Genomic DNA, 72089 nt, shown 5'->3' with positions numbered 1-72089 from the left:
GTGCATCCCTTATTTTCATCAGTTTGTATATTTCATGCCAATTCTTTCTGGCCTAAAATGTTTCTGTTGAGTCAGATGACAGTCTAATGGGAGCTCTCTTGTTAGTAACTAACTGCATTTCTATGCTGGCTTTTAAGATTCTCCCCTTTGTCTTTAAGCCTTATCATTTTAATTATGATGTGTCTCGGTGTGGGCCTCTTTGGGTCCATCTCGTTTGGGACTCTCTGCACTTCCTGACTTGCGTGTCTTTTTCCTCTACCAGGTTAGAGAAGATTTTGGTATGTATGGTGTATGTATGTATGCATGTATGTATTTTATTTATTGATTTTTAGAGAGAGATTTGTTTGTCACTTACTTATGCATTCATTGGTTGATTCTTTTTTGTGTCCTGACTAAGCATCAAACCTACAACCTTGACATTCTAACCAACCGAGCTACTTGGTCAGGACGCAGGTCACTATTTCTTCAAATAGATTCTTGAGCCCTTGCTCACTCTCTTCTCCTTCTGGTATCCCAGTGGTGATGATGTCATTAATGCTTCATGTTGTCTCAAAGGTTTCTTAAACTCTCCTCATTTTTTATAATTCTTTTCTCTTTTGGTTGCTCTATTTGGGTGTTTTTTTCTACCTTGTCTTCAAATCACTGATTTGATCCTCTGCTTTATCTAACCTACTGTTTAATTCTTGCAGTGTATTATTTATTTCAAATTACATTCTTTATTTCTGATTGGTCTTTTCTATGGTTTCTGTCTTTTTTCATGCTGTTGAGCATCCTTATAATCATTACTTTAAATTCTCTATCTGATAAATTGCTTGCCTTCATTTCAATTAGTTTTCCTTCTGGAAAATTCTCTTGTTCTTTCATTTGCGGCCCATTTTTTATCTTCTCATTTTGGTTGCCTCTTTGTGTTTGTTTCTATGTGTTAGGTAGATCTGCAAAGACTCTGGTGCAGGCCTATGTAAGATGCTGCCTGTGACTGGGCCTGGGCAATCTGCTTGGAGCTGTCAGTGATTCAAAGCTTGTGGCTTCCTCTCCTGGGCCTAGATGAGTGCAGAAAGAACCAAGCTGCACACCAAGGCTGGCTTTTACCTGCACAGGGCCAGGGGATGGTCAGCTAGTATCGCAAAGCTCCCAGAGATCTGCCTTGGCCTGCAGGCTTTCTGTTAGACTTGATTAGTAAAAATGTCTCCAAAGTACTACTAAGCAGTCTGGCCTAAACTCCACAGGGTGGGGCAAGAGGGATTCCTGCGGGTAGGGCTATTGCTTCCTTCCAGGCTGTTGCCACATGGAGGGGAGTTCCCTGCTCAAGAAAGATGGCTTCTGGAGTATGGGGAATAACTGAGCACAGGGATCCTGGCAGCTGACCCTTCAGCTCTCTCTCCAGAGCCACTGACCCCAGACTCTTCTCACGTGGCTCTAGTATGCTCTGCTGTCCCTCTTCTGGAGCCCAGGGTAGGTGGCCACAAATAAAATTTTGTGCGTTGACCCTTTAAGAGGCTCTCTGTATCTCTAGCCATCTCTCTTTGGTGGATAGAAACCCTGCTGCTTTTTATAACCAGATGTTATTTGGGTTCCTTTCCTGGTTCTGGTGTTCTAGGCTGGGGAGCTCATCTTGGGTTTAGGCCACATGCTTCTCAGCTGAACTTCTTCCCCCCAGCCGCTAAAATATCCCTCCAGAACTTCAGTTGCCACCTGTGGGAGCCCAGGTAGCTCTGTCATGCATCTGTACTTCCTACCCGTCTTGGTGTGGTGGTTTCCTACCAGAGGTGGTGATGTGGTTTTTCTGTACATCCTTGGTTATAATGCTTCTCTCCAGTTAGTATTCAGCGGGTTATTCAGGATGATTCTTCTATAGTTTAGTTGTAATTTCAGTTTGGGAGGAGGTCAGTGTAGCTTCCACCTACTTTGCCACCATTTTGGATATCCAGCACTCTTAGCTTTGAGGTGGTGGAGAAGTTCTATACCCCCTGTGTGCTCAAAGAACAGGAACACTGGTGAATAGCTTTGCTAGTTACCACAGCATGTGCAGGCTCTAAGTCCTGGCTTGAGACTTCCACTAGTTAGACAGCAGGACCTATTAAGCAGAGAAAAATAATTATGATAAGTATAAGGAAGCTAGGAAAATACAATTTCATGGTTTCAAGCAAGTAAAGAAATCAAGAGAGGAAGAGATCATTAAGATTTGCCAAGAATAAGATTTTGGTGCACAAACAGTGTGCAGTTCCCCAAGGAGGTTATACAGAAGCCAGTTTGCTGGGGAAGTGGGGTTTAAGAAAAAGAATTGATGAGCAAAAAATAATGTCATTATTCCTGGACATGCTTTTGAAAAGAACAGTAGCAGTAATGAGAGAAAAGGTTCTACAGACTTTTCCAAACTTTATTTATTTTTAATTATATTTTATTGATTATGATATTACAGTTGTCCTGATTTTTCCCTATTCTCCTCTCTACCAGCACTTCTCACTTCCTTAGGCAATCCCCCTACCCTTGTTCATGTCTGTGAGTCATACATGTCATTTCTTTGGCTACTCCATTTCCTATACTGTACTTTACATCCTCATGGCTATTCTGTAACTACCTATTTGTATTTCTTAATCCTCTGATCCATTTTCCCACACCCCCTTCATCTTTGTATCTTTAACCTTTGGCATTTTAATTATGATATGTCTTGGAGTGGGCTTCTTTGCATCCATCTTTAGGATTCTCTGTGCTTCCTTGCGTGTCTATTTCTTTCAACAAATTAGGGATGTTTTCTTTCATTATCTTTCAAATAGATTTCCAATTTCTTGCTCTTTCTCTTCTCCTTTTGGCACCCCTATGAAGTGAATGTTGGATTGCTTATAGTTGTCCCACAGGCTGCTTACACTATCCTCATTTTTTTTTATTCTCTTTTTTGTTGTTGTTGTTTTGATTGATTGACTTTTGCTCCTTATGTTCCAAATCATTCATTTGATTTTCAGCTTCACTCTACTGTTGTTTCTGTAAATTGTTCTTTATTTCAATTAGTGTATCCTTCATTTCCAACTGGATCATTTTTATGCTGTTGAGATCCTCACTAAGTTCCTTGAGCACCCTTATAACCAGTGTTTTGAACTCTGCATATGATGGATTGCTTATCTCCATTTCGTTTAGCTCTTTTTCTGGAGTTTTGATGTGTCCTTTCATTTGGGTCATGTTTCCTTGTTTCCTCATTTTGGCAGCCTTCCTGCCTTTGTTTCTATGTATTAGGTAGAGCTGCTTTTGCTCTGTGTCTTGGTAGCATGGCCTAATGTAGTTGGTGTCCTGTATGGTCCAGTGGCACAGCTTTCCCTGTTACTCAAGCTAAGTACTCGAGGTGTGCCTTCCCTGTGGGCTGAGTATACCCTCCCCTTGTAGTTGAGCCTTGGTTTCTGTTGGCAGATCAGTAGGAGATATTTACCCAGGCCAGTCAGCTGCGAGGATTTGTTGTGACCACTTACCACCAACTCCCACCCTCCATGGAGGGTCAACTGTGCAGAGGCAGGGTGATGGTGTTCCAATGTGGTCTATAGTTGTCCACTGTGTGTGCTGGTCCTGGGTTTCTTTGGTGCAGGCCAGGGTCAGCCCCCACCTGTGTTTTGCCCAGGGCCATCTTGCCTGAGTTATAAAGCAATTTGAGATGGCTGCTACTTGTGCTGGACTTGGAGATTTCCAGTCAAAGCCAAGCTGTGAGTCTAATCTGGCTGCTAGTTCTGGGCCTTGGGCTCACTGACACTGGCTGCTGCTTGTTTGAGAGGATTCAGGAAGTTGTGAAGCATGAGTCAAGACCAGCCATTCACATGCAAAAGCAGCTTGGGTAGGCCCATAAATTGGGTGGGGAGGAGTCTCTGGGAATATCCAAGGCAAGTCAGTGTTAGCCAGGTTGATGGAATCTTAGATATGGCACAAGCCTGCTGGCTTTGTGGGTGGAGGGCCCAGGAAAGGGACAGTGGCCTCTGTTTGCCTTGATGCCAGATACCTCAGCTTTCCGCTGCACACCACTTGTGCTCCTTAAGCTGCCTCCCTGGCACCGGAGCCCAGAGGAAGTTGTGTGGAGCCCAGAGGAAGTTGCGTGGAGCCCAGAGGAAGTTTTGCCAGAAGTTGTGTGGATTTGTCTGCCTTGCACTGGAAGCCTGGGCTGGGGGGCCTGGTGTGGATCTGGGACTCCTTCCTCTTGAGATATCCCTCCTGAATTTTTATCTACCAGAAGTGGATGTAGGACCAGCTCATCCTGTATCTGGGCCCCTCCTACCTGTCTAAATGGATGTAGTTTCTTTAATTCTGTAGTTGTCAGACTTCCATTCAACTCAATTTCTGTCAATTCTGAGTGATGGTTGTCCTATATTTTAGTTCTAATTTTGTTGTGGTTGTGCAAAGAGGCAAGCCATGTCTGCCTGTGCTGATATCTTGACCGGAAGTCCCAGTTGGTTCTGCCAAACTTTAAACTCTCTGTTTGAAATCCAAATACAAGTTTTACATGTTTTGGTGAAGATTAGTGGTATATGAGTCTGTGCATCCACGGTGAACCATCTCAATCTTCTTTCTAAAATAAGAGGTATCATCAGGACAGGGGTTTTGTAAGGAAAAAGAACCACTGAGGTGCCCTTGTGGAGAAGGTAGAAGGGATAAAACACTGCTGACCTGAGATCAGGAAGTGGATGTTAACATTAGTTCACTTATTTTGTGAATGTTTATTAAGCACCTGCTGTGTCTTGAGCACTAGGATGGGAACTGGGAGTAAAACAACCGGAGGAGAATGGTCCAAGTCCTTGAGTAGCTGTTCTGTCATTAAACAGTAATGTTTGGGCAAGCCACATAGTGAGTGACGATGCTACCAGGGATGGAGACCAACAGAGTGGTGGTGGTTCCAACCAGAGAGCAGTGGAAAGGATATGTGAACAATGATGGGAAAAAGGAGTCTGTTCTGTCTAAACAGCCCAACAGTGAAATGCTGTGTATTCCTAATTGGGTCATGTGTTTTAAATATTTGTAGTTCAGGGTCTCGATGGCCTGATCCCTCTTCTATATCAGTCAACAAATATTTTCTAAATCCAGAATATTCACCCAGCTGGCTTCAGAAAAATGGCAGTGAGTGAGGCTGGAAGCAATTTGTACATGTAATTGGCTAGCAGGTCACGCTGGAACTCACTAGGAAGCCTCAAGGGCATCCTTTCTCTCTTTTGCATTTTTTATACTTCTGCAGAGAGAAAGCTGAAGCCCAACTAGGCATCTGGCCAATTTCTTCAGAAGTCTCCAGATAAGAGAGGCTAACATCCTTGCTCTCAAGCGATTGTTCCTGGGCTCAGACACAGGGGAGATGTTTGCACAAACTTCCCTCAATTAAGCTTCCTAGAAAGAGACCCGAACTGCTGGAGCCTGAAGAGACGACAAAGTTGTGTGCAGTAACAAGATCCCAAGATACTTGGTGGAATCTCACTCCCCAGTCATCTCTTCTCAAAGACCTAGTAATGCTCAAAGGGATCCCAGTTGCTTCTGCCAGGACCATATTTCAGTGTCATTGTGGATGTAGAAAATGCCAAGCAAAAAGAAGAGCCCAAACTAGAGAGGGCAGTGGACTGGAGAGGCTCACAGCCTTCTGGGCATTGAGGCCATCCCACTAGAAAGAAGGTCAGATGAGCCAAGTGCTGTCAAAATAAAATCACTGACTGAGGCTCTGGAGGAGCAACTTCCTCTACTCACTGGTTCTCAAAGTGAAGTCCTCAGGCCAGATGTATCTGGCTGTTTGGAGAATTGTCGCCAAGTCAAGTTTTTAGGCTCTCAATCCCTGGAACTACTGAATCAGAAACTTTTGGGTGGGGTCCTGCAACACTGTAGTCTTTCATCACACATTCAGCTGCACACTAAAGTTTGGTAACCACACCGGTAGTTGTTTCTTTTATAAAATTACCAAATTAGTGGGAGGAGGTGAGCTGTCTGTCAGCTATAATGCTCAAAAAAAGAATGTGTTTTTTTTCTTTTTTGCATTCATTTGGCACTGACCTTGTTGCTCATTACTGAGTTCCAGGATGAGACCCTGGTGATTACCTATCACCCTAACCCACCCTCAGGTTGGTCAGATTCCATCTAATTCCATAACCTATGGAATGTCTGGTATGTGCGGAAGGTTTTTTTAGAAACCACATGAAATGGAAAACTAAACATTCAGATGTCCTTAAATGTGTGATTTAAGGTCTATAAACAGAGTATAAAAGAACTTTAACAATAAGATGAAATCTAAATATTAAGCATGTCATTACAGATTCTTTTTAGACTGGCCTTCATAAGGATGATAACATACTTTCTTTTCATTCTAAGATATATCTTTTTCATGTGTTAGTGTATCTGAAATTTAGATTCATCTTACAGCTGACACGTGTGTTTAATATGGTTTATTCTGCTTGACAAAAAAAAAAAAGAAAAAATGTAGCAATTACTAGGTGGTTTACTCTTTTCAGCAAATTGCAACTTGGAGGGACACATATTAATAATAAGCGCTGATGGGCCAGACAATGTGCCGAACGTTATGTGTACATTTCACTTGATCCTCACCACCAAGCTATGATGGGGTACAGTGATCAAATCCGTTTTTAGTCAAGGAAACACAAGAAAGGAGTAGCCTGCCCAAGGTCACAACACAGGTGAGGAGCAGAACTGAGATTCCAGTTCAACTGTTTTTAGCATCAGAGTCCATGGTCTTAATCTCATACATTACACATTCACCTCTCTCTCTTTACTAAACTGTTTCTTCTGCCTGGGAGATATTTTCTCTTCTCTTCCTAAAACTTGCTTATCTAAACAAGGTAGAATCAAATAGCATCTTTTCTATAAAGGTTTCCCTGGCCATCTGAGATCTGTAGCAGCTCTCTCTCCACCAAGCTATGGCTTCGGTGACGTTGCCTGTCAAAACTCTGATTTGAAAAAAATAAATGATCAATAATCAGAACTTGTCATTCTGAAGTTGTGCCACAAGGAGGCAGTGGTGTCCTAGCCATTAGATCTGAACTAGCTGGAGTATTTACTCTCACACCTCCATGGATTTGCGTACTTCATTTAAAGAAAAAAAAAAGTAAATCTCGGTTGCAATGGTTACTCAAGCACTATTTTTAAAATAGAATGTTTGGAATCAGTGTTTAAAAAGAATTTAAATTTAACAAAGGAATTCAAGTTTTAATTTTGTATTTTTCTTAATTTTTCCCAATTACCTTTAATTTTAGGTTATATTAAAAGAGGAAGCAAAGAGGAAAAGAACTCTGAGTAGGAAGATGAGAAGTAGTCCGCAGGCTTCGTTTGCAGCCATCGACGTGTTCCCGTGAACCGCACACCTCCAGGCCTTCCCGAGCTGTCTGCAGTGTGCGATCATCTGTCTTCTTTCTTCCTCAGGCAAAAACGGCTGTGCCGCCTGCCAGATATGCTTCATCTTATTAAGGAAACTACCTTAATTTTGTTTCCCGTAGCTCAGAGCCCTGTTTTATTTCTTAACAATAACAGGAGCTGCCTGATCTTGTGGTGCCATGATGCTCCAGGGTTACAGGAGCCTCTAATTCCAATTTACCTAAATCAAAAGGAGGCGTTTCTCTTTTCAGTTCAGCTAAGGAATAAAACACTACCTTCCCTGTTTCCCCAAAGTCAGAATAAATGATGGAGAGTGTATTTGTACAGATGGGTAGATGTAGATATACAACATGTCACTTATGTGTTTTATATGCAGAAAGGGGTGTGTGTGTGTGTGTGTGTGTGTGAGATAGGCAACATGCAAAGTGCTTTAGATTTAAACTTGAAGCTAAATTCTGGCCCTTTACTACCTTTCAATTTCTAACTGCAAGGTTTGGGTAAATAATTTATTTGAACCTTAGAATATGAAAAATTAACTATATTGTTAGAAAGGATGGTTTCTTCTCCACCTTTTTAGTTTTAAAGTGGTTGGATTGCACTATAAATGCAAGAGTGCTTCGGGTAATTCAAGCTTCTGGTAATATTTTATTTAAGTCCACTAATTGAAATTTTAAGTGAAAAAATATGTTCTCTCAACAGATGCAAAAAGGCATTCAATAAAATTCAGGCCAGTGCTTATTTATTATAAAAATCTTAGCAAACTGGGAATAGTAGGAAACTCTCTTAACATGACGGAGTAAATATAAAGCCTACAGTAAGCTTTTGCTTAAAGAACACATTTTAGAAATTTATTTTCAATTAAAATAAGAAAAGATGGCCACTTTCCCTTTTACAATTTAATACTGTATTGAAATTCTCAATTGATGCAATAAGATAAGGAAATAAATTAAAATTTAAGAATTAGAAAGAAAGAGGAGAAAATGTTATTATTTGAAGATGATGTGCTTATCTACACAGAAAATCCTGTAGATTCTACTGATAAATCAAAACATATTCAAATTCATCACATGTACTTTAATCTTCAGAAAAATACATAAAATGTGATATATTCATAAAGTAGAATGCTATATAGCAATGAAATGAATGCACTACTCTTACACATCAACATGGGTAAATTTCTAAAACATGTTGAATGGAAATAAAGCTAATTTCAGAATGTTTCATATAATGAGAACTATTTGTCAAATTTAAAAAAATAAATAGAAGGGTGGAAATGGGAGGGAGGGGGGAGGATGGGGGGTGGGATGGGATGGGAGTAATAGACAGAAAACTGTACTTGAAAAATAATTAAATTAAAAAATTGAAAATAAATAAATAAATAAATATAAGATGAGGTTTGTCCAGGAGGTATTCACCTATGTAATAGGAAAAACAGAGACATTTATTGAAGAAGATACAAGATACAAGAAACAGTGTACATAGGACAATGATGCCTCAGTCCCCTTCAGAGTAGGCACCTTGGGACCTCACACAGTTCTTCCAATCACCACCAGCTGCCTCCTCATATTTTCCTGAATTTCATCGATGGTCTGAAATCTCTTCCCTTTCAAAGGTGATTTTAGTTTGGGGAAAAGCCAGAAGTTGCAGGGCACCAAATCTGGGCTGTAGTGGGGCTGAATCACCTAGGTGATTTGATATTTCACCAAAAAATTCTGCACGAGAGTGATGCATGAGCAGGTGCGTTGTCGTGCTAAAGCTGCCAATCACCAGTTGCCCATAGCTGCGGCCTTCTGAATCATCTGGATAGTTTCTGCAGAGGAATGTTCAAGCTTAATGCAAAATCTGATGCAGATCTGTTGCTCTACTCCCTCAGTCATTTTGAATACAACAGCCACACAATACACATGCTCACTCAGTGGTGTCTACCACCCCCCACTGACTAGCACAGTGAAGTCACCATTGTTTACACATGAACATCCCAGTCACTCTCCTTGGCCACCAGGTTATACCGATGCCGTGCAAATTGTTATATTAACAATGGTTGGACTTTTTCCAGACGGACCTCGTATATATAGTAAAGGTACAAAAGCATGCATGAGGAAGGGTACTAATTTCTATTACAACTAGTGTAACTAGTTCAGTTGTAACAAATTACCACAAATTTAGCAAATTAAAACAATAATACCTATTTGTTATCTCAAGGTTCTGTAGTCAAAGTCCCAATACAGTGTCCTCTGCTTAGAGTCTAAGCAGGCAGAAACTGAGGTGTCAGCAGGGCTGCATTCCTTTCTAGAGGTTCTGGGGATGAATTCACTTCCAAGCTCAGACTGATAGCAGAATTCATTTTTTTGATGTCATAGGACTGAGGTTTCTGTTTCTCTGTTAGCTATCAGCCGAGGGCTGGGCATTGCTACTAGAAGCAGGCTGCATGATTTCCCATATGTCCTGGGTCAAGTCTCCTCATGTTTTGAATTCCTTTGACTTCATTTCTACCACATCTCTCTCACACTAATGGGGGGTGGGTCTCTGCCTTAAGGGCTCCTGTGATTAAATTTGGCCCACCTGGATCATCCAGGGTAATCTCCTTTTTAGAAAGTCAATAACCTGGACTTCCGCCAAGATGGAGGCATAGGTGGAAACACTGTGCCTTCTCCCACAACCAAGTTTGAATACAACAAAGGTTTGGAGAAACAAAGACACAACCAAAGGACAGAAAATTGAATTATACGGAAGTCCAACTACATCTAACCGTTCAATGGGGACGGTAAGAGGGGTGGAGCCAGCAGCAAGCAGGGTCGGGCAGGACACGGCCCCCGACCCAGGCGCGCAGGCAGACGGGAACCAGTTGGGGTGCGGGGCAGACCGCGGGCGCATATTCGTGCACAGTGAGACAGACCACGCAGGCCCCAGGGGGCGAGGGCTGACGGCGGTGGCACACTCGCGTGCACTGGGACGAAACGCGTGGGCCAGGTGACGGCAGCAACTGCAGCACCGGTGAGGGCCCTAGCGACAGGCGGCGGACAGGACGCCATAGTCCCTCTTTGACCCCGCCCCCACATACAGCGTCACAACCCAGCGACTTAGTTGCCCTGCAATACCAGTGAGAGCCATTGTCCCTCTTTGACCCCGCCCCCACATACAACGTCACAACCCAGCGACTTAGTTGCCCTGCTCTAGTGAACACTTTAGGGCTCTGATCCTGCTATGGAACAGGCACGAACAACCCGAAAGATGGCACAAGAAGAACTCAAAGTCCCAGAGCCAATAACTCTAAGCGACCGAGAAATTGCCAGCCTCTCAGAAGCACAATTCAGGACACTATTTATCAGGATGCTCACAGAACTGGTAGATTATAGTCACAAATTAGAGGAACAAAGTCACAAATTAGAGGAACATATGAAGGCTAAACTAATTGAAATGAAGGGAGATGCACAGGAAACCAATAGTGATGGAAAGGAAACGGGGACTCAAATCAATGGAATGGACCAGAAGGAAGAACAAAACATCCCACCAGAAAGGAATGAAGAAATGAGAATTCAAAAAAATGAGGAGAGGCTTAGGAACCTCCAGGACATCTTTAAACGTTCCAACATCCGAATTATAGGGGTACCAGAAGGGGGAAAGAAACAGCCACGAGTGGAAAACGTATTTGAACAAATAATAAAGGAGAACTTCCCCAGTCTGGCAAAGGAAATAGACTTCCAGGAAATCCAGGAAGCTCAGAGAGTGCCAAAGAAGTTGGACCCAAGAAGGAACACACCAAGGCACATCATAATTACATTAGCCAAGACCAAAATGAAGGAGAGAATCCTAGAAGCAGCAAGGGATAAGGGGACAGTCACCTACAAAGGAGTACCCATCAGACTGTCAGCGGATTTCTCAAAAGAGACCTTACAGGCAAGAAGGGGCTGGAAAGAAGTATTCCAAGTCATGAAATCCAAAGACCTACAGCCAAGATTGCTTTATCCAGCAAAACTTTCATTTAGAATGGAAGGACAGATAAAGTGCTTCTCAGATAAGGTCAAGTTCAAGGAGTTCATCATCACCAAGCCCTTATTATATGAAATGCTAAAGGGACTTATATAAGAAAAAGAAGATGAAAAATATTAACAGTGAAAGGACAGCAAACACACAGTTATTAACAACCACACCTAAAACAAAAGCAAACCAAGAAGACAGCTAGATCAGGAGTGGAACTATAGAAATGAAGAACACATGGAGGGTTAGAAACAGGGGGGTGGGAGGGGGAGAAGAGGGGAGAAGGCACAGAAAATAGCATAGATGGTAGGCAGAAAATAGATAAGGGGGAGGGCGAGAATAGTGGGGGAAATATAGAATCCAAAGAACTTGAGACACGTGGTTATAAACTAAGGGGGGGAGAATGGTGGGGGAGGGAGGGTGTGGGTGGAGGGGATTGAAGGGGGGGAATAGAACAACTGTAATGGTATAATCAATAAAATATATTTAAAAAAAAAAAAGAAAGTCAATAACCTTAAATGACATCTACAGAGTCCCTTTTGCCCTGTAAAGTAACATTCACAGGTTCCAAAGATTAGGGAATGGACATCTTAGGGGGCCATTCTGCCTACCGTAGGAGGCTACGTTCTGACTTTAAGGCAGTGGTTATCTACCGGTAGAGAAAGGGATGGGGGAATGGCATAAAGAAGACTTCAGATCTATGCTCTCCCATTTTTGAAAACTAATCTGAAGCAAATAGGGTAAAAGTTAAGATTGTTAAGTATGCATGGTATAGTGGAGAGTTTCGTATTTTCAAGTCTTTGTGTAGGTTTTGAAAAATTACATAATAAAACCACTTTTTAAAATAAATTACAATAAACATTGGAAAATGGTGTTTTATGCATCTCAGTGTTGTAGAGCAAATTCACACTGATTTCGGAGATCATTGGTAAACCATAGAGATGCTTCAGAAGCGTGGGTGATGCGGAAATGATTGCCAGATAATACAATTATTACTTTACTGCACTTGGGTGTGAAGAAATGAGAAGATTAAGACAGAAGCTATGAGGGTATATGGGACTGGGAAGTGTTTTTAGAAAAAAAAATGACAAACACAGAAGTAGAGAAAATAGTTTGAATGTGCTAAGTGTTAAATGCAAAAGACAAACGGTGAAGGAAAATTGAATACCAACTAGAGAAATAAGAAGTTTGAAGGAGCTTAGGCCCCAGAGGAAGTGGAATGGAATAATATCTAAAGCAGAGGTGGAGCTACCAGTCTTGGATGGAGAAGGGACCTCCCAGTACTGTACCTGCCCAGGTTGCCATACCAGAATACCAGAGACTGGTGGGAGGTGGGCGGAGAGCAACTTCTCTGGTCTCTTCTTATAAGGGCACTAATCCCATCATGAGGGCCCCACCCTCATGACCTCAGGTAAACTCTGTTATCTCCTAAAGGTCACATTTCCAAATACCATCTTATGTAAATTTGTCCCATCATATAAATGTGTGTGTTTGGTGGGGGTACAGGGAGAAGACAATTTAGTCCATAGTATGTACCAAACTGAAAGAGGGAGCAAAAATAGTTGTTTGTGTACAGAGATATCTGGTCACAGGCAGGAAGATAGGTAAAAATGTTATTATATATTGGCTACAAAAATGCATACAGTGAACTATCCAAGCTCTGAATCTATATCAAAAGAAAGGACAGATATCGAGGTAAGGGAAGCCATGAGAACTCCGGTCACTATGGGAAAGCCCAAATCAGGAAGGAAAGAAACACGCCACATAGATGGACACAGTTGCTCACCTATTTCATTGTCACTGTACCCTCTCGCTTACCCTCTCGCTTCTGATTTAATTTAGATACCCAGCACAAGGGGATAATTCTCTATTGTCTAAAGCATTCATGAAATTCTACCGTTCTTCACCAGACCCTCAGTGGCCCAGTCTTACTTGCAGCTAATGGTATCTGCGAGATACAGTTAGACAGTGAGTCTACAGGGCGCCCTCTGCTGGAATGGTCTTTGCTCCCCTCTCTAATCTGGACAGATGTATGTGAATGTGATGTGCGCTACAGGAGCCTTGATGAGACTGTGAGAGGAAGGGCAAAAAATTATAATCACATCCAACCAATACTTGATTTATCATGAAAATGCTAAAATAAATTCAAAATCTCATACCTCCCCATACCTACTTGTAAGTACAAGTAAACATTCTTATGGGTTAAACTATGGCTATTTAGGTTTTCTGTTATATTCATTCAAATGCACCCTCATTCATGTGAAATGCAAACAAAAGGAAGAAACCAATTTAGGAGAAAAAAACTAAATAATTTCAAATTATTTGCTTATATTTCCTTTGGTAGAAATATATAATATGAACATTCTTTTAAAAAGCGGTGGGAGGAAAGGCAAATGATAAAAATTGAGACTAGAGAGAAATGCAGACAAAATAGTAAAGTACGCCAAACAAGGACTGGGAAAAAGCAGCATTATCATATATATAAATTAGCAATACCTAGCAATAATAGAATAAGCATGAGCTAAAATAATATTATCAGGGACTTTCATATCAGGTAACTACTAACTAGGTAATTTGGACCAACACACATTTCAAAAACAAAAAGCTTAACAGCATATTTCTTTTCTCTTTATTTTTATTATTGACACTTTTATAGATGTCCCCATTCCCCTCCCTTTGTCCACTTTCACCCAGCCCCCTCCACCATCACCACAGTATTATCTGTGTCTGTGGGTCATGTATATATGATCTCTGGCTAATCCCTTCACCTTCTTCCATCCAGTCCTCCCCCTCCACCCTCCCCCTAATAGCTCTCAGTCTGTTCCATGTATCCGTGCCCCCATTTTTATTGTGTTTGTCAGTTTGTTTTGTTCATTAGATTCCATATATAAGTGAGATCATATGGCATTTATCTTTCTCTGACTGACTTATTTCACTTAGCATAATAATCTCTGGTCCATCCATTGAACAGTGTATTTTTAAGATCTGCTCTGAGTATATCTGAAAGCTAAGAAAGCAGTGAAGAATTATGGAGCCATCATCACAAAGAAAATCCAGAGAAGCAAGCTCAGTATTTGGGGGTCTCTTTTCCCCACTGGGGCATCTTTAAGAGGTGATTGAGGATATGAAAAGCTATTTTGACAGTTTCCTCAAGTTAACAGGAAAAATAGTTTTCAAGGGCCATCAAAGGGTGGGTTGGCCCCTCAAAGGGCAGCAGCCTGAAGGAGAGCTGGATTGGGGGCGGGCTGGCTTTGTAGGGGCTGGAACTCGCTTCATCTCAGCCCTGCAGTTACTGAGCGGTACCCCCAGGATGCCCACGGGCCCACCGATGCCCAGGGCTGTCTGACAAAAGAAAGTGGGAATTTTCTCTGGAGAGGAGACTACAATCCAGAATCTTGAGTAATTGCCATAATTTTACCATAATAGCCTATTCTTAATAAGAAAAACTAAACAAGAATATGGGGAAACAAAAACTAGAGAGAGGAGAAACAGATCCAGAAACACTACTTTAAAGTTTAAACTATTTATGGAGATTCAGGGTAAGACTGAGAATTCTGGCATAATATTTCTGGAAACTATTTAAAAATTTAAGTGAAAATTCTAGACATAAAAATCAATGGCTGAAATTAAGATCTCAATGTATAAATTTAAAGGAGATTAGACAGTGTTGAGAGTGTACTAGTGACATGTAAGATAGATAAGAAGATATGTACAGCAAGGTGCAGAAAGAATAAAGCAAAGAAGGGCAATATGATATAAATAGTGTATAGAGTGCAGACAACATATATGTATGTAGGGTTCAAAGGAGAGAGAAAGAATGAACAGTAGATGAGAAAAATGGGCCAATATGTAAGATAATGGATGAAAAATTTCCAAACTAAAAAATGCATCAACTACACATGCTAGAAGTCCTATAAATAAATCCTAAGTATGATAAATAAAAAGAAAGTCACATTTTCACATTATAATAAAATTACTAAACCAAAGGGGAAAATATTAAAAGTGGCAAGAAAAAAAAAGACAAATTAACTTTAGAGACATACAATTACACCAGTGATTTTCAACGTTTTCCTTCTCATGGCACACAAACTAATTACTAAAATTCTGCAGCACACCAAAAAAATGTTATTGTTTGCCAGTCTGGGAAAAAAGGTATAATTTTGATTTATTCACACCAGATAGCTATTGTTGTATTGGCTGTTGTCATTTTTTTTATTTGACAGTCTAAGGGAAAAGGGGTCAGTGCTCCTGACTAAATAGTCAGGTACTGCATGTTTGAAAATTCTTGCAGTGCACTGGCTGAAAATCGCTGACTTAGACCGACAGCTCACTTCAAGAGAAACATTAGACAAACAAGGAAACAGAGGACAAGGAGATATTATCTTCAAAGTACTGAATAAAAAATATCTCCCCATTATGATTCTATGTCCAGTAAAACATCCTTTAAGAATGAAGGTGAGATAAATCCATCACTATAACACTTGTACTACAGGAAAAATTGATTTCTCCAAGGAGAAAGAAAATGCGCACAGATGGAATTTCTTATTTCCTTTTGACCTTTTCTGTTATTTTATGGAGCCCTTAGGAGAAGCCCTATCCTGCTTCTCTTATACTTCTTACTATTGTCTAATTTGTGTTAAAGTCACCCACTGAAATCTAGCCTCAGCTATTGAATTTGCAATTCTAGATGTAGAAAAAAAATTAACAAAAAAGTCAAACATGGAGGTAAATTTAAATTACCATTGACCTGATAATATTATCTACAATCATAATTGCCTTTATTATATATAACAAATACATGACAACATTAGCAAAATGATGTAACGGTAAGCTGTGAGTCAGTTTCAGTAGGAATTCCCAGAGGGATCTTCCAGTACCCATTGTTAGCTGAATCCAAAGTATGCTTCAGGCTGAGCTTTCCAGCAATGAGGATGCACCCAGACATCCCCTGGGCTTTCAGGTCACATCTTGTCATCCCATTGGACACCTTAACCCACAAGCCCTTCTGAATGGCTAGACCTGAACCTCCTTTGTTAGGAAGTTGCTCTTAACAATATATTAATAGTCATGGAGAGAAATTTGTGAACAAATCATTGTATAATTATGCTAGAGGAAGTACGAAAGAAGTTGCTTTATTACTTACTAGGAATTTGACATTTTCAAGCTTTTCTTCTCTGTTCTTTTATGGAGCCCTTAGGAGAAAACAAAAATGCTGTCAAAGTTTAGGAGAGATTTCTGAAGTCCTTATTTGCAGAGGCTTTTGAGTACTGAGCTTACATATTTCTCTTTAAGCACAAAAAGTCTTAAATGCAAAAAGTGATATCACTTCATGTGATTGAACTGTTGTGGTACCTTTTCTGTCTTGCGAATTTCTCCTGGGCTCAGAGGCACACCCACTGGCTGAGAAAAGTCCGATGCACCCTGTAACCAGGAAAAGACGGAAACATGGTAATGTTTTCCTGCTGTTCTCTGATGGTTTTCTCTGCTCCTCTGTTTCAGGTAGGATATTTTTACCCTCAATTCCCGCCACTTTTTGTCTTTCCTCATCAGGCACTTCTGTTCCCCTTGAGTCCTCTTGTCTTATCGTTGTTTTCCTGACTGAAGGTAGGAGAACATTTCTCTCTGACATAGTATTTGCTTCCATTACCTAAAATGTTTTGTTTTGTTTTGTTTTTTCCTTAAAACGACTTCTCTTCCTCCTTTTGGGAAAATTACACACTTAGGTTTGGGGTGAAGAAAAGAGAATCCAATGATTCTTCAGCACCTCATTGTCTTCGGCACTATGTGTTAGTCAGTCGGTTAAGTACTCACACCTGCCCAAAGTAATCATTTTTAGTCTTCATTTTACATGTGGAACAATTCAGACAAGTCTCTTTCCTCTACCTTGCTATATTCCCTGTTTCAGGTGCTGAAAGCCCACATTATAGCAGAAACCTGGAGGTTTGGGGGTGCTGATATCTGCGAGCTGGCTGTAAGAGGTGGGAGTAGATCAAGAAATCAGTGATAGACTTTGGGCACCTTGTGACTCAAAAATAAGCCTCTCTGAGCACTCTGAACATACAGGGTCCAGAAACAAATTATATCTTTAGTTATAGGTATCCCCCATGATGGTGAGCCCTGAGGTATGTGTAAGTTCAGAACTGGGCACGAGACACAGCATTGAGGCAAACCCATCCACTTGGTGAAAATTTTCTCCAGGGCCCTTTCTGCGTCCCGTTTCAGGTGAGTCCAGGTTGTCCAGATCCCTTGCTGGTTCCCAATCGGATCTGTTCTCTCTGAGTAGTAAAGCCCTAGACTATTCTCTTGAGTCTCATTCATTCACTTACTCATTCATACATTCCTTTTTGTTTTTAAATGACACTGTTTGAGCACCTCCTTCAAGCCAGTTACGATACGTAGGTTCTTTTTTTGTAAGTCTCATTCTAAAATGAGCTCCTCTCAGGCAGCTTTTCTTTGGAAATGATCTAGTCTGCTCTCCCCACCTAATTGTAACAATAACTGAAAACATGTAGTGGCAGCATTCTCAGAGCTATTTCCATTCCAAATTTGGACTCACTAGTCTGAATAAAGAAAGCGTTGAGAATAGTAAAATTGTAGCACCAGGTGGAAGTGATGATTTTATTTATTTCTATGACCCCTCAAATATCTAATACAGCACAACTTCACCTGTGAGGGAGGCCGGCCCCTGACAGGATACAATTTCCAGATCTGTCTTATGCAAGATTTTCATGCTTTGGAGTTTATCTCCAGGAGAGAAAGTTTCCCCAAAGTTTAAGGAATTTCTAGTGCTACAGTGGAGCTCTGTTTGGAGGTGAGTGAAACAGAAGGGAACTTTCTTTTTGCTGTCCCCTAAAATTACAATGAGTAGTTCTCTGTCTGTGTTTCATGGTTTGATTCCTTGCTTTTTCAGCATCTTCTGCCACTGATGCACAATTCTCCGGATGTACTTACTCTCCGGCTGAATTCAGGTCACTGTAGCTACAGCTCGAGTGCTGGATAAAAGAAAAAAATAAGGTAATAATAAGACGAAATGCAATCCCCACATGACTGGAAGTATTTACATTTTTATAAATAATTTGTACAATTTATCCATTTATTTTCCTCTTTTAGAAATCAAAGAAGAGCCCTACATCAGCAGGAATTTTCAAACTCTGACTTAAAACCAAATTCTCACACTGACATTCAAACTTATTCATCTCCTGGGCCATGGGATTTCAAAAGGTCTTTCTTTTATTCTGTTATTTGTTGCTCAACTAGGTGAGAATTACAAGTACTGTGGACTTGATTCCCGAGTATAGCTTTAATTCTGTGTATTATTTGGATAAACCATGGGAGAGAAATTATGTTTTTTGAGAAACTGAATGTGCTGGTCTTGTAGTATGGACACAAGATAGAGAGCAGGACATGAAGGTTAAGACGGTGTCGTTAATAGTGTCCACGGGTTATCCGGCACCCATGGTTGGAATCTGGGTTGTCGGGGGGTGGGGGGAGATCAAGCTTTAGAAAGCTGGTAGGCAGTCTATATTTACAAATGGCATAAGGGCACAGACAAGAGCTGAATGTGAAGCGATCACACAGACTGGGCATGGAGATGATGACCAGAGTATGTTTCCATACCGGTCCGCTGTTGCTGGTGATAAACTACATTGTGTCTGGGATATCTCTATGCTGCCCATTCTTTAATTCACTCCTTTCTGCTCGCTTGGTGAGGCAGTCCAGCCATGACCTCTAGTCACTGTCCACTCATGATCTCATTTAAACATGCAGTGAAAAACAAAAGCTGTTGGATGAGAAGTGCTTCCTTTCTCCACCAAATCTACTGGCTTCATGCATGTTGGACGGATGGAGTAAACACACTCTCCCCGAAGGCCACCCGTGCTTTGCTTCTGCTCTGAAAACCCACTGCTCTCAGAGACACCATTTCTGCAATTTTATCTTATGCCTCCTGGAATTTCTGTCTTTCTACCGGATTATTATGAATAGTTTATAAAATCATTCAGCAGATTTAAAATAATGAAACAAAAACAAATTAACTCTAAGAAATTAAAGCAAGAACAATAAAGATGGACAGGGAATTGATATAAGGTGGCAATTCTGTAGAAAGCATAATTACAGGTTTTAGGAAATCTAGAGACTTACCACTTCAGAACATACATTTTTGAGTGGGCAAGAAACTTTGTGAGTGGAGAAGAAGGTTAGAACACTGGAATATTAGACATAAGAAGAGGCTTCAGCCCTGATCTGTGTGGCTCAGTTGGTTGGGCATTGTCCTGTAAAGTGAAAGGTCATAGGTCAGGGCACAGACCTGGGTTGTGGGTTCTGTCCCCGGAAGGAACATCTATGAGAGGCAGCTGATCAATGATTCTCTGTCACACCAATGTTTCTCTCCCTCTCTCTAAAAATAAATAAATAAAATCTTAAAAAAAAAAAGAAGAGGCTTCTCCCAATTTACTTCTGACATTCCAAGGACCATATTAAAGGCAATGAGGAACCACAGTGTTTTCTCTGAGTTCATTCTCTTGGGACTATCTTCTGACCCCCAGATCCAAGCTCTGCTCTTTGTGCTCTTTCTTGGTATTTACCTCCTGACCCTGATGGGGAACTTGCTGCTGCTGCTGCTGATCAGGGTTGATTCACATCTTCACCTGCCCATGTACTTTTTCCTGGGACATCTGTCCTTCCTGGATCTCTGCCACTCCTCTGTCACCGTGCCCAAGCTGTTGGAGAACCTCCTGTCCGAGGAGAAAACTATCTCAGTGGAGGGCTGCCTGGCTCAGGTGTTCTTTGTGTTTGCCACGGGGGGCACTGAATCCTGCCTGCTCGCTGTCATGGCCTATGACCGCTACGTTGCCATTAGATCTCCGCTGCTCTATGGCCAGGTGATGAACAGACAGCGGTGTGTGGGGCTGGCTTGGGGCTCGTGGGGCTTGGCTTTTCTGGATGCTCTCACCAATATTATTGTAGCTCTCAGTTTAGACTTCTGTGAGGCTCACAATATCCACCACTTCTGCTGCGAGTTGTCCTCTCTCTACCCTTTGGCCTGCTCTGATGTGACAGCAAGCTTTATTGCCCTGCTCTGCTCTAGCATCCTGCATTTCTTCGGAAATTTTCTCCTGATAGTTTTCTCCTATGTTCGGATTTTGTCCACCATCCTGAGCATCAGCTCTACCACAGGTAGAGGCAAGGCCTTCTCCACCTGCTCCTCCCACCTCATGGCAGTGGTCTTCTTTTATGGCTCAGGATTTCTCCGCTATCTCATGCCAAGTTCAGACTCCACTCAAGAGTTAATCTTCTCCTTGCAGTACAGTGTGATTATCCCCATGCTGAATCCTCTCATCTACAGCCTGAAGAACAAGGAGGTGAAGGCAGCTCTGAAAAGGATGTTGAGAAAATGTTCCTAGTGTTTCAAATAATAGACTCTGGCATCAGAATGATGAGGAACCTGGGTAGAATGGCAATGAACAGTGTGCCTGCATATTGAGAATTCTCTAATGTGAGGATCTGCAAGACACCTTACAGATTTTTTTTCTTTTCTTTCTTTCTCTCTCTTCCTCTTTCTTTCTTTCTTTCCTTTCTCTCTCCCTTCCTTCCTTTCTCCCTTCCTTCCCCTCCCTCCTTCCCTCTCTCCTTCCTTCCTTCTCTCTCTCTTCCTTTCTCTTTTCTCTCTTCGTTCTCTCTCTCTTCTCTCCTTCTCTCTTTCTCCCTTCCTTCCTTCCTTCCTTTCTCTCTTCTCTCTTTCTCTCTTTCTTTCTCTCTCTCTCTCTCTCTTTCTTTCCCTCACTTGAGGCATCAATAGGTTACTTCCTGTACTCTCCCGAACCAGAGATTGGACTTGAAACCTTGTGGTGTACAGGATGATGGCTCCAACTTACTGAGCCTCGTGTCCAGGGCCTTAGCACTTTCCTAAAAATACTTAAGTAGAGGTGGAGTTAATTTTCTTGGAATGATACCAGTTCAGTCCTAGTCTGAGGAAGGTGGGTGGATGAACCTCTTTCTTGTATAGCATTTTTTCTTATAAAAATATTTAATTTATTACACACAGTATGGTAGAAATTATTATTACCCTCAGTCTATCTTTACCATCCTTCTAACAACTAAACTCTACTTGCTCTATATGGTTCCGTAGAGACTGTTAATCATGGTGTCTCCAAGCCCTCCCCCTCTCCTGCTCTCTATTCATCCATTCTTCCTGGCACAGTGGCTGGAACAGGAATGGGTCCATGGTCAATGTCAGGCCACTCTGTAAGGAGTTTCAGTCGTGAGGAGTGATTCAGAGACACAGAGGTCTTTGCAGTACTGACAGCCTATCCCCGTGGCCCTGCTTATAACATCGCCAGCATTATCCCAGATTCTGTCTTTTCAAGGCAGATTTATAAACATGAATTCTGATAAGAATGCATGAGTAGATATTTGCATCACATCAGGGACTGAGCCCAGCACTTTACATACATTATCCTATTTAAATATCACAAGTGTTTTAGGTAAATTCTTTAGTTATTCTTATTTTAAGAAGAACTGACTCAGAGAAGTAACTGGTGGGGATGGAAATTAGATCCAAATGGAACAGACTTACCCCTACCTAAGTCTATTTTCTTTACCACCTTGACAAACTGACTCTCCCCTTGATGTTGTGGGCTATGCTTGACCCAGTTCATAAATTTCCTTTTTTATTACTTTTGTTGTCTTAATTTACTTTGCTTAAGTAAGTCAAAATTAGATTCTGTCATTTACAAGGAAAAGACCTAAAAGACATATGTTGGTGCCACCATGGAATTGCAGGTAGAGACATCCAAGGACAATGGGGATATTTGGAATCATTTGTTGGACCGATGCATGTCAGAGACCACAAATAATGCATTTGTTTATCCTGCTTCAAACCACTTACCTAATGGCCAAGAATCCCCAGCTGTGAGGGGCCCCATGACAAGAGAACACTCCCTAGCTCATGCACACCGCTAGACAAGCAGCCCAGTGGTACTGCAGAAACGGCAGAACGTGAGAGCATCAATAGCAGAGCAAATGCTGCACAGGTCCTGTGGCAACTCCAGAAAGAAACCAACAGACTTTCAGCAAAGGTCCCTTAGACCATTAAACATGATTGGAGAATTAGTGGAAAGAGATTTTGGAGAGAGATGTATGGATTAAAGTTATCATGGTCAAAAATCAGTAAATGACTGATTTACTATGGTACATTTACAGAATGGAACGCTATGCAGCAGAGAGAAAGAAGGAGCTCCTACCCTCTGCAACAGCATGGATGGAACTGGAAAGCATTATGCTAAGTGAAAAAAGCCCAGCGGTGAAAGACAAATACCATATGATCTCACATATAAGTGGAACCTAATCAACAAAACAAACAAGCAAGCAAAATATAACCAGAGACATGTAAATAAAGAACAAAGTAACAATAACCAGAGTGGGGAGGGGGATAACAGGAGAAAGAAGGGGAAGGGTCATCAAGGGACATGTATAGAGGACCCACGGACAAAGTCAAAGCGGGCAAGGATTGAGGGTGGTAGGTGGGGTAGGGTGAGGGAAAGGGTGGTGAGAAAATGGAGACAACTGTACTTGAACAATGATAAAATTTTTTTAAGTTAATTATTTCTTTTTGCAATTACCTTTTGGTTTCTGCTTATTTACAAACTGTCAGCTGTCATCATCCAGCAGCAGAGAATATAAACTCAAAGAGATCAAAGACATTTTTTCATGACTTTGCTACATTTTTAAGAAAATTAAAATAGTTTCAAACATGCTTGTTGTACAATAAGTAAATTATCAATGTGTAAATTATGGGCAAAGAAATGAGAGTATATCTAGGTTGGAGTCCCACCAAGGGGATCTCGCTGCCAAAGCAGTCTGAAGTCACTGTGTGAGTAGAATAGTCTCCCATGCGAATGCACTTATCTTTCTTCTTCGAGGGGCTGGTTCTGGTCCATGGCCGCAGAGCGTGGCCATGGCTGGGCAAGGCGGTGCTTACGCAAGGGTTTAACAAGATCTTCATGCCTGGAGGCTGTTCTCCTGTTGTCACTGGTGAAATTTATTTTGATGAAGGTCATACACAGCTTCTGTGAGATGTACACCAGATTTGTTCCAGTTTTTGTTTCTATATCAAGTTAAAAATTTGATTGCATTTATTATGTGGGAACGCTGTGGCCCTGCGTGTGCTGATCCTGTATCTGCCAGCTTTGCTGAACTACCTTCCGGGTTCTAGCGGCTTGTTTATAGACAGTAGGGAATTTTTACATTGTTTTGGTTATTTCATCTTAAATAAAAGGCAATAACTTATTTTTTATGAAGTTTTAAAATATATTTCATAAATTAAAGTGGATTTAGTGGCCAGGACCCCCAGTACAAACATCTTTTATATTCTAATGAGAAAAGCTTCTCATGTTTGAGCATTAAGGATGGTATTTGTTCTGGTTTTGATCAATACCTTTGAGTTAGTAAATGAATTCCCTTCTAACCATATTTTTCTAAGAATTGGGGTCAAATTTTGTCAAATATATTTTCTATTTCAGTTGAGTACCAGAGCATGTCTGTCACATAATAAGTATGCAACAAATACCTGTTGAATAAAAAATAATTTATTGAAATAGTCATGCAACTTTTATTATTTGATTTTTTAAATCATCGATTGTATCAGTAGGTGTTCTGCTGTTGAACAGTTGTTACATTCCTGAAATCACCCCACCTAGATGGAGCAGTGAAAACAAAATTAACTTTCATCAGTTTTTAACTTAAGAGTTTCCTATTTATGTTTATAAGTGAGATAGTATAATTTTTCTTGCATTCATCTGATCTTTTCTTTTTAACAGCCTTAATGAAATTATGTTTCACACACCACAAAGTTCACCTATTCAATCTGTCCAGTGCTGTGGTCTCCAGCATATTCACAGAGTTGTGTGACCATCACCACAACTTGGTCTCAAAACACTTCATCTCATAGCTGTGCGTCATCGCACTCCAAACCCTCCCCCACACAACCACTAGCTTGTTTTTTGCTCATATAGATAGATTTGCCTGTTTTGGACATCTGATCCTGGCATCAACAGTACACTTTTTTTCATCCTTGTATATCCTCAAAATATTTTCATTAAAAAGGGGTTATCATTTCCTTGAAGATTTTATAAAACTCATTTCTAAAATTTTGAGGACTTCTTGTGTTTTTGTTGATGTGGAGGAAAAATTTTGATTGCCAATTTTATTCCTTTAATGATTAGTGGTATATTGGGTTTGACATTTGTTCATGAATCAGTTTTAGTAATTTGTAACTTTTTCCTATTATTCATTTAATGTATTAAACTTCACTGATATTTTGTTACTTATAATATTCTAATATTTGTTCAATGTTTTTCAGCATTGATTTAATTTCAAGCATATAGCAAAGTTGAAAGAATTCTGCAGTGAATATCCATATAGTCACATCTATTTTACTATTAACATTTAGTATGTGTGCCTTATCAACTACCTGTCCATCCATTCACCAGTTACCTTTTTAAATGCATTTCAAAAAAGTTACAGACATCAGTACACTTCACCCTAAACACTTCATCATGCATATCATTAACTAGAGTTCAAAATTTAACAATAGCATCTTCACCTTCATTTTTGTGGTAAAATTTACATGCTTAAATCCTAACAGTATCATTTTTATACTGTTGATGAACGTAAATTGCTATGTAACTCAAATGCCTATTCAGATACAGAACATTACCACTACCCAAGCAAACTATTTGGGTTGACCAAAAAGTTCATTTGCTTTTTTCCTGTTGATAGCTCTAGTAGTGCTTAGTTGTCTTTAACTTTACTCAAAACAATTTTGTTAGATTGTGTTGTGACAGCTGTCATAACAGCATGCATTAAAAAAACATCAAAATTGGTGAATTCTTGTGTAGCCATTTTAATTTGGAAGATGGAAGAAAATACATAACATTTTTAGCATATTATGCTTTGTTATTTTGAGAAAGGTAAAAACACAACTGAAACAGAAAAAGATTTGTGCAGTGTGTGGAGAGGGTGCTGTGGCTGACTGAATGTTTCAAAAGTGGTTTGTCAGGTTTCATGCCAGACATTTCTGTCTGGATGATGCTCCACAGTTGGGTAGACCAGTTGAACTTGACAGTGGTCAAATTGAGATATTAACTGAGAATTCATCATGTTTTTGAGATTCATTTGTGTTGTGCCATGTATCAGTAATTTGTCTCATTTATTATTAATATATCATTGCATGAATGTGTCTCCATTTTTTTATCTATTCTATCAGGCTACTTCCAGTTTGGCACTATTATGAATGAAGCTACAATGAACATCCTTATAAAAGCCTTTTTATGCATACTTATTTTCATTTCTTTTGGGGAATATCTGGTATTGAAATTTTGGGGTTGGTCATAAGTGTGTATAAGTTTTATAAGAAACTGCCAGATATTTCTCCAAAGGGGTCATATCATTCTATAGTTCCACCAACCTCAGTGTTTGCAAATTCTGGCCACTCTATATCCCACTAACATTTGATCTGGTCGGCCTTTTAAAGTTTTTTCCATTTTTGTGAATGTCTAGTGTGAAATATCCATGTCATTTTAGTTGGCATTTCCCTGATAACTAATGATCTTGAATACTATTTCAAACATTTAGTAGTCACTCATACTTTTCTTTTATAAAGTATTTGTTCAAGACTTTTGCTGATTTTTAAATTGAATATTTTAAAATGAGTAGTATGAGACTCAACGGGCAAAAACTACAAGTGTTGCCCTTATGATGGGGAACAAGACAGGAATGTCTGCTTTCACCTGTCTTATTCAACATAGTACTGGAAGTCCTGGCCACAGCAATCAGACAAGAAGAAGAAATAAGGAGCATCCAAATTAGAAAGGAAGAAGAGAAACTGTCTTTATTTGCAGATGACTTGATACTGTACATAGAGAACCACAAAGATTCCACCAAGAAAATACTAGAACTGATCAATGAATTCAACAAAGTAGCAGGATACAAAATTAATGTCCAGAAGTCAGTTGCATTTTTATATGCCAATAACAAACAAAAAGGGAAATTAAGAAAACAGTCCCATTCACAATTGCTTCAATGTCCATACTACCCCAAGCAGTCTATAGATTCAATGCTATTCCTATCAAAATTCCAATGACTTATTTCACAGAAGTAGAACAAATATTTCAAAAATCAATATGGAACCACAAAAGGCCCCATGAAGCAACACTGATCCTGAGAGAGAAGAACAAGGCTGAAGGACTCAAACTATCTAATAGCAAATTATACTATAAGGACATGGTAATCAAAACAGCATGGTACTGGCATAAAAATAGACACATAGATCCATGGAACCTAATAGAGAGCCCAGAAATAAACCCACACCTTGCTTCCTCTATATTATTAATATTATAATATTAATAATATTATTTATTATATTAATATAATATTACAATATTAATACCTTATTATGATATTAATTATTATTAATATTGACAGATTCTGTCCATATTAATTTGACAGAGGATACAAGCACATACAATGGGCTAAAAACAGTTATTCAATAAATGGTGTTGGGAAAATTGGACAGATATGTATAGAAAAATGAAACATAGACCTTCTTATATCATACATAAGAATAAATTCAAAGTTGATTAAAGACTTAAATGTTAGACCCAAAACCATAAAATTCTTAGAAGAAAACATAGGCAGTGAAATCTCAGACATTGCTTCTAGCAATATTTTATTGTATACATCTCCCCAGGCAAGGAAAACAAGAAAGAAAAATAAACAAATAGTACTACATCGAGCTAAAAAGTTTTTGTACAGCAAAGGAAATAATCAACAAAATAAAAAGACAACCCACAAAATAAGAGAACATATTCACCAATATATCTGATACATCCAAAATTTATAAAGTACTTAACAAAACTCAACACCAAAAAAAAACCCCCAACTTAATTAGAACACGAGAAAAGGACCTGAACAAACACTTCTCCAAAGAGGACATATATATGAAAAGATGCTCAATATCACTAATCATTAGAGAAATAAAAATTAAAACCACAATGAGATACCATCTCACACCTGTCAGAATGGCTATCATCAATAAATCAACAAACAAGTGCTGGCGAGGATGTGGAGAAATGGGAGCCCCAGTGCACTGCTGGTGGAAATGCAGACTGGTGCAGCCACTGTGGGAAGCGGTATGGAGATACTTAAAAAAAATGAATATGAATCTGCCTTTTGTTCTGGTGATCCCACTTCTGGGAATATATCTGAAGGAACCCAAAACACTAATTCAAAAGAATATAAGTACCCCTGTGTTCATTACAGCATTATTTATGACCACCATGATATGGAAGCAGCCCAAGCGCCCATCAATAGATGAGTGGATAAAACAACTATGGGGCACTTACAGAATGGAATACTACTCAATTGTAAAAAAAGAAGAAGCAAGTTTTATCCTTTGTGACAGCATAGACCTGAAGAACATTATGCTAAGTGAAATGAGCCACTCAGAGAAAGACAAATACCATATGATTTCACTCATATGTGGAATCTAATGAACAAACTGAAATAATAAGCAAAACAGAGGGAGACTCATAGAGGGAGAGCAGGCTGACAGCTAAGAGGGGAGGGTAGGGAGTAGAGGGATGGAGCTAAAAGGAAAAAGAACTCATAGATGGACAACAGTGTGGGGATTGCTGGGGGGAGAGGGGTATAAAGGGACTTAGATACTAATGGGAAAAATTACAGTAAAGATTAAATTAAAAAAATTAAAAATAAAACCAAAAGATAAGTAGTATGAGTTTTTATATATCTTGGTATCAGTCATTGTCAAGTCTGTTTTATAAATACTTTCTCTCACTTTGTGGTTTTTCTTCATATATTCTTTTTAAAATTTTTTTTAAATCTGGGTATTTTTTAATTTGTTTTTTTTTAAATATTTTGTTTATTTATCTTAGAGGAGAAGGGAGGGAGAGAGAGAGAGAGAAATATCAATGTATGGTTGCCTCTCATGCGTCCCCTGCCAGGAACCGGGAACTGGCCTGCAACCCAGGCATGTGCCCTGACTGGGAATTGAACCACGATTGTGTGGTTCGCAGGCCCACGCTCAATCCACTGAGCTACACCAGCCAGGGCTCTTTTAAAAATTTTTATTTCTATATTTCCTTCACCAGATTGGAAGTTTTCTTCATTATTTTTTCAAATAAGTTTTCAATTTCTTGCTCTTCCTTAATCTTAAAAGCAGCATGAGAAAAGCAGATAGTCACTTACAAAGGAGTTCCCATAAAATCATCAGCTGATTCCTCAAAAGAAACTCTGCAGGCCAGAAGGGACTGGCAAGAAATATTCAAAGTCATGAAAAGCAGGGACCTACAGCTGAAATTGCTCTACCCAACAAAGCTATCATTTAGAATTGAAGGGCAGATAAAGAGCTTCCCAGATAAGAAAAAAAACTAAAGGAGTTCATCACCATCAAACCATTATTATATGAAATGTTAAAGGAACCTATTTAAGAAAAAGAAGATCAAAACTATAAACAATAAAATGGCAAAAAATACATACCTATCAACAAAATGAACTAAAATCTAAACTAACTTGAATCTAAAAAACAAACTAAGCAAACAAGAACAGAGACAGAATCATGGATACAGAGAGTGTTTTGATGGCTGCCAGATGGGATGGGTGTGTGGGGAAATAGGTGAAGTGGTGAGGGGATTAGAAAGTACAAATAGGTAGTTACAGAATAGACATGGGCATATAAAGTACAGTATATGAAATGGGGTAGCCTAAGAATTTATATTCTTGATCCATGGACATCAACAACAGTGGGAGGTTTGACTAAAGAAGTGGGGGGCTGGGTGGAAGGGAGCAAAAGGGGGAAAATAAGGACTACTGTAATAGCATAATCAATAGAATATATTTTTATACAGAATTTATATGCATGACCCATGGACATAAACTAAGGGGTGGATTGCTAGAGGGAATGAGGGGTACTGGATAGAGGGGGGCAAAGGGGGGAAATCAGGACAACTGTAATAGCATGATCAATAAACTATATTTAAAAAACAGTAAAAAAATAAAATTCTTCCATTTGTCCATGAAATTTTTTCTAAATGTTATACTGCTTATAAGAAAAATGACAGTTTGAGATTACACCACTTCCAGGCTGTCCTAATGTAACATGATATTTCACAAGTGCTGTTTTGACCCAGTCTTGATGTCATGACTAAAACTCTCAATTCCCCTTCACTGGCAATATGTCAACCCCACAGCCTGGCTACTTTCTTTATCAGGTTCTAACACTCCTGGGTTACAATGTACACATACCCCATTGCAAGAGGCCCCAGATACCTACACCCAGGGACAGCCTCTTCTTCCTTAGACCTGCAGAATTACTTAAAATACCCAACTTTCAGGAAGCCTGTGAAACCTAGCTGACTTCATTCTAGCTAACTCCATTCTGCTGGCCATACCTAAGTGCCTCCTGCAGTCCCAGCTGTACTGCTACCCTGTCCTTGGGTGCAACTCTCTGCTTGTCCCTGCTTGACAGCTTTCTCTGGCTTAGAGCTGTAAGTAAAAAGAGAGGTCTGCCTTTCATCGGTCTGTCTTTGAGTTGTGTTCCACCATCAAAAAAATCTTTAAATCTTATAAAACATCTGGTCTTTCCCTGATTACAACACCAGCTGTCATAGGCAGCTGCGTGTGCTTGGTCCACTATTTGCACTGATCCAAATTATTTCTGCCAAGCAATGCCCACTGCCAACAGTTTGCCTTTGAATAGTGCCTCACAAGTTTTACACCATATGTCCACATTTTTACTTAATTTAGCCCTCACAGCTGCTTTTCAGGAAAAGAAGAATAACATTAATACCAATTTGATGGGTGAGGTTAAATAAAGCTCTGATCCATCACCCAGAGGCACAGACAGAACTAAAAAACCAACTCCTTTAGTTCTTACTTTAGTGCTATTTCTAGCATACCTTTGTGCCCACTATTTAATTCAGCGGTCTTTTAATTAAAATGTTCCTGCTTAAAGAGTGCACAAGAAACTATTATGAGAAACATCTTGAAAGGTTTCTCCTTCCCTCACTCTCAATATCAAGGACAGTAGGAGTTAAGCGGAAGCCACAGGACTTCTTAAGCCTTGACACCACCACCACACATTGCCAACTGTGATTTCAGGGACCCTCAGAGCTCTGGCACTTTTGGAAAGATAGCCCCTGTAGCCTTAACTCAGTCCACAACAGGACTGAAAGAAGATCCACAGAGCTCAGCACACTTCTAGTGAGATCATTCTACCACACACACCTCATCTACTCAAGCCCAACTGACCTTTACACATGACCTCACTACTGACAAGCTGACAGAGAGACCAGTCCCAAGAAGGAGGCTATGATTAGAACTGATGATCCACCTCCCCCTGAGAGTACTAATTCCAGCATGACCTATATCTCCGTTTACAACACTCACTACAAGAATCCCTGGCCTCCAGATCATCCTTCATCATAAAGATTTTCACTCTATTATAGTCCTCTACATTGCCTAATTAGAATCAAACTCTAACCCTCAAAACAACTTCTAACTCCTTCCACTGAGACCTATGGAACTCAGGGTGTGTCATTAACACAATCCCCTCACTAAAGACTGAATGTTTGTGTTCCCTCACCCCTCTCTCATGTGTTGAAACTTAATCCTCCAAGTGATGGTATTTGGAAGTGGGACCTTCAGGAGGTAATTGAATCTTGAAGGCAAAACCCTCGGGAATGGGATTAGTGCCCTCAGTAAAAGAGATTCGAGAGCTCCCTCACCCCTTCCACCATGTGAGGACACAGTGAGAAGAAAGCAGGTTCTCATCAGACACTGAATCTGTCAGCACCTTGATCTTAGACTTCTTAGAACTGTGAGAATTAACTGTTCATTGTTTATATGACACCCAGTCTATGGTACTGCATTACAGCAGCCCGAACAAACTAAGACAATCCTATATCCTTCAACCTCCTCTGATAGGTGTTTCTTTCACCCCTTTATCTAACTGAAACCTGGCCGCCCCTTGAGGACCAAGCACACTTCCCTTGCAGTTCTCTCTAGCGACTTCCTTTGCAGTCCTTCAGCTCACTCCATTCCAACCAATCTGACCTCCCTGAGACTAAGGAACACCGTTTTGCCTACAGCTGATATACCAATGCTTTCCAAACATTAAATTGCAACCCATTAGTGTGTAATAAATAGAATACTTTAAAAATAAAGCAATAAAATAAAAAAAGTCAGCATATACTGCATATACTTAAGGTGTGTATTGTTTCAGGGAAGTTTTTTTCTATTATATAAATGATTGATTTCATATATACTTATATATAATATAGATGTATGATTAATATGTAATAAATATATATTTATGTGGAGGGGCTCCTCCTGCAGGCCCCCCACCCCTTGGCTGCCACAGATGAGAATAAGTCCACCAAGACATGATCTGCTTGGGGAGGAAAGGTGGCCAATCCCTCAAAGAAGGGCCAGGAGCCTTTCCCTCAATGGGCTTTTACTGGGTTTATTTGCATAGGAATACAGGGCATATATAGAAAGCGCATCAATCATTGTCAGGCAGTAAGGATCAAACAACAGATAACATTCAAAGAACTCTGAAGGCTTATTTTGAGTCAGGGTCTGATAGCTAAAGGGCCATAAAACTTTGGGGAACAAACTCACTTCATGCACGGTCCCTTATCATTTAAATTGAGGGTATTAGCAAAGTAGGTTTCATAGGATTTTATGCATTCTTTCTTAGGCCTGATCAACCCAGGGAACCCACCCCCATCATTTTTTCAGGGTTAAGTCAGGCAGGGGAAGTAAGGCAGCCAAGAGATTAGGAGACTTCTGGCAGACAGAATGAGGACTTAGGCTATGTCAAAGGTGAGGGGGCGAGGGTCCATCACCCCCTTTTTCTATAGCCCTCCAAGTCCTTTGCTGGGGGCCCCTTTGTGATCATGCCTGTCTTAGGTTGTTCCTCCCTTGAGGTATCTTACCCATGATTGAGGTATCTTACCCATAACCGGTTATGCACTGGGGGCAGGCAGGGTGAAGCAAAGTGGGCAGAGGCAATGCTCCTGCCAGAGTTTTGTCTCCTTAGTGGCTTATTGTCCCAAGGTCTTTTTACTCAGTCTTAGCCTTACAGCTTACAGCTTCTGAAACCAGGCAGGGTGGTTCCCAACATATTTACATATATATTTATAAATATATATGTATATATAATTTATATAAAATATATAAGAAATAAATGTTATATAAATATATAAAAGCTGACAGGCAAGAGACTGAATCTCTTAAGGGTTGCTTTTTTCCTTCCTTCTTCTCTCCCTCCCTCTCCTCTCTTTCTTTTTTTCCTTTCCTTCTCTTTCTCTCTCTCTTCTTGAAGTCCTATAGAGAATTTGGAATATTAAATGTCTGAAAGCTCTTCCTGAGCCCCAGGCAGAACATTGCTGTATCACAAGAAACTCTGTATTCCACACATGCTAGAAACCGGCCCAGTTCACCCCATTCTGATGTTCTGAACTCTATTAACAGGGCAGCCCTGGACCAAGGATGATATGATTAGACCCACTAGGTATATCACCTACATCACTAAATATAGTGACTCCCTATGGCTTAACATGGCAAATAAAAATCCTTGGCCCACTATTCTAATCTAACAATGTCACCATTTCTTGTTTCCTCTAGACACCCTCACAACTCTGTTCTTCATCCGACGGCATGCCACACAGTGCGTCCATTTCTACCTTCTGATTCTATCCAAGATGCTCTTCCTATGTTTTGTCTTCAAAGCTGATCTTGACACGATTCCACAAGAAAGTCTTTTTAAAAAATGGAATCATCTGCCTACTACTCACAATATATTGAATTGCTTTGCCTTATAATGTTACATAGGAGTTTGGACTTGTCCATATGCTACTGTGAAGGATAAGGTACAACTCTGGTGACTGGTACACCAGATTATATATCTAAAGCCAGGGCTTAATTTCCAATTTTGCCTTTTGGCTCACTTAATGCCCCTGAACCCATGCTGAGATAATATCTACACCTCACAGTTTGTTGACAGACAGCTAAAGAGATGACACATTAAAAGCATAATATAAAAGTAGTTTACATTTTTTCCCCAGTGATTTTTAAGACAGGGTCTTAGCATACAATAGATGTTTATTAAATATTAATGATATACTATGGTGCCATTAGACCAAAGTTTATTTTGTCTCAGTTTTGCTTGCTTTGGATCAAATCTCACACTGGCTTATTTCCCAAAAGAGGAGAGGATGGTCTATGCTGCTTGTCATATCTACCAGCTCTCCCCAGGTATCCCTCTCAAGTAGTCAGGTTTAGACATTTCATTATGTTCGATTTAATATTGTGTGGCAGAGGCAATGCTCAGACCCCATTTCCTTTTCTAACAGGCACCCATACTTTACTTTCCAGCCATCCCTGAAGTTAGGTAGGGGCCATGTGACCGTACACCTGAATTCTGGCTAAGGGAATAGGGTGAAACGGATGCATACCATTTCTGAGGCTGGCTCCTAACATCTCTGACAGTCAACCGCATCTCTCCTTCCTTATCTGAGACCTATAGATTGTATGATTCTAAGGCACCAGGGGATGGCGAAGCCATAAGACAGAAACAGACTGTTCCTTCCATGATTGCAAGAAGCAGACACCCCACCCAGTGGCCCCAACCAACCCACTGCACACTGTGACCTGTATGAAACATAAGCCTTTCTGTGTTAATCCACTGAGATATGGTATTGTTAGCCTATCCCAATGAACACATCTTGTATCTACCACTGGGGTAACATAGATAAAAAGAAGACTTGAACTTAGTTCCAGGACCTGAGGCACAAACCCTGGTTCTACCACTCCCCCACATATGCTATGGTCTGCTCCGCAACACCTATACCCTTTCCCAACTGGTGTGTAGCACACTTTGCTCTTTCTCACAATGGAGCCCTCCCCACTCTTCTGCCTCAAGGGTTCTGTGAGATCTTCTCTGACTTCCCTCCTATATGTGTTCACTTCTTTGCTCCTAGTGCAAAGTATTCCTCCATTTTAGCATCCATTACATTTTATTGTAAATATTTCTTGATGTCTGTTTCCACAGACTTCAATCCACAGACACTTCCTTTGGGGTTTAGTTGCAGTGCTTGGCACACAGGAAAAAAATAACTATATATTAAAGAAATGATTGTCACCTATGACCTTAAGTGAGTCATATATATTTTTAAGTCTATAAGATTTTATAGAATTGTTATGATGAAATAATGAATGCAATTTGTAGATTATAGATTCTAATGTTAATGCGCTTATTCTCCTCTTTTCCAGTTAAATTCATCTCAGTGTTTCTAGGTAGCTCTGTCCAACAGAAGTGCAATGCAAGCCACATATATAAAATTTAAACATTCTAATAGCCATATTAAAAAGTTAAAAGAAGTACATAAAATTAATTTTAGTAAGTTTTAACCCAATACATCCAAAATACTGCTTATTAGCTATTTTACGTTTTGTTAGGTAAGTCCACACACGGAGAGTTCACCAGTCACATGTGGCTGGCTAGTGGCTCCTGCAAATTGGACAATGCAGCTGCAAGGCCTGTGGTCTCGGTGAAGGCCCCCCACTCCCCCAAGCCGCCGACCACCCGCATTCGGAGTTAGTAACTCCTTCTCAGTGCCCTCTCAAGCCCTCTATCCTTGTTATCTTGAAACCTGCAAGGTAAGCTCCGTGAGGAATTCCAGACTTGTGTCTCGCGAAATCGCTCTCACAGCGATTGTCTGCCATATAACGAGGTTATGAAATGTCAAGGTAGTTGATGAACCCGTGTGCGAAGAACCCCGTGGGAGACCAAATGGCTGGGGCGGAAAATGGCCAGTCACGGAGCGGGCGCGAGCCAGAGGCACAGCAGGCGGGGACCGTGGCTCCTGGGCCTGAGGCGGACCCAGGGTCGCGTCCCGGAGCGGCCGGGTCCCGGGCCCCCCTCCCACTGCCCGCACCGCCGCCGCCGCCGCCGCGCCGCCGAGCCCCGGAAGCGGGCGGGGATTTCCTGTGCCCGCCCCGCCCGCGCCGGCCGGGCCGCCGTCTCCTCCAGTAGCTGGCTCCGCGGCCGCCGGCTGCGCCGAGGCGAAGGACGGAGGGGAGGGGCAGGCGGCACCCAGGAGGGAGGCACCGGGCCGTAGGCCAAGCCGACCGGGGTGAGTGGGGACGGGCCGGAGGGAGTCGCGGCTGGAGGGAGGGACGCCCCGCTTCCTGGGGCGGCGGGTGGGGGCCCGGTCGCTGGTGAGGGCTCGGAGGAAAACCGAGGCGGCCTCGGGGTCGAAGCCTTTCCCTGGGGTCGGCCCCACTGACATTTTTGCCCGCCGCGTCACTCCGTCTGCCTCGTCCCTGTCGTCGCTGCCAGCCCTGTGGGGTTTCCGCCGCTGTCACTCGCGCACAGGTTACCCCATGGCCCCTTTCTCTTCACTTGCTCTTGCCCCAGTTCACGGGAAACCTGTTTTCTGACCTCACTTCCCCCGCTCCAGCCCTGCCTGTCTCGAATACTCTGAAATCTGACCCTCTCCAGGGCGCTGTGACAACGAGGGAAGAAGCAACCCGACTCCGCGGCAGGCGCCCATCCGGCCCACGCCCCACCCGGGGCAGGGGCCAGGCTTCTCTGACCGAGCGCCACAGCCCCTGTGCCCTTGGGCGACTCCTTTGAATACCATGGCCCTTTCTCTGTCCAGCGGCACTGGCCACAAAAACTAACTTCTGCAGGTGCTTGCTCCCCAACCCCCCCCGATGTGTAAGGAAGAGGAGGATGTGAAAGCCCTAGAACCCGACTCCAGTAGGCCTGGGATCATCCTGCGACCAGGAAAGCAACCAGGTTAGGGCTGACACCTTAACTGCCCAGGTGCTGGCTCTGAGAGAGCAAACACGTCTTAGGAGATGCAGTCTGAGGATAGCTACCACCCCCTCCCTCCTGTGCTGAGATTTCTTTGCCAGCACTTCTACAGGTTTTGTGTTAGTTGTCTGGAGAGGCTGACAGCTGGCCCAGTGGGCTGTGCAGAGACAGGCCTCCCATCCAGGGACTCTGCTGCTGGGGAGGTGGAGAAATGGGTTTGAGACAGGTGTCCAGATATTTAGCTACAGGGAGAGTCCTGAGGAGGATTTGTGAAGGAAGTTAGAGAACAAGGAAGACTTCTGATGAAGAGGGAGATTTGGTGCCTTTTATTTTAAAAGTGAAGCGAATATGAGGCCGGAATTCGGAAGACAGAACCAAAGTGGAAGTTTCCCTTTCTTGCTTTGTCAGGAACTTTACTTTCTCATGAGAAGTCTCTGAAAAGGAAACCTCCTAAACTGGGACTCTGTCCAGGATGCTCCTGTGGGGCCCTGGGGCATCTTTGGACTTCTGAGATGAAAATGGAATTTGTTCCCTTCCTGTGCATTGGGCTTAGGGTTCCCATTCACCTCTTTGTCCAAGAGAAATGAGCAACTTTGTATCCGTTATTACCCATCCTGGGCTTCTGGGTTCCTGCAGCTGTTGTTGGGTGAATGCAAGTGAGCCAGAACAGTTACCAAGGTTCTGCCAAGGAGAACGGGACTCTGCGCCATCTCATAGACTGTTTGTCTGCCATAAGGCAGCAAGGCTCCTATCACAACACAAGTGGGACCTATGCTGCTTTTAAGATGTCCAGAGGAATAAAGAGCTCGTAAACCCAGTCCTGGGTTTATGTGCACTGCCTGGTAATCTGTGCACTGCCAGATTATTGTTAAGAATTTTTTTCATCTAGCCTAAACCTCTTGCAGTCAAAAGAAAAGATCTGTACAAAGATAGAAAACATTTTTCTTTTTATTCATTGGTAGTATCACTCATTAGTCTTCTCCCTTAGACAAGATGAAACTGTCCATCGTTTTTAACTTTTCCCCAATAGCCAGATTTCCTACCCTTCTGAGGAAGAAACAGAAGTGCTCTTGACACACCCACCCTGTTGGCTGGCACATCTACCTGTAGTAATCACTCCATCCCAAATCAGTCAGTGCGGATGGAAGTTGTGGCAGAAAATCTATGTGACTATATCCATTTTTGTTGGGTATAGTCTGTGCACTTCTTCCTACATTTTTCCAGGTTGCCTCCTTTACTGTATTTTCAGTGGTTGGAATGAGTGGGTAGCTTTTGAATCTCCAGGATTGTTCCTTTTTTTTAAATGAAGTTCTTCCAGCCTTCGGAGATATTCTGTTTCTACCATGAGGTTACCAAAATAACCATTAGTGACTTTGCTTTGTAGCACCTGCTCATTTCTTAGTTCCTTCAAGAAGCTTGGCTCAGGCTCAGTCGATTGGGATGCATCGAGCTTTTTAAGTTCATCATCCATCAAGCTCCTGTTATCCAATTTCATCCCAGTTTCTTATCCCTCGCCTGTTCTTCCTGACTCCCTTAGGAGTATCAACCCTTTCCACTCTAATAGGAATAGCTAATATGAATTTGTTCCAGGTCACAAGTTGGGTTCGCAGCAAAAATGCTTTCAGAACAGACAGCAGCCCTGGGGACGGGATGGGAGTCGATGAATGTCCAGCTGGATGGAGCAGAGCCCCACGTGGAAAGGGGAAGCCAAGAAGAGGGGCCATGGAGAACAGCACCAGGGCCACTGGAACACCTGTGCTGTGACCTTGAAGAAGAGCCACAGTCCCTTCAGGAAAAAGGTGAGGGTCTGGAGGGTATGTGTATGGGAAGCACGGTGCAGAGAGTAGCCTCCTAATCTCTGTTCGAAAAGTAGAATCTAAAATCTCCAAACTGCTATGGACTGAACAGCATAATCAATACCAGAACTAGTCCATTCTTCCTTGACCCTGGTCATAGGAATATAAGGAGCTCCCAGATTCTGCAAACCATGTAGCTGGGCTTCTCCGGCTTCTTGCATAATCACGCCCTCCCTATGCTGCAGGTGCATCTTTGTGGTATTTAATATGAAAGACTAAAGAAGTCTGAACTGACTACTGGTGGAGAACACACCCAGTAAAATGCTCTTTACATGAAGATAATTACATTCACATAATATAAATTCGAACCACAGCTAGTCTAGTAGAAATGGATGACAGAAAAGCTCTACTAAAAACTGCTCATTACAGAACATTTTGAGTGAAGGTCTCTTCTACTATGTTTCTGCATTTGAGTTTTACCAATGGGCATAGATACAGGGAAAACTGTGACCATTAAGTGGTCCAGGGTGTTACTGGGAAAGGATGGATGGTAGCCCTCTAATGGTTCCTTCCTCCCCTCACCAGCTCAGTCGGCCCCCTGGGCCCCCGCCATTCCCCAGGAGGGGAGCACCGGAGATTGGGAGATGGCAGCTGCACTTCTTGCAGCCGGATCACAGGTGGGCTGTGTGCTTTCTTTCACCTCGCCCAGGGTCTCATCACCACTGCCTTTCTGTAGCCTTAGTGTCGTCCCACTGATTTATTATTTCACATGGTCCCTAATAGTGTGTTCATCTTATCACTGAACAGATTCTGCACCTTTCCAAGGCCTTCATAATACCCTTAAAAAATGAATGGAGGCCTAACAAGAAGAGGGGGATTCCTAGAAGTTAGGTTTGTTTTTTTAAATAGATGGCTGTGCTATCCACAGGGGGATTTTAAGAATAATTCATTAATATTCTTAAAAAATAAATCTCTAAAGATTAGGAACTTGAAGGAAGCTTCAAGGAAGAGCGTAAATAGACAGGGTTGGGTGGATGGTAGGACATTTATGGAAAAGGACAGGAAGAGATTAAGGTCCTTGTGTAAGGCCATAATGCTAATAAGTAGCAGAGCTTGGAATCATTTGGCTCTAGAATCTGGACTCCTAAACACCATACTGTGCTGCTGCAGAAGATAAGGGGTGGGGGAGAATGTTTTCTCTATGTGTTTTGTGCTGACAGAAAAGGAATGGTCAGGTGGGGGAAGGAGGGGGCAGAACACCATTTCTTCAGTGGAAATAATAATGGAGAAGACCCTGGGCAGACACCTGTCATTGAACAGAAGGAACTATGAGTTTCTAGTGTCTGACTTCTGGTCCCACTTGAGAAACTTCTCTAGAGGCACTGTCCTCACTCACTCACTGACCATTACCTTTACCCCTCTCCTCATTTTCCCTTCACCAAAACTGTGTGCCCTGCCCAGGAACGTCCGGGCAATTCTTTTTCTAGATCGTCTCTCATCCTCTCTCTTTCACCTCTCCAGCCTTTATATTTGGATCACATTTTCCTTAAGGAATAGCTGATGAGAGATGATGGTATATTTTGTTTCAGGGTTTGGTAACCATCAAGGATGTGTCACTGTGCTTCTCTCAGGAGGAGTGGCGGAGCCTGGACCCTTCTCAGACAGACTTTTATGGAGAATATGTCATGCAGGAGAACTGTGGGATAGTGGTCTCTCTAAGTAAGAATAACCTTCACCAGCCTCTAAGAGATTGTACTGTGGGAGGGTGGAGCCGTATGCTCTGGGCTGTTGGATAGTGTCTGTCTAGCATTCTTTCCGGGTCGGGGAATCTGTCTTTCACAAGAGAAAGAACAGTAGGTCTAATACAAAGAGAATGGAAGTGAGGTATTATTTTTAAAGACCATAACAAAATAATGCTAAATTAGGAAGAAAAGAATTTTAGGCTCTTTGGGAATTGGCAGTTTCTTACAAAGCAGAGAGAAGGACATCTAAGAGATGGAACTGAGTTATTGGAAACTCAGAAACTCAGAAAGAAGGGAGTGCTGGGGGCAGGGGCAGGGGCAGGGGGACCAGCTGCACTGGAGCTAATTAAATGGGGTTACGACCCAAAAGGTCAGTTGAGCTAAAAGTATTTGAAATATAAATGGAAGAGAACATACACATTGTGGAAGAGGGAGTGATTTCCTAGAAAAAAGAAGGACTTAAGAAATGGGAGGAGAAAAGGAGGGAGGGGCCTGTATCTGGCCTTTTTTTATCCTGAGTTCTAAGGAATAATGTAGGAAACAGCTTTTTTTTCTTCTCAAAAATATAAAATTACTGTTGTACTAATTGACATCTCTATTTACTTTTCCCATGGACAGGATTTCCAATTCCAAAGCTGGACATGCTTTCTCAACTAGAAGGAGGGGAAGAACAATGGGTCCCTGACCCACAGGACTTAGAGGAGAGGGACATCCTGAGAGTCACGTATACAGGTAAGATCCCAGAGTGGACTTTCAGCCACAGCCTTCACTCCTCCTGGAACATCATCTTTCTGGGTCCCTCTAGTCCTTCCTCTGCCTCAGAGAGTCACAGAGTTGAAAGGTTTAGAGATCTTTTTCTTCAAAACAAAACAGTGTAGCAGAATGGTATGGAGGGGAGGCTCTGGAGCCAAACTGTGGATTTGAATTCAGGACCATACCTTTGGGACCATGGAAAAGTAGTAATTAACTTCTGTTTGGGTTCCCCATCTGTAAATTATTGCAAGATTTAAATATCTCAACATGGGAGAATAGTAGCAGACACATGATAAGCATGCAGTAAACATTAGCTGTTGTTGTTGTTACTGTTGGTGGTGGTGGTGTTCAACTTCCCGCCTATTGCAGAAACGCCTTCCACGGTGTCTCTAGTATTGTGGGCCAGAGGCCGGCCAGCCCATAACGGTGGCAGCACGTTCCTTAACGCTCTCCATTTATACTTAGGCAAGAATATGGTAATTAATAGTAAAGTAAAGTGGTCAATAAATAATAGTAATAAATAATCACAATAGCATAGACCATTTTCTAAATGCTTATTTACCAAGTGCAGGTACTATGCTGTCTATCTTATAACTATTTCCATTTTACAGAAGAAGAAATTAAGTAGGACAGCTGAGATTTAAAATGAGGTAGTCTGTCTCCTAAGCCTAGGCTTTTAGCTTCTACACCTCTTGCACTGTCTTGCGCGACATTAAAATCTGTTATCTCAGCCCTCGTTGGGTGAGGTTTAGGCCCTAACAGCCTCATCCAACCTCACCTATGACTCAGGTCCTGAGGTACTCTCTGGTGACGCCCCTCTTGGGGTCGGTATTTCCCCTTCTCCACAGGAGATGGAAGTGAGCATGAGGGAGATACCCCTGAACTAGAAGCAGAACCTCCCAGAATGTTATCTAGTGTGTCTGAAGATACTGTTCTCTGGAACCCGGAACAGGATGAGAGCTGGGATTCCATGCCCAGAAACTCCAGAGGAATGCTCCTAGGCCCACCTTTTCTTCAGGAAGATAGCTTCTCAAGTCTTCTGTGTAGCACAGAGATGGACTCCCTGTTAAGACCGCACACATGTCCCCAGTGTGGGAAACAGTTTGTGTGGGGTTCCCACCTTGCCAGGCACCAGCAGACTCACACTGGGGAGAGGCCCTACAGCTGCCTCAAGTGTGAGAAGAGCTTTGGACGAAGACATCACCTGATCCGGCACCAGAAAACCCACTTACATGACAAGCCCAGCAGATGCTCTGAGTGTGGCAAGAATTTTCGATGCAACTCCCATCTGGCCAGCCACCAGAGAGTACATGCAGAAGGCAAATCCTGCAAAGGTCAAGAGGTTGGAGAGAGCCCTGGGGCTAGGAAACGGCAGCGTGCCCCACCGGTGCCAAAGTGCCACGTGTGCACTGAGTGTGGGAAGAGCTTTGGCCGACGGCACCACTTGGTAAGACACTGGCTGACCCACACCGGGGAGAAGCCCTTCCAGTGCCCTCGCTGTGAGAAGAGCTTTGGCCGGAAGCACCACCTGGACAGGCACCTGCTGACCCACCAGGGACAAAGTCCCCGGAGCAGCTGGGACAGAGGGACATCTGTCTTTTGAAATCTGTTTCTGCTATAGCTGTGCTCACATCTATCAGCTGGTGCTACCAGGGGTTTCTGCCAGAGCTGCCCTTCTCCTGTCCCCAGTGGCCACGATCATGAGCCTTGGCCTTATCCCTAAAGATGAGGTTCCAGCATTGGTGGGAGCATTTCTCACCAGTTCTGTGAGATACCACATAAAATAGTTCTTTGGGCAAAACTTTTGGGAAACAGTGCTTAAGACATGGGCTGAATTTCAGCCTGAGTCATTCTCAAGGGTAGTGGTACCCTTGAGAGGTAGTGGTTTATGGCTGAGGTCCATTCTGATTGGTTGGAGCCTGTGCCATACCAGTTGTTAAATATTTCGAGTATCATCATTGTATATTGTGACTGTTGTATTCTCTTTATATATATGTCTATATATGTGTATATATATGGAGAGAGAGAGAAAGAAGGACCATGTTAGCATATTAAAGGCTCTGAAAATTTATGCAGTAGAGCAGATTGTTAAGCCTCTTAATGCAGTGTTTCCTAACTGTATTTGACCTCATTTTCTTTCTGTCTTACATCCCACAGAACTGGTGACTCTGTAAAACACTCTGGTGAACACTGGGTTAGAGTAATAAGCAAAAAGGAAAGAACCCCTATATTTTATCCAAATGAAAGCTGAGGGGCAGATTTCACTCCTGGTCTATCACCCTTACCTCAGTCATCCGAATATATGTACATCCACACCTCTCACCTCACCTGCTGAAAAATAGAAACAATAACTTTTCACCCCTTATTTCTGCTCCCCTTGTCCTGCAAATGCATATATCCAGCTGAGAGATTATCCTACCATGCTAAGAGATGGACCGTACATACCCCCAAGTAATCCAGACTCACACAGAAGAAAAAAACTTCATCCCCTTGGACAGTCCCCTCTTCTCTTGATTGTGTCTTTATGTGTCTGTGTGTATCTGTGTGCAGGGTTTTTGAAGAGAGCATGCAAAGTGCAAACTGTAACGGCTACATTTTCTAGCGGCTGTGTTCTGTTCTGGTGATGAGGGTAGTGGGGATTGTATGGGGTTTTTATTTTGTTTCTAGATAGGAAGTAAGCAGAGCGCTTAAGGGAGCCCTAGTGGGAAGGGTTAAATGATGGCTTATGTTGTGGGAGTTGAGGTATAAAGCCTTCTTGAATGTCACTGAGATCAAGACAACTGAATATATATATATATATATATATATATGTTTAGGTCTGAATCTTTGGCCCACAGATTGTTTTTGCCTGGGTAGAGAGAGCAAGAAATGTCCTCTGTGAGGTGAGCTGTTCTTGTTGATTTCAAGCAAGATGCATATAGAGCTCTGTACTTAGTGGGTTTTGTTTGTTTTTGGTCTTGTTTTAAGTGCCGGGAAATTAGGGCAGGAATCACAGTGCTTACAGGTTGTTGTCATTACTCTTGTTTGATCTTGATTGCCTCATCAAGGTGGCAGAGTTATTCTTGAGGATCTCATCTTCCCAGAAACAGAACTTTAGAGGAAATGGCTATGGTTTAGCTTTTCAGCTGATAGGAGGTAATTAGCTTTCCACTTGGTTTTCCTCACGATTCTGGGAAAGTGTACACACTAAGAGTCTTAACTCCAGGACTTTCATCAGTGTTCTAGCATCTGTTAGTTGGTGAGTTGGTCATCGTTCCTCTTTATTGATGATGATGTGTTAGTACCGATCCTATAATTTAGAAATTATCTTGTATGTAAGAGCAGTTTGGGGTTAGGGAGGGAGAGGAGCAAAGAGGATGAAAGTAGATATTTTCTCCTAAACGCCTAGATTCTGGTTTTTCCTCAACACACTAATTTTTCAACTACAGTTGGTGGAATTAGCCAGAGAGGTAAGAAGGAAGTGAACTGAAACAATCTAGTCTAATAGGAATTTGCTTAGGAAAAAAAGGGTGAATCATAGGTCCTCAGAGTTCAGGACCCCCAAATGGAGCTAAAAATAGGGTCACTTTGCTGAATGGGCTTCATAGAGTGGCTATGACTTGATCACCCCAGTCCCTGCTGTCCTTCTGCATCCCAAGCAGCCTTCCTTCTTTGGGAAAACTTCTCTTGCTCATGTTCCTAGGAATAGAGCGAAATGGCCAGCCCTTTGCCAGGCAGCTTTGTCCCAGGCCCTCAGAGACAGGAGCATGTTAGGGTTAGAGATGCCCCAAGGCATAGGAAAGTATGGCATTCCAGTGGTAAAACTGGACTGTGCCATCATTCATTCATGCAGGTCAGCTCTGTTAAGCACTGGTTCAGAACTTGTTTTGAATCAGAGACCCTTTTGAGAATCTGATAAAAATCAGGAACTCATTTTTGGAAAAAACCCCAAAACATTAGCAATTCGCTCAGTTTTTCATACACATTTAGCAGGCTGGGGTCAAAGAAGGGGAGTTACCCTGACCCAGTATGGTCATTAGGTATTTGTGTCAAGAATTACAAGGCAAGGGTCACCAAGTGGTTTAATGAATACAATACCAGAGGCAGTATGGTACAAAGAAGATAGGGTCTGGACTTTAATGACCAGAGGGTATTGCTTACTGTCTAGTTTATTTTTTTTTTTTTAAAGTTGGGCTGACAAATCCAGCTCCTCACAAACTTTCTTCGAAAGTTTGGCAGGAGATGACTCTCCATACTTGCATAATCAGATGCATAACCTCTTAATAATCAGATGTTAGCCTCCAGCCTTTGATTTGTTTTGGTAATTGTAAGGACAGAAAGTGAAGCCCCTAAAGTGTAGGTGCCGTCATAGCGCACAACTGAAGGCAGCAGGGCCGTCTGCAGAAGGGGCACCCTGTAGGGCATTTCTGGTGCACCACTGTCTTCTCTACCTCGGTCCAACTCCACTTCCCTTGGATAAAACATAAAATAAGCAACAGCCATCAGGGGTGAATAGATTTGAATGATTTTCCCACGGGGAATCAGCCTCAAACTCTCATCTTCCTCCCAACTCTCTCTGCCACGTGTCTGTCCTACCTGCTTTAAATAAAAAATGTCTGTGTTCTCTCTGGGCAAACTGGAAAATAGAGAGATCCCGTATAAGGAACCTGTTCCCTTGTGGAGCCTCTGCTCTGTTCAGTGCCCAAGTATCTTCTCCTTTTCATCCCATCAAAGTATCTCTGTAAAGAATTTCTTAGACGGAAAAATGTGACCCAAAGTGTTAGCTTTACCCAGATCTATCTACATTTTAAGTGTTAGTTCTGGTAGTCAAAGTGAAAGAAAAAGTGTTTCCCCTGTTAAAATGATGTTGTTATGCATTTAGGGAGCAGAAGGGGTGGTAATTTGGGACAAAATCCTTCCCTTTCCAGCACTCCTGCAATCAAGTCATTGTTTCCTATTTCTGTCAAGGGCAAGGTGAGCCCTGACTCAGAACCACAGGTACCAGAAGATGGGTTCTTTCCATCTCTGTTTGCCTGGGGGTGAGTGGGGCTGGATGATAACAGAAAAGTGAAATCTATTTCCTTAGACCCCTTTGAGATCCTGATCTGGCAAAATTTCTTTTCCATGCAGTACTCTAGTAGGCCCAGGCTCTCAAAATGTGTGGTCTTCGGACCAGCACAATCAACATCACCTGAGAGCCTGTTTTAGAAATGCACATTCTCAGGCTCTACCCCAGACGAATTGAATCAGAAACTCTGAGGGTGAAGCCCAGCAATCACCTGCCTTCCTGGGTCTCTCAGGTATGCTAATGTTTGAGAACCACTGGCCTAGAGATTCAAATTTCATTTCAATCAGTGGTACCTCACCCTTTCCAAGTGGGGAGATCGGGGATCTGTTTAAGATTGGTTTATATCTGTTATCAGATTGGTTTTCTGCAACCTCTCTAGGCTAGTTGCTTTTGGGTTCTGTTCCTCTTGAGTCCCAAGGTCTTCCCTCACTTCAGTCAGTGAAAGAACTAGCTCAGTCACCAGTTTCAGAAATCAGTGGGGCAACTACTAAGCTGCTGTGATTGATTGGAGCTGGAGCTTCTAAAATGGGGACTGAGGATTTGTGGGTCCAGATATCTGAAAGGACAAAAAGGAGCAGGCACATCAAAGAAGGGAAACCCAGAGTAGAACTAAAAAACTGACACCCAAGGAAATAGTCCTCCTTTGCTAGTTATGTGGTCCTTTCCCAGGCCTAATAGTTGCCCTCGAGGCAGGCTGGGTGGGCTTTTAGCTGGGAGGTAGGAAGTACAGCCAACCGTTATAAGCCCTTAAGAACCCAAGTTTTCCAACCTCACAGTGCATTGGAGAATGATAAGGTGCTGTGCAAGGGATTTCTAACCACAGTTTGGCAGCAGGAGCATTAGGGAAACCCTAGGACACTAGGGAACCAGGCTTATTTAGTGAGATGTGACTCACGAGAGACTTGAACTCAGACCCTTTACTAGGTAGAGATATTAACCCATTAAGCCACGGCACCTATGTCAAAAATGCATTCTCCTACTTTGAAGATTCCAATTCAGGCTTCGAGAAGGAACTGTTACCTCCTCCAACTCCTCTCTTAGGCACACCCAGGAGGACAGGCCGAAATGAAAGTTGTGAACCCACCACCCCTGTGGAGATCCTCAATGCCAAAAGGTTACAGTGAACCTAAGGCCGGGAGAGGTGGTCAGCCCCTCTCTCCTAAGGCAGAAAAGCATGGCTACTGCTTTCTTCAGCCCCAGACCTCAGGCTCTCTCCCTCTGTCCCTCCCTGTCACCACCTCCATTTTCCCAATAAGAGGAGCTTTTCCTCCACTCTTAGTTCTTGTTTCTCTTTTTCAGTTTGATTGGTTTGGTTTGGTTTTTTGTTGTCTGGGAAACACCTGAGGGTGTTCCTTCTTCCCAGTCCTCCTTCCATCACAGTTCCTCTCTCTTGTCCAGTTTCTTGTTGGTCAGCCTTAAGCCTACTAGGCAGGGTCCATTCTTTATACTTCCCACTTCCTTTCTCAAATTCTTGGCTAGAGCAGCTCTGCCATCTCATCATTCTGTATCTCTCTCTTTCATGTCCAGACTTGGCCATGGCCACTGGTATTGTTATACTCAGGCTCTTTACTTTATTCCCTACAGGCTCCTCTTCCCTTGATGTAGCTTCTAAAGTGGTTCTTTCCCACTTCTTTGATGTACTCAGTCCTTTCCTGCCTCTTGTGACTCCTGAGAGCGAATCCCAATTCTACAAGCCATTTTTTGAGGGCTAACTATGTGCCAGGCACTGGCTGTTCCAACCCTGGGAGATTGTGACCACGGTTCCTACACTCAGCATGTCCCTCAGCCTAGCCTTTCCTGCCACCACTTTCCTGCCGTGCCTCCTGACACTGCGCCAAGGTGCTCTTTTCCAGGAAGCTGTGGGGAGGCAGGGTATAATATGCCCACCTGCCATCCAGCCCAACTGTTCTGTGCCTGCCAGGTTTCTAGCAATTGTCTAACTTATTTCCTTCTGATGGTACCTCTGATGGACTTGAACTTCCCACAGGATACCCTATGGGGTACCTTTGTCTGTATCTTTATGGATCTGTAATACACTCTTTATGGTCCCTATCCATTGAATAAAGGATGTATTGGCTGTGTCACTGATTTCCTCTTGGTCCTTTCCTGAGCACCGCCATTCTCAGCTTTTCAATCCTGGTAAAAAGGCTGCAACAGAGTGGGAATAGAGACTGCTCTGGGGGAAGTTGTGCAGCTATGTGTGAACCCCCTCACTGCCCCTCCTGACACATAAACCCTTACTTAGATCTCTGAGTATGCAGCCCAAGGTGGTGGTAGTGACTGCAAATTGAAGTCCTAAGCAAATTCACAATAATTGATGATTTGCAGGGAGCTGGAGGAGGTGCACACAGATGGGGTTCGGCAGGAACTGGATCCATCAGACATACTCACTTTTGAGGGTGAAGAGGTTGGGTATCTGCCGCAGCCCGCTGCAGCAAGGGTGGTCGTGAGGTGAGGTGAGGGACTGAAAAGAATGGAGAGGACCAAATGCTCTGCTGGCAAATGGCAACTTTATTCAAGGAACAGCTGTCTTATAAACAAACTGCTAACGCCTGAAGCAAGACTGCAAGGAACTAGAAACAATGTTGTTTTTCAAAATTCGTGCACTCCCTTAAGCTATCAAAAGGGCAAGAAGTTCTCATAACCATCTTGGAACATGACACCTATGCCAAAATCTTGTTATATCCTTCAAGGCTGGGAACGAGAAGGTTAGGAAAATGTCAAGGTACCCGCCGGCTCCAGGGACCAGAAACCAAGTCCATCCACCATTCTCACAGTGGAGGACTCTGTCCTTGGTCCCCTGCGGCCTGGTGGGCTCCCACAGGTATCTGGCAGGTTATCAATAGAGGGTGAAAATTTGTGTGGGAGAAAACATGGACAGCTGGCATGTGAAACCACCAGCCTCCGACCCACTGACGTGGCCTTCCAGCCCTGGAGCTTCATGGGGACAGCTAGAGGGAATGCTTTGCAGGCCTTGAGCACAGCCCAAAGGCTTTGCTCTTCCTCTGTGGGAGTCGCCTTGCACAGCTTCAAGCCTACTGCTTAGGGGTTGTTTGGCTTCTGCATCGTTCCCAGCACCAGCCAGACTGTTTGGTCGCCTGCCTCTGTGCTTCTTATGTTTTCCTGCTTTCTTGCAGTTCACACTCACTGCCCCCTGACCACTTGGTGTAAAATTTGACAAGTCCGGTCTTTCCCCCAACTAAAACGGGGAGGAGGGCAGAAACTGATAAAAGGGAGAGGGAAGACACAGCTGTGATAGTTCATGGAGGTGCCTGTGCTCTCAGGCGGCTCCCATAGGGTGTGGAAAGCCTGACTTCCTTTAACCCGTGCTTTTCCCAGGCTCAGTCAAGGCCTCTTACTGACCCTCCTCCCCAACCTCACACCGCCCTGCCACCTCAGTCTTCAGTTTCTCTCTTCCAAGTCCTTTCCTGACATGGTGCCCCCATATTAATTTCCTAAACAACCCGTTTTCCTGTCTTTGCTAGGCACTTAGGTTTTGGCTGGAGTGACTACCAGCCCAACCAGACAGCCTGGCCATGTTGGAGTTCCCTGGAGGAGGAGAAAGATGGGAGAGCTCTATTGTTTTGAGAATATTGACAAATGGAAATGTTTACATGTTTGAAAACAGCCCCCTCCTGTGTGTTTCAGAACATCCTCCCCTGCAAGAAACCACTAAATCATTAAAACACTAAATCATTAAAACAGTGTGGAAATAAATTCTAAACTTCTGACCTTTATCTACATAACAAAGATGCCTTGTAGAGTTAGAGCAGTGAGCAGAGTTAGAGCAGAGTTAGCTATAGTGAAAAAGCACTGGAATTGCAGTTAAAAACCAATTTCAAAATTGTACATATTCTAAACATCAGCTTTTTCACTTAGGATCCAAGAGACTGAGGTGAAAGTGAAATGAAACAATGCAGGCAAAAGTACAAACCACCTTATAAATGAGAAAGCTGTAATTGACAATTACGTGAAAATTTCTACCTTATTTTTCAGCAAGCCACAAATGTATAGGATTTGGAAAACACACACCAAAAAGATATGGTAAAGAGTCTCGTTTCTGTGTCTTCTCCACAATTCTGATCACCTTCCCCTGGTGACAGACAACCAGTTTTTTGGTGTATCCTTCCAGAGTTTCTTTATACAAAGAAATACATTTTCCTTCATTGGATATGTGTCTTGATTTTTTTTCACTTATATGTATCTTGGGGAGCTTTTCATAACAATACATAGAGAATCTCCCCTTTTTACAGCTGGAAGGAAGCTTCACACTTTAACCGATCTCCTCATGATATTTAGCTTATTTCCATTTTTTTGGTTACTGCAATGTGGCCCTACATACATTGAACATGAGTCCTTTCACGGGTGCATTAATGCCTAAAAGATGAATTCCTAAGTGAGGTTTTGCAGGGTGAAAGGATGTCTGCGCTCGCAGTTTGGAAAGCCAGCTTCCTTCTGTTGGGTGGCAGAGCGCTACACTCCCACTAACCTGGCGTGCGAGCGCCTGTGGTTTTCCCACAGCCTCACCAGTGGGGTAGGTTCTCAATATTTTGTATCGATTAAAAAGTCACCTTATTGTTTTAATGTGCATTTCTCATGAGTAAACTTGTACCTTTCTCATCTTTTTAAAGACCATTTGTATTTCTGTTGATTTTTTTAAGATTATTTGTTTGTTTTTAGAGAGAGAGGAAGGGAGGGAGAAAGAGAGAGAGAAACATCAATGTGTGGTTGCCTCTCACGTGGTCCCCACTGGGGACCTGGCATGCAACCCCGGCATGTGCCCTAACTGGGAATTGAACTGGCGACCCTTTGATTCGAAACTCACACTCAATCCACTGAGCTACGTCATCCAGGGATGTATTTCTGTTGGTTTTTAAAACAACCATTGAATATTTGATGCTAGAGAGCATCTAAAGTTCATGACAACTCTAACTTCCAACGGTTTTCTGATCATCATTGTTCTAGGCAGTTGAGATAAAAGGGGAGCAAAGAATGGAGGTCACGGTGTTCCATTTGCTCTGACTAAAGTTAAATACGCAAATATGCCACTAGGATGTGAGTGATGAAAAGCAGGAATTGTGTTTGACCCATCTTTATTCCCAGAGAAGGGCAGGCACTTAGTCATGGGGAACACCGGTGATAAGATTAGCTGTTCTCGGGAATCCCTTTCATAGAAGTACCCAGCTAGGATTATGGTCTAGATTATCTGGGTAGCCTGACGATGAGTGTAGGTTATTTCTCGTTCAGAAATAGGAGAAGCACTGGGCCAAACCCTGTGCTAGATGCTTCTTTACACACTCTCATTTAACTGAGGGTTAACATATAGATCACTTTTTAAATGATCAAGTCAGGGCAAAAAGTAGAAAGCCATTACAATCAGTTCCGGGAGAAGGAACTTTCTCCTGAGAGGAATTTAGGAAGAGTACTGTGGGTCCGTGGGACGGACCACTCAAGGGCAGTCTGTTCTTCTCTTGCCCCAAGGATGCCCCTACTTCTCACCTTACACGCCCCCTCCCCCAAACTGAATTTGGATGTGCAGGGGTGTGTGACATTAATTCAGTACGTCTACCTAATCCCTTGAAATTGCTGTTTTTCTTCCGCTTTCTTCTGAAAGGCATTTTCCTGGGTCCTGTAGCAATAACACAATTCCAACTCCTTTTTCTGTTTTCGCCCTGCTACAGGGCTTCCCCTCAACAACCTCTCCCCCCACCGCCTTCCCCAAGTGGACAAAGAGAAAACAGACACAAAAGCTGAAGTGATTTAAAAGGTCTTGTGAATAGCTTGTCCATTTCAATGGGTGTGAGAGCTGCTCTAATTGAAGTCGTATGGGGAAAGGCATCTGTGCCTGGAGGAGGGGAAGTTGCTCCCACACTAAGGATTCTCAGCTGCATTCCCAGGGCTTTCAGGTTTAGTCGAAGTCTTTGTGTGAGCAGCCCTTGAGATAGTTCTAACTGAAGGTGACCTCTGGGTGGTCCGTTTAACCAGCTTCTCGGGGTCCTGCTTCTTCTCTTCCCTTGGCCTCTCGTTGTCTTGTGTCCTAGGCTTGTCTTTCTTCATGGTCTGTCCTTTCCCTCCAGCAGTCATCTTGGTCTTCCTTTCCTCCTTGGCTCTGGAACGTCCCGGGTTCTTGGGTTTTGGCCTTGACTTCTTCAAGGCAGCCTCTGCCCTCGCGTTCCGTCTCCATTCCTGCCTGGCCTTCTTGGCCGCCACGCGACGCACACGGCGCTTCCGTGAGACCCGCGGCCTCACAGGGGCCCCCCTCGGGGACCCAACGCCCTCCTGCAGCTTCGGGCGTCCCGGTTTTCTCTTGGGCCTCGGAATCTTCCAGACCCTGAAATAGCCAGAGCCGTTGCTGCCGCTGATCCTCATGAGTGTGCCCTTAAAATCAGACTTGGGCATTTCGCCAGAGCGGCGGCACCACTTCCTGCGCATTTGGTAACCAGCATGTCCCAGCTCCTTCTTGAGAGTGGCCAGAGGCAGCCCGTTGTGCGAGGTGATGGAGGTGATGGCTCTGAGCAACACCTCGGACACTTTAAGCGTGAAGCGCGAGTCCCGCTTCAGTGGTGCCCTGAGGATTTTTTTAGTGGGCTGCTTGGTTTTAACTGCAGTACCTTGGGATTTGCCACTTGGTTCGGTCACCTCAGCCAAGGCCTTGGCCGCTTCGGCCATGGCCCTGCTCTGCCTTCTGCCTCCGCTGTGCTATTGATTTGGGGGCTCACCTAACAAGGAATGAGCTAGCGCTGAGGCTGGTTGGGCCACGTCACAGAGGCAGGGCTACGTTACGTCACAGAGTCAGGGCCACATCACAAAGGTAGACCCAGCCGAGAGGTTTGGGTCCTAGTGACCCCTCCTAGATGGGGTTTTTTCTTTTTCCCCTAGTAAACTACTACTTCCTTCCAGGTCTAAAGCAATCCAGATCTTCCACGTCAATGAAGAATCTCCTTTATAATCTTCCAGGTTTTGTTCCCTGCTCTTCTGCTCACACTTCTCACTGACCTTGATCTCAACCACTTTTTGAAGTTCACTAGTTTTCTGTGAAAAATAGTGCAGACCATCTACCCACATTTCCCTAAGGGGAGAGATGCTGCTCTCAACTATCCCAAACAGCCGTAGGATGCCTTTAAAAAGCAAATATGGTAGTCTGTAAGATACAGCCCCGCCCAGAAATGCCCACTTGTAGCTGCAGGTGTCCACAGCATGTCTCCCTGACTCCCTGCAAAGGAAGGGACCCCTGTGGTTCCTCTACCCTAAACAATAATTCCCACACCTAGGAAGTTCAGATGTTTCATTCCATTGGAGTGGAACAATCAGATTCCAAATCACCTAAGAACACTGGCCTAATCATTATTCTTTGAACAGATTTTGTGCTCTTCTCCCTCTAGTTCCTCCAGCATTGTATAGCCCATTTTTCTCTCCAGATAAATTCTGCTCATCATTCAAAGGCTTGCTAAATCCTTTCTTCACTGGTGTCTCAACAGACTCTCAGTCAAATGATTTCTCTCCTCTTAACCATCACAATTACTCTTGCAATCCTATACTCTTTTTTCTTTATTTTAAATTAATTTGGCATTCAAGGGTACAATGTATCACAATATTCTTTAAAAGAAAAAAATCTGAACATGGAGCCGGAAAACATGAATACATATCCTAGCTCTTTAATAGCCGTATGACATTGATACATCTCTTAATATCTTTGGATCTGACTTCAAAAAAGGGGGGAAAAAGCCAGTAGTCCCTTCCTGCCAACATCACAGAATTATTGCAAAGGCTCAGAGAAGATGATGGTAAATGACAAAAGGCTACCCAGATATAACACATGGAATTGTTTTACTTTCTGTTTGTGTCTTTCCAACTAAATGAAAAGGTCCCTGAGAGCCAGACAGTCTTTGAGTTTCCATGCCCCATCCCATACCTAACACTATCTTTCATTATACACAGAAGGCGTTTGACTGCGTCTGCTTAAACTCCTCCCCGGCGAGGAGGCTTTCTCTGGATTAGGAAGGAAACTCCCAGAAAATCAGGAGAAAGAAGCAGGATGAATTTCAAAGGAATGGAAATGAAGGGACAGAAGAAGCCAGTTGCTCACAGACCTCTTATTTTAGACAGAATTTTATTGGGAATAACTCAAAGAATACCTCATATTGCAAAGCATATCATACTTTTCCAGACGATATTCACACATACTCAGAGTCCACTGTGATATAGTTTCTTCCAGGAATCAAAGTTCTGGGAAGTAGTTTAGATCCGCACTTCTTAAGCATAAAAGCGCACTTCATAAAGTACAGGTCTAATAATTAGGTCTGGGATGGGGCCAGAAATTGCATTTCTAACAAATGCCCAGGTGATTCCATCTGGTTAAAATATGTGTTGGGTGGTAGTGGGGAGAGCACACAATGAGAAGGGAAATGCGAGCAGAAAGGGGGTGCCCAGGGCCCAGGTGTGAAGGACACAAAGCGTAATAGTGACACAGCTGTAAGTGGTCACACAGCATTAAGTGGTAAAGTTTGTATTCAAACCTGAGTCTATTTAGTTCTAAGGCCTGAGTTCTTAACAACGATACTGTGTGCCTGGTTTCCCCTTCTCCAAGATTGACCCTCCCCACCTTATATATCTCCATCATAAAGCAAGGGGAAGTTTATCTCCATAATCACAGCTCAAAATCAAGAGTATCTACAAGAGTATCACTGTACCTTCTTCCAGTGTTACTTTTAAAATATATAATCTTTATTATATTTTTTCCAGTACCATTTAGTCCCCTTATACCCCGCTCCCCCCAGAAATCACCACACTGTTGTCCATGTCCATGAGTCCTTTTTCCTTTTTGCTCAATCCCTTCACCCCCCAACCTCCCTGCCACTAGCCGTCATCTGCTCTCCATCTATGAGTCTGTCTCTGTTTTGCTTGTTAGTTCAGTTTGTTTGTTTGATTCCACAAAAGTGAAATCATATGGCATTTGCCTTTCTCTGACTGGCTTATTATTCCACTTAGCATAATGTTCTCTGGGTCCATCAATACTGTTGCAAAGGGTAAAATTTTCTTCTTTTCTATGGCTGAGTAGAATTCTATTGTGTGAATATCCCATAGTTGTTTTATCCACTCATCTATTGATGGGCACTTGGGCTGCTTCCATATCTTGGCAATTGTAAATAACACGGCAATAAACATAGGGGTACTTATGTTCTTTCAAATTAGTGTTTCGTGTTCCTTCAGATATAGTCTCAAAGTGGAATTGCTGGGTCAAAAGACAGATCCATTTTTAATTTTTTGAGGTATCTCCATATTGCTTTCCACAGTGGCTGGAACAGTCTGCATTTCCACCAACAGTGCAAAAATGTTCCCTTTTCTCCACATCCTCACCAGCACTTGTTGTTTTTTGATTTACCGATCGATGATAGCCATTCTGACAGATGTGAGATGGCATCTCATTGTTGTTTTTATTTGTGTTTCTCTGATCATTAGTGATGTGGAGCATCTTTCATATGTCTACTGGCCATCTGTATGTCCTTTTTGGAGAAGTGTCTATTCAGTTCCTTTGCCCATCTTTTAATTGGGCTGTTTGGTTTTTTGGTGTTGAGTTGTGTAAGTACTTTACAAATTTTGAATGTACCAGTATTAAATCAGGGCAGAGTATTGTGAACCTGAGGCTCGCCAAGGGCAGGGGACTAACACATCAGTACATGGACAGCGCACAGTGGAAGAGTTGCCAGATGCAGAGTCAGAGCCACAGGACTCAGACTTTCTCCTGTTTGTGTGGTCTCTTGGTCTGGCTATACTTCCTTGTTGTGTAGACCCGTGGCCACAGGATGGGGCAACCTCCAGAGGAAAGAAGAGGGAAAAAAGTATGCTTTAAGAGGAGGAGGGAAGTCATTGAAATCTGACCTTCAGGTCATCTGATTCCAGGTAAAAATAGGTGGAGGCACACAGTGGTATCATCATGAAAAACAAGAATCAAATCAAACAACCATGTTTATTAATGCCCCTGTGATCACAAAGGAGACCAATTAGAAACCTCTGGGAAAGCCTGAAATGAAAGGAAAAAATATACAGGGTCCGGCAGAAGGAAGACCTGCTTGAGTGTGGTTGGTAGGGTAATATTATGTGTGTAATGATTTATTGTTTTAATTTGAACATTTCACCTAAAATGTCATATGGTGTGCTTGAGTGTACTGTTGTTATCCTACAGAATTAATGCTTATGGTTTTGTAATAAAAGATTTTGTAATAAAAAGGGGGCGTTATTTATGCTGGACCCTATATATAAAAAACATATCAGCCCTGGCTGGTGTGGCTTAGTGGATTGAGCACTGGCCTGTGAACCAAAAGGGTCACAGGTTCTATTCCCAGTCAGGGCACATGCCTGGGTTGTAGGCCAGGTCACCAGTAGGGGGTGCATGAGAGGCAACCACATACTGATGTTTCTCTCCCTCTCTCCCTTCCTTCCCCTCTCTCTGAAAATAAATAAATAAAATCTTACAAGAAAAAAAAAGTATCAAAAACACGTATGGCAAAAAACCAAACATTTCCATTTATATACAACCATTTATTTCTATATAAGTTTCTGTACAAATATGTTGTGAGTAATAGGAGAATAACAAAAATGAGAGGTAAGAAATAAATGCCCACTTCTACTCAGCTGGCTTAGAGAACAAGAAATCCAGCTGACGTTTTCCATGGCACCAATCCCTTAGAGTCCTTTTCTTACTCTTTAGAATAAATCTACTTGCCAGCTGCTCTTGACACCGCAAAAGGAAAAAATACTTCAGAAAAAATTTATTTAGTAACAGTCAATACAAACCAGTATTTACCCCTAATTAAGAGATACAAACACAAGCTCCAGAAAGACAACCTTCCCTTCCAATTTGAATAGTCTCTTATCATAAGCCAGAAGTTATCACATAGAGAGGACACCGCCACCCTGTTGTGAGAAAGAGCAACAGTCTTAACTTCTGGACACCTTGTGGGTTAGGGATGGGGGTGGGGGTGTGTCGAGAGGGGATACTAGGGAACGATGTCTAGCTTAAATCCTCCTGCTTCAAGTTCCAGAGCAAGATCCTTTTGTTCTCAGTTGGTAACAAGAATCTTCCTTTAGGCCTCTATGAAGTCTCTAGAGGAACTTGGTTGATTTAGACTTTAATTACTGTACTAAAATTTGAGAACATCAGAGATTTCAATTAATCTCACTCCCTCATACAGAGTTACACAGCTCTAACTTCACTAAGGATAACTCCATGCCAGAGAGCAGCAAAAATTAGTAGCACATTTTGATCTAACCTCAATCTGCAACTCATTGCCCCTCCCTAATCCACATGCCTGGGATTCCAAGGCTTTTGGTCTTTCTGGTTCAATTATTTTGCAGTGAGTCCATTTACCACTAGGCAAACTGAATAACAGAAACATTGTCAACAATGTATTATAACTCCCCCACTGACCTTAAACTGCTAGTTCTTTTTTCCAAAAAGTAACTTTTCTTCTCATTTTGTTTTATATTCTAAGACCTTTTTCTCCTCCTGAACTATTATGTACCTTCCACTCTAATGTGAATGACCCCACAGGAGTTATTTGAGCAAATAAGCCCACCAGTTCACTGTGGCTTTGGGGAAGACTACAGTGGCTCACAAAAAGGAATGCAAAAATAAAATAATGAGATTCCTAAAAAACATGGAGACAGTCTGGGAATTGGGCATTTATCCTTTTACTCTTCAGCACAATTTTTAAGAAGTGAGGTCAGAGAAGCTAGATCCAGGTGATCACACTGGATGACCAGGCACATCTGTCAGCAACTAGCCTGAAAAAAAATGCCCCCCCCAAAATGCCAACAAGAGAGAAAGATGAACTTTACTATTACCAAAATCCCACCCAATTCCGTTTCTCACCCAAACAAAGGTGTGTTATATAAATTAAAGCTCTCATCCACTCATTATTAATAGTCATGAGTCCAAGGACCATTCCACTACAGTCAGTTAATTCTCAAACTGAAAACCCACTTCTCTGAGGCTTTCTGCTTTCGGCATGAGCCTTGGGGCCTCCCAAGGCTCAGTTAGGCTGCAGGCCCACAGCAAATCCACATTCTGGACATCATTTAATTTTTTTATAGAGATTCCTAGCCATCCACCCTCTGTCAAATTCCCAGAATATCACACAAATAAAGCCAAGGCAGAAACATTGCTATATGACATACAGCAACCATTTACCATACATATGTAACTGCTTTTGTAGTCTGAGAATTAAAACATTCCAGACCTACATGCCCAATATGATATGTATGGTACTACAACCCCAATACAGAGAAACTTATTTATATTCTAATATCTAAATACCTAAGCTTCACAAAATCCAAATTTCCTAATTAAAAATTGCTTTCCACCAGATTAAGTGACCGTGGAAATAAATGCTCACCCTAAAGAATAAATGCTCATGCTAAAGAGTGCAAGCCTTATTTGGACTCCCAATTCCCCATTTACATTCTAGAATTATACTGCATAACTTCTCCCATTTATTTTATTTTATTTTATTTTTTTAATTGTTCAAGTACAGTTTTCTGTCTTTTACTCCCATCCCAGTCCACCCCGCAGCCCTCCCCACCTCCTGCTTCTCCCATTTTTTCCTTCAAAATTCCAGTTTTAAATATTTCAATTAAAAAAAACCCACTAAATTCTTTATTTCCTGGGAAAATCATTCTTAGTTTTCAATTTTAATCCAAATTCTGCTCCCATGATTTTTCCTCAGGCTTGGATCCATCTAGGGAAAAAGAGGCACTTTTTATTCAAGGTCTACAAATCTGGCATTGCAATTAAAATACCACCAATTCTTTCGACAACACTGAAAAGTGGATAATGTTACTCATATTTACAGATGGGAAGGTAAATGGCATGCCAAAGGGAAAGTTCAGAAGGAGCATTCTCTACGCCTCACAGGTACACCCAGCAAAGATTCTTATTTTCCACCTTCCATCTGGAGAAGAAAAATTGCCACCTCAGATCTTTTCCATATCATCTCACTAATCAAATCTTTGAGCAAGAAAGTCACATGGCCCTTTCTTTGCTGTAATTTCTACCATAGTAGTTATGTCAGTTATCAATTTATCATCCCTCGGCACCAAATTCAGCCTTTGTTGCCTGATATGTAAAATGGATCTGGGCCCTTTAAATATTTTCCCCTTTTTAGTTGATATGATGCTAAACTTCGTCAGCAGATAGCTCTGGAGAGACATTGCAGAAGGAAAGAGTTTTCCTGTCTGGTTCCAGTTTTCCTGGGCCTCCCCTTCATCAGGTTCCCAGAGCAGAGGTTTGGAAAGCTGTGGCCCATGGGCCAAATCCAACCTGCCGTCTGCTTTTGTGTGGCTTGTGTGCAGCTCTGAACTGGGCTAGCACTTTGAACTGCAGAGAACAAGACAGTGTGTCCCCACTCAGAGTGTCCCATTTATGATCCAAAATTAATCAACATAACTAAGTAGGAAACCTAAACAGCTCCCAAAAGAAAAGGCAAACAACAGATGCCAATCCCAAAATGGCCTAACTGCCAGATTAACAGATTTTAAAGCAGCTATTATAACCATGCTCCAGAAAGTCAGGGCTATTGAGATGAATGGAAAGACAGAAGTTTTCCAAAAAAAAAAAAAGAAAGAAAGAAAAGAAAACAGGAGTTATATTTTAATAAATAAATTTTATAGTGGAAATTTTTAATAACAGGAATTTTGAAATTCACTGTAGAGCAGGGGTGTCCAACTCATCTTCACCAGGGGCCACATCAGCCTCGCAGTTGCCTTCAAAGGGCTGAATGAATTTCAATTCCTTAACAGCTAAGGAGTAGTTACATTTATACAGTCCTAAAATTATGTCGTGTAGAGAGTCAGAATAAGTAGAGGTGCTAGAAGACTGAACTTTAAGATAGAAAGTATCCAATATAAGCAAGAGAAGGGAAAAAAATGAAAAGAATTGAGAACAGTCTTTGAGACTGTGGGACAATTTCAAAAGGACCAGTATTCAAATTACAAAGTCCAGAGGAAGAGGATAAAGAGATTGAAGTAGGGGAAAAGTACATGTTTGAAGAAATCATGGTAGAAAATTTGGTGAAAGGCATAAATATATAGATCCAAGAATCACAGCCAAACCCAAATGGGTAAACTTGAAGAAAACCATTGTTACCAACATCGTAATCAAACTGCTTAAAACCAAAACATAAAGACAAAACCTGAAAGTGGACAAAGAAATACAACACATAGGGGAACAAAATTCAAATGATTACATTCAGACCAGAAGTCAGTGCAACATTTTTTTAATGACTAATTATTGTCCAGATGGCTTCTGAAATCTAATTGTGGGTTGAAAATCAAACATAATGTTTGCATGTAACTGGATGAGCAATTGTACATTGAAAAAAAGGAAATACAGAATAATGCACTAAATTTTAATATCTTCTCTGCATAAGAAGGATTAGAGAGAAAAAGAAAAGGTTTTACTATTCTCTAGGGTAGTGAGTCTCAAAATGTAGTCCTTATAGCCCTGGGGGAGCCAAGACTTTCAGGAAACTATAATGAGATCAAAACTTTTCGTAATTCTAAGATGTTATTTACCTGTGTTGTCATTGACTTTGACAGGGCAGAACCAACAAGTGGGTAAAACTGCTGCCTCTTAGCATGAATCCGGGCAGTGGCACCAGACTGTGCTAGACAGAGGACACCATATTCTTTACCTCTACGCACTCATAGAAAAGAAGGAAAAGGAAGCAATTTTCATTTCAAATATCTTCAGTGAAGAAAAAGAATGATCATTTTATCAAATCTCAATCCTGGAGTAACCTTCTTTTTAATATTCTGTGTGGCAAAATGGGAAGTATACACAGAGCACTTCTGCAAAGTGCTAGAGTTTAGTGGTTGTCTCAGGATTCTGTGCAATTGTCGCAAGGTGAACAAGCCACTTTTTCATAAAACACTGTGTAACTTGATGGAACAACCGGCACCCAAATGATGGTTATTCAAATTTGGGTTTTTGACACACAGCCTCAAAAACAAAGTGACTATAATTTCATACAAAACAACACACAGGATTTATTACCAATGGTAAAATCAGTCTTCCGAGAAAAAAAATTTTTTAGAAGACCTGTATCAGCTAAAACAAGTTTGATATCTTCCCAAAACTTTCTGTTGAGATCAGTGATGATATTAACAATCTTGATTTTGGATAGTGCACAGAGAAATGTGTCAGTTTGTGGAAGATCTGCCTAAATCAATGAATTAATATTTTCCAAATGGCCAATGTATCGCAATTTTACAATGTAAGTTTACAAAGCTATATATGGGTGAAAAATTCATTCAAAGTACAAGAGAGACCATTAGTTTTTAATATAATGGGGTATGAAAAGCTCATTAATATGGTCTCAGATTTCACACTGCAACTAACCTTTAAGAAACTACAACTTGTAGTTTAAGTATAGTGTCAACAAAGAATATCCACAATTATCTGAAAAGGCTACTCAAATATTCTCCCCTTCCCAACATTATCTGTGTGAGGCTCAATTTTCTACATAACGTTAAACACAGCAACATATGCAGCCTTCAGCAATTATCCATTCCCAAGGATAAATATGAGAATTCACAAAAATACTATGAACGAAGAGTTATTTTCAACTCTTTGGTGTTATATCTGTCCTTACAGGGCACAAGAGTCCATAGTGGGGAAAATCTCTATAAATGGGATTGATATGCAAAGGCTTTCAGCATAAAGTTTTTCCCTTACTGTTTACATAAGAATTCACACTGGGGAGAAATCCTATGAATGCCATGATTATGTGAAAATCTTCAGGAAGCACTCATATTTGATATACACATGAGAGCTCACATTGGAGAAAACCTGTAATTGTAATCAATAGGGAAAGTCCTTCAGAAGAGGCTTTTCCCTTAGTGTACACAACAGAATAAAATGAAATTCAGTGACTGGGAAAGACTTCAGTGTTATCCCTTTATGATCACCTTTTAGGAAACATATTTCAAACCATACCAGAGAAAAGCCCTATGAATGTAATCAGTATAGAAAATCCTTCCCCTGTAGCTCTTCATTTACTATGGATAAGAGAGTACTCAGTGGGGAGAACCCCTATGAGTGCAATCAGTATTGAAAGGCATTTATGGCTCTTTCATCCTTTAGGCGACAAAAAAGAATTCACACTTGTAGGGGAGCTTTGCCTGCAGAGCCCATTCCCCACCCCCCTGCCCCACTGCCTTGGATGAGAATAAGTCTACCAAGACATGATCTGCTTGGGGATGAAAGGAGACCGATCTCTCAAAGGAGAATGACCAAGAACCTGTTCCTCAATGGGCATTTATTGGGTTTAATTTGCACAGGAATACAGGGTATTACATAAAATACATAAAACTCACCTATCATTGTCAGGTGGAATGATTAAACAATAGATAACATTGAAAGAACTATGAGGGCTCCTGAGTCAGGGTCAGATAGTTAAAGGGCCACAAAACTTTAGGGAACAAACTCACTTAATGTTTGAATTCTTATCATTTAAATTGAGGTTTAGCAGAGTAGGTTTCCTAGGATTTTATGCATTCTTTCTTAGGCCTGATCACCCTAAGGAACCTACCCTTTCCAGCACATAGCCGTACCCACCTCCAGCATTGTTTCAGGCTTAAGTCAGGAGGGAGACATAAAGCAGCCAAGAGACTAGGAGACTTCTTGTAGACAGAATGAGGACTCAGGCTATGTCAAAGCCAAGGGGGGTGAGGGTTCATCACCCCCTTTTTCTGTAGCCCCCTGAGTCCTTCCCTGAGGGCCCCTTCAAGACCATGCCTGTCTTAGGTTGTCCCTCCTTTGAGGAATCTTACCTGTCATTGGCTAACCAGTCATCTTCCCAGGGCCAAGAAGGGTCAAAGGAAAGGGGACAGAGGTGGTGCCCCTACAAGGAAGATAAGCTGTGTCTCCTAAGTGGCTTATGGTCCCAAGGTCTTTCTACTCAGCCTTAGCTATGAGGGGTTACAGTTCCCAACACACACTGAACAGAAATCTTATGAATGTAATCAATGATTATGGGCAATTTCTCTCTCCTTAGGTAATGGATGAGCAATAACACCAGAGAGAGATATTTTGAATGTCACCAAAGTGAATGAATCTTCCATTTTGCACAAATCACACAACAGGAATACATGAGGAGTGTGTATCCCTCCTGATTTACATTGGCGAAAATTTCTTTAATGTAATTAGTGGGGCCAGCTTCATGGGCATGTACTAATGCAATTACACAGGGCTCTGTGCCTAAGTTTAATACTGAGGTTGCCATCTTAAAATTCTTAATAATCTCATTGTTGAGTGTATGTTTTATAAGTGAAGAACCCTATTCTTGAAGGCTAGAAGTTCATGCCCAGTCTGGCCTCCTGCCACCTCGCTGCCTCCAGGGGAGGTATATAGGTTCCATATATCAATATATATGAGAGCTCTTGTATAGATTATTTTATATATTAATATTCTTTTTACAGCTAAGTATTATACAGAAAGTCTCCTTTGACACTAACATACACAAATATGCCAAAAAGAGATATATCCTTCTCTACAAATCCTAAAAGAAATAAATCTGTGGACTTGTGGACCTAGGCTGGAAATCTACATTATTTACCAATACTACAGCCACAAGCCAGGAACACACATAACAGATTAAAAAGTTAACTTTACAAGGCACTTAAACTGACTCAGAAGCTATGTTCTTAAAAATGTAGAATTCATTAAAGAACCTTGGGTATTAAAAAACATAGAATTCTACAACTCATGAATTATAAACTGCCACAAAATGACAGCAAGTACTGGAAAATGACACCACGTACTTCAACCCACCCTCAAAGAAGCAGCTTTGTCCCTCAGCAATCAGGGTGCTCTTCGAAAATAACATTGGATCCTCGCTGACCTATCGTCTTCCACCTTTATTGGATTTCAGAAAACTGAGATGCTCTTTCTTTGCTGTTGATTTTCAGTTTTCCTTAGTAGGTGCTTGGTTACCTTCCCCTTCATAGTTACTGCCTCACTTTCTTACCTACTGCCCCCTTCAGCTGTAAAAGGAGCACATGAAAGTTATGTTTATAGTTATTTTCTCAAACTATTTTAAAAACCAATGAGGAAAAAACCTTTAGGGTCTCTATCAAGCTTTAGGAGGGAAGAAAGTATTTTAAACATTAGAAAAAAGTTGGATTTCAGGATTAGTGTCTCCAAAGTTCTTAATTTCTAGAAGAAGGTAAAATCTCCTTCGTCTCCTATTTCAGAATCCTAGAATATGACTTTTCCAAAGAAAAGGACCAAACTACATGTAAAGTACCGAGTTTGTGGAGAACTATTATTTTGGCACTTTACAAACTTTCAGATACACCTTTTCCCTAATCCACTAGCTGCTTTTATCTAGGCATTCTTCACAACGTCGTCACTTAAATGGGTCCTTGTTCATAATCCAGTCACCTTAACATCCTTAAGACACAGGCACCAAGTCTCCTTGTCATATGTCAATAATATCAGCAGTGCCTGTAGATAAAATTAAAGATATTTGAGTTCTAAAAAATTGAAATAATATGTTAAGCTACTTCTGCCCTGTCTGCAGTCTCTGAATTTAAAGTTCTTTTTCTTTTCAAATAATCTTTATATTCTATTTTTCTGACTCATTACATAGAAAGTGACTTGTTTATAGTGTAGACTTAATAAATATTTATTGAAATTTACCACTGATTACTTTTATATTTATGCTACTGTCAATGCCCTTAAGTCACCGGAACTCATTAAACAAATTAGATCTCGTACTCATTGTAGCAAGTGAGAACACACGCCATGGGGAGTTGTGGAGTACCTCAGTAGGAATATATCAGAAAGAACTAATTCTGGAGTTTGGGCTTTGGTTGGATAATTTGGGGGAGAATCCAAGGAAGCAGAGGTTCTAGTTTTGGTATTGTCAAAAAGCAGGAGCAACTCTGTGATTGGCTATTTAATCAATTTTGTCTATAGGGAGGGCAAACGAGAGCAAAGGTAAAGCTATAATTGCTTTTAAAAATAGCAGTCATTCATTTGAGTGATAGGGAAATGTTTGGCATTTCGGGATTGTACAGTGATCTTGTCTGAAGCGGACATTCTTGTGAGATTGTTTATGCCCAACAGGAGGACAGCATATAGCACCACTGGGCCAAATGAGTGCCTGGGTATTGGGGGCAGGTATTGTTCCTTTCTCACTACATTCCATTAAAAGAAACCTCATATTTGCTGATTTCACTCAAGAATTGTAAAAGATAATTTTGCTTTGCTATTGGTGTTCAACTCTCTCCCAGCTAACATGAGGGCTTGCTTCTGCTTTACCAATTGCAGCTTTATCCATTTGATTCCTTCACTTCTTAGATAATAGTTAAGATGACCAATCAGAATTGCCCCACTTTCTAACAGACTCTTTCCAAAGCTAACACAAGTCCAAATCACAAAACAATCCCCTCCTCCTAGGATGTCCCCATGGTGCACAGTGTCTGCTGGTGCAACAGTAGACCCAACTCTTATTTGCCTATAGGTGAGTTTCCTGGTCTTTAGCTGGTGGGCACAGACATCTAGGTGTTGATTGCTCTCATGCATGATACTGGTGTTTTTCCTCATCTTTCTTTTGTCCCTTAACCTTGTTTATGCTGCATCTGTTACTGATAAGTTTCTAATTTTATTTTGTCAATATTATCAGTTTTCTCCTTTGTGACTGTCTTCCTATCTTAGATCACAAAAGTAGTATTTTCTATTTTCTTTTAATATTTTAACTTTTTAAATGTTTAGCTCTTTAATCCCTCTGTACCTTAATTTCATGTGCAGATAATGAGGACTGTAGTTCGCTGTAAATCTTCAGGATTAAAATTCACACCCCTCACTTTCTTTGGGCAGCTTTCCTTGACTCCCCGTCTCCATTTCGGCAGTCTGGGTTAAGAATCCTTGTGTTTTGTTCCCATAGTACACATCACAACCATCATCACTCTGTCTTAGAATAGACTGCTTGAGAGCAAGGGCAGCGTTTTATTTATTGCTTTACTTTCGTGTCTAGCGTGTCGCCTATGCTATAGTTCAGTAAAGATTTACCAATTGACCAACTGCCCCCCTTACTTCATTTCTTAGAGAGCAAGAGCCAGATCTTCCTTGGTGGACCTCTACTTGTGGTTGTTGGTTTAAAACTTAGAGAAACTAGAATTTTCCTTGCTGCCTCATGGCTATGATAACATGGCAGGTTTTTTCACGTGGGCATCATCAGTTCTACACTACGATTGGCTAAGAAATTTAAGAAACTGACTGCTTATCTCACTCCCATTGGCATTTTTCTCCCCGCCTACTGCACAAAATATTTAAAATAGTAAAAATAATTCTTACCTGACAGAGCAAACAAAGGCAAGCCCATTTTGCTTAAGGGTCATAGTTTGCTCACCCCTATGCTATATCCATGAGATTTCATTGTTCCTTTTGGGAAGGAAGGAGGGAGATGTAAAATGTGGGCATTTACAATTGGAGAGCAAGCTGGATATCCAAACTGAATATTCAATTTAAATATAGGCCAAAGTTAGGTATATCGCCTCATTTGGAACCCAGGCATTTTATTTTGTTTTATTTTTGTTGGTGTTGTTAGCTTTATTTTTTCAATTGTAGTTGACATTAAATATTATTTTATATTAGTTTCAGGTATATGGTATAATGTTTAGACATTTATATAATTTATAAAGTGATCCCCCTCATAATACAATATTATTGGCTATATTCCTTTTGCTGTACTTTACATCCCCATGACTATTTTGTCATTAATTTAATTTTTTTCAATTACAGTTGGCATTCAATATTATTTTATATTAGCTTCAGGCATATAACATAGTGTTTAGACAATTTTATGATCTGTGAAGTGATCCCTCCAATAATTTCAGTACCCAGCTGGCACCATATATGCAGTTATTACAATATTATTGACTATATTCCCTTTGATGCAATCCACATCCCCATGACTATTTTGTAGCTAAGAATTTGTACCTTTTAATCCCTTTACCTTTTTCAGCCAGCCACTCTTACTCCCCTCTCATCTGAGACTCCTCAGTTTGTTCTCTGTATGTTTCTGTTTCATTTGTCCATTTACTTCGTTTTTTTAGATTCCATGTAAATAAAATCATATGGTACTTGTCTTTATCTGACTTATTCCACTTAGCATAGTACCCACTAGGTCCATCTATGTTGTTGCAAATGGCAAGATTTCATTTTTTTTATAGCCAAATAATATTCCATTGTATATATATACACCACATCTTCTTTATTCACTCGTCTATTGATGGGCACTTGGGCTGCTTCCACATCCTGGCTTTGTGTATGGTCTTGCAATAAACATAGGGGTGCATATATCTTTTTTAATTAGTGTTTTATTTATTTATTTTCTAAATATATTTTATTGATTATACCATTACAGTTGTTCTATTCCTCCCCTTCATTCCCCTCCACCTGCACACTCCCTCCCCCACCATTCTCCCCCCCTTAGTTTATAACCACGGGTCTCAAGTTCTTTAGATTCTATATTTCCCCCACTATTCTCGCCCTCCCCCCATCTATTTTCTACCTACCATCTATGCTATTTTCTGTGCCTTCTCCCCCCTTCTCCCCCTCCCACCCCCCTGTTTCTAACCCTCCATGTGTTCTTCATTTCTATGGTTCCACTCCTGATCTAGCTGTCCTCTTAGTTTGCTTTTGTTTTAGGTGTGGTTGTTAATAACTGTGTGTTTGCTGTCCTTTCACTGTTCATATTTTTCATCTTCTTTTTCTTATATAAGTCCCTTTAGCATTTCATATACTAAGGGCTTGGTGATGATGAACTCCTTGAATTTGACCTTATCTGAGAAGCACTTTATCTGTCCTTCATTCTAAATGAAAGTTTTGCTGGATAAAGCAATCTTGGCTGTAGGTCTTTGGATTTCATGACTTGGAATACTTCTTTCCAGCCCCTTCTTGCCTGTAAGGTCTCTTTTGAGAAATCCGTTGACAGTCTGATGGGTTCTCCTTTGTAGGTGACTGTCCCCTTATCCCTTGATGCTTCTAGGATTCTCTCCTTCATTTTGGTCTTGGCTAATGTAATTATGATGTGCCTTGGTGTGTTCCTTCTTGGGTCCAACTTCTTTGGCACTCTCTGAGCTTCCTGGATTTCCTGGAAGTCTATTTCCTTTGCCAGACTGGGGAAGTTCTCCTTTATTATTTGTTCAAATACATTTTCCACTCGTGGCTGTTTCTTTCCCCCTTCTGGTACCCCTATAATTCGGATGTTGGAATGTTCAAAGATGTCCTGGAGGTTCCTAAGCCTCTCCTCATTCTTTTGAATTCTCATTTCTTCATTCCTTTCTGGTGGGATGTTTTGTTCTTCCTTCTGGTTCATTCCATTGATTTGAGTCCCAGTTTCCTTTCCATCACTATTGGTTTCCTGGACATCTCCCTTCATTTCAATTAGTTTAGCCTTCATATGTTCCTCTAATTTGTGACTATAATCTACCAGTTCTGTGAGCATCCTGATAAATAGTGTCTTGAATTGTGCTTCTGAGAGGCTGGCAATTTCTCGGTCGCTGAGAGTTATTGGCTCTGGGACTTTGAGTTCTTCTTGCACCATCTTTTGGGCTGTTCGTGCCTGTGACATAGCAGGATCAGAGCCCTAAAGTGTTCACTAGAACAGGGCAACGAAGTTGCTGGGTTGTGACGTTGTATGTAGGGGCAGGGTTAAAGAGGGACAATGGCTTCCCGACTGTCGCCTGCCGCCGCGGCCCCCACTGGCGCTGCAGCCACCACACTGCACGCGAGTGTGCCACCGCCATTTGCCCTCCACCACTGGGTTCACCCCTTGGGGCCTGTGTGGTCTGTCTCACTGTGCGCGAATGTGCGACCCTGGTCAGTCTGCCCCACACCCCGACTGGTTCCGGGCTGCCTTCGCGCCCAGGTCGGGGGATCTGTCCTGCCCGACCCAGCTCCGCTGCTGGCTCCGCCTCTCTTACCATCCCCATTGAACGGTTCGTAGTTGTCAGACTTCCGTATAATTCCATTTTCTGGTCTTTGGGTGTGTCCTAGTTCTCCAAACCTTTGTTGTGTTCAAACTTGGTTGTGGGAGAAGGCACTGTGTTTCCACCTATGCCTCCATCTTGGCGGAAGTCTGAATTAGTGTTTTAGATTTCTTTGGATATATCCCCAGAAGTGGAATTGCTGGGTCATAAGATAGTTCTATCCTTAAAATTTTGAGAAAAGTCCATACTGTTTTCTGCAGTGGCTGTACCAATTTGAATCCCACCAACAATTCATGAGGGGAACCCAGAGATTTTAAATATTATTTTGATTTTGATTAACATAATTCATGCACTAAATATAGTCAAATAATATTGAAAGACTTATTGTAAAAATAATGGCTCCCTACCCTACTTCCCCAAGTCCTCCTCCCTAGAGGCAACAGCTTTTGACTCCTTTTCTAGCTTTGTCTTCTGTCTTTCATATATCTCCCTTTACTTACCTCCATATTTCTAAATATCTTGTTCACTCACTGAACATTCCCTGGGGCAGGACATCACTCAGGTGAAGAAGTTAAACTTGAAATGGTGTACATGAGGAAGGTTTTATTTAGCTGGAGGAGCAAATACTTTGGACATTTCTGGAGGCTGGAGAATTTCTGGAATGAGGTAGAAGAAACTTTCTGCATGGTATTAGTATTCGTGGATAGCATAATAAATCTGTATGTTGGCATTTCCCATGTGGTCGGTCATTCATTTAATAAATTGTCGGAGAATAGAGTTCTACAGAACAAGGAATTCTCGCTGTTCACTGGTGTATCCCTGGCACCGAGAGCAGTGCCTGAAAAGGATAGGCATTCTGTACCCACTTGTGCAATGAATAAATGAGTGGGGCTGACACAGACAACACCCATGTCCCAAGTCACATGTCCTCTCTGAACACTAGTTCTGGGTAATGCCAGGTAGTTCCTTTCAGTGGGACAGATCCCCTCAGTGACTCCACATTTCTGCTTTTCAGTGAGCTGTGGGAAGCCCTGGGAGAGCAGAGGGGGAAAGGAGATGCCTAGGGTGCGAGTAGCTGGAGGAGGGACTAGAACAAGGAGCCCCAGGCCTGGGATGTCTTGTCATAAGTTTCCCTCTGATTTTCTTTTTTATACTCTTGCTCTAACCTAAGGTAATACCAATAAAAGAGTGTTCTAAATCTGTGTGGATAGGGTGGGGGTAGCTGGAAGCACAAATCTGTCAATTATTTGCACACCCAAGTACAATTTAGAGAATCCACACAGATCTCTGTCCTCTCCAGTTCAGATGCCTCTCTCTAGATCATGTTAAAATTAATTTGTTTATTAATTTCTGATTTTTCTCTGATTATGCAAAGCACTGTTGGATATTTATTAAAATACTCTTCCACTTTAAGAATTTATCATACAGAAATAGTTGTTCAACTGTGCCAAGCATATGTGTATAAGATGTTTATTTACTTGTAACAGTGAGAGTTTATAAACCCAATTACCCAACAATAGGAAAACTGTTCAATCAGTTAGGACCCATCTGTGAAGACAGTGCATGCAACAGTGGTTAACAGCATCAGCTCTAGAGCTCAAATGTCTAGCTTTAAGTCCTGGCTCTGCTATTTGCTAGTTGGGTGACAAAACCTCAATTTCCAGACCTACAAAACGGAAAATATATACTAGTCCCTGCCTAATACAGTTACTATGTAACTTTGAGAAAATTATTTCATCTGCTTGATCTACTTTTTTCACCAGTAAAATAAGAGTGGTAATGTCTTCCTTTCTATTAAGAAAATGATGACCATATATATTTATGGATTGAATCTTCACAAAAGACATGTAACACAGGTACTATTATTAGTCTCATTTCACAGGTGAAAAATACTGAGGTAAAAAGACATTAAATAACTTGTCCAAGGTCATGGGCTTTATAGATACTCTATATGTGATAGCTGCTATTTCTGAAGTAAGGCACACTATATCTGTTGGGATGCTTTCAGAGGCATGTAATATAAATACAACCAAAAGTGACAAAACAATGAATATATTGTTAAATCATATAACAAGTACTATAGTGATGAATGATCCAGGGTTGATTTATTCAACAACTCAATAATCTCACCAGAAGTCCAGGTGTTTTCTAAATCTTTCTGCCCTGACATCCTCACCTGGTTTGCCCTCTAAGGATGCCACGTGCTTTCAGGATGGCGGACGTGGTTCTAAACATCAAATGCCAAAAACCACATTCAGAGGAGCAGAAAGTGTCCCTGTGTTTGTGTCCCCTTTAAGAATGAAGGTGATCTTCCCAGAAACCTCCTGGGGGATTAGCTGGGAAGAGACTCGGCTACCACAGGAGCATTTGGTCATTAGGGAGAGGGGGAACTAAATTAAGAATGTATTAGAGAGAATGAAGAGAGGCACTGTTGTTTATGTTTTTGTTTAATTTCCCTTGAATGTGGACTGGACTTACTAACTTGCTCTTAATAAATATAATACAGGAAAAATGATGGGATGTCACTACCATAATTAAGTTATAAGAGACTTTAACTTTCATCTGGCTGACATTTTCTGTCTGGCTCTTCTTGTGCATTTACTATGATGAAGCAAAGTGGACAGGCCCATGCGTTCAGGAACTGAGGACAGCCTTTCGTCAGCTGCTAGGGTGGAACTGATGCCTCAGTCCAAACAAGCGTTCAGCATACTAAATAAATATCCAATGTGCTGGAGATTTTTCTTTTGCCCTTACAAATCCATTCCCCACCCTTCTCAATGCCCCCAGGGAATTATCAGGATGGTCTTCATCGGGGGCTTCCCTTCCTTCAGGCTCCATTTGGCACTGGCTGGATATGAGAGGTAGAATAGAAAGTGAGTTCTGGGAGTTTATTCTCCCAGCAATCTCTCTGTGAATGTGCACTTTTTTGGAAATAGGGTCTTTGTAGATATAATCAAGGTAACATTGGATCATAGTGGATTAGGGTAGACCCCTATCCAATGATTGGTATCCTTATAAGAAGAGGGAAATTTGGACACAGACATATCAGAAGAAGCCATGTGATAGTGGAATAACGGGTCTACAAGCCAAAGAATGCCAAGGATTTCCAGCAACTATCACAGGAAAAGAGGCATGGAACAGATATTCCCTCTAAGCTTCCAGAAGGAACCAACCCTGCCAACAACTTGATTTTGGGCTTCTAGCTTCTAAAACAGAAAGAACAAATTTGTGTTTTAAACAACATCATTTGTGCAGTTTGCAGTAATTTGTTATGGCATCCGTAGGGAACAAATATATTATCAATCATTTTTGGTGTTATGTTAAGGAATCTTAACTCTGTGCTGAATGGCTCCATTACCATTTTTTAAATAAAGTTTGCATTCTTTTTTCAAAAGTTCTCATTTGTTTATTTTTAGAAAGAGGGAAAAGGATGGAGAAAGGGAGAGAAACATCAATGTGTGGTTGCCTCTTGCATGCCCCCTACCAGGAATCTGGCCTGCAACCCAGGCCTGTGCCCTGACTGGGAATCGAGTCAGCGACCCTTTGGT

The 72089-nt window shown here is 41.7% G+C and overlaps 3 protein-coding genes across 4 annotated transcripts; 2 read left to right on the top strand and 1 right to left on the bottom strand.

Moving 5' to 3' along the window:
- Positions 1-19790: 19790 nt before the first annotated feature.
- On the top strand, positions 19791-20790 carry OR8S1 (olfactory receptor family 8 subfamily S member 1). Its single transcript, XM_037061065.1, has one exon. The coding sequence runs from the start codon at positions 19791-19793 to the stop codon at positions 20706-20708; it is 918 nt and encodes a 305-aa protein (XP_036916960.1). The 3' UTR covers positions 20709-20790.
- A 14653-nt stretch (positions 20791-35443) lies between these two features.
- Positions 35444-47631, top strand: ZNF641 (zinc finger protein 641). 2 transcript variants are annotated; one of them, XM_037061149.1, is made up of 6 exons: positions 35444-35519; positions 37796-38004; positions 38587-38678; positions 39591-39720; positions 40362-40475; positions 41345-47631. In XM_037061149.1, exons 2-6 carry the CDS (start codon positions 37821-37823, stop codon positions 42097-42099), a joined length of 1275 nt encoding a protein of 424 aa, XP_036917044.1. In that variant the 5' UTR covers positions 35444-35519; positions 37796-37820; the 3' UTR covers positions 42100-47631. The 2 variants fall into 2 exon arrangements, with proteins under 2 accessions (XP_036917044.1, XP_036917043.1); XM_037061148.1 differs by lacking the exon at positions 35444-35519 and adding an exon at positions 36096-36187.
- Positions 47632-51377: 3746 nt separating this feature from the next.
- Positions 51378-52212, bottom strand: H1-7 (H1.7 linker histone). Its single transcript, XM_037061150.1, has one exon. The coding sequence runs from the start codon at positions 52210-52212 to the stop codon at positions 51415-51417; it is 798 nt and encodes a 265-aa protein (XP_036917045.1). The 3' UTR covers positions 51378-51414.
- Between the last annotated feature and the right edge of the window lie 19877 nt (positions 52213-72089).

This window comes from Sturnira hondurensis, unplaced genomic scaffold (assembly GCF_014824575.4).
Source record: "Sturnira hondurensis isolate 20B ecotype Veracruz unplaced genomic scaffold, ASM1482457v3 Scaffold0013190, whole genome shotgun sequence".
Taxonomy (NCBI): domain Eukaryota; kingdom Metazoa; phylum Chordata; class Mammalia; order Chiroptera; family Phyllostomidae; genus Sturnira; species Sturnira hondurensis.
This window is presented reverse-complemented; position numbering and strand designations above follow the sequence as displayed.

Bases quoted from the DNA above. Each gene is read 5' to 3' on its own strand.
- OR8S1 (XM_037061065.1), top strand. From the start codon at position 19,791: ATGAGGAACCACAGTGTTTTCTCTGAGTTCATTCTCTTGGGACTATCT.
- ZNF641 (XM_037061149.1), top strand. From the start codon at position 37,821: ATGCTTTCAGAACAGACAGCAGCCCTGGGGACGGGATGGGAGTCGATG. The intron at 38,679-39,590 runs GTGGGCTGTGTG...ATTTTGTTTCAG, and splicing joins TTCTTGCAGCCGGATCACAG to GGTTTGGTAACCATCAAGGA. The intron at 39,721-40,361 runs GTAAGAATAACC...TCCCATGGACAG, and splicing joins TGGGATAGTGGTCTCTCTAA to GATTTCCAATTCCAAAGCTG.
- H1-7 (XM_037061150.1), bottom strand. From the start codon at position 52,212: ATGGCCGAAGCGGCCAAGGCCTTGGCTGAGGTGACCGAACCAAGTGGC.